Source organism: Erythrolamprus reginae (assembly GCF_031021105.1).
Source record: "Erythrolamprus reginae isolate rEryReg1 chromosome 13 unlocalized genomic scaffold, rEryReg1.hap1 SUPER_13_unloc_17, whole genome shotgun sequence".
In the NCBI taxonomy this organism is placed as follows: domain Eukaryota; kingdom Metazoa; phylum Chordata; class Lepidosauria; order Squamata; family Dipsadidae; genus Erythrolamprus; species Erythrolamprus reginae.
The window spans coordinates 7,899-79,987 of NW_027248444.1; positions in this window are offsets into that span (position 1 = coordinate 7,899).

Here is a 72,089-nt window from a genome sequence, read left to right on the forward strand (position 1 = left end):
TCTGATTTTCAAGTACAATTAGAACCTGGATGTTTTGCCCTCTGAAGTTGCTAGTTCTGAGTGAGAACACTTCCCACACTTCTGATTTTCAAGTCCAATTAGACGCTGGATGTTTTGCCCTCAAGGCTCTAGTTCTGAGTGAGAACAGTTCCCCCGCCTCTCCCAATACTTCTGATTTACAAGTCCAGAAAAAGACCTCCTGGTCCATCTCGTCTGCCCTTATACTATTTCCTGTATTTTATCTTAGGATGGATATATGTTTATCCCAGGCATGGAAGTTTGTTCCAAACATCTACTGCTCTTTCAGTGAGATAATATTTTCTCATGTAAGAAACATATAAGACTGATGGCAGAAAAATACCTCGTGGTCCATCTCCTCTGCCCTTATACTATTTCCTGTATTTTATCTTAGGATGGATATATGTTTATCCCAGGCATGGAAGTTTGTTCCAAACATCTACTGCTCTTTCAGTGAGATAATATTTTCTCATGTAAGAAACCTAGAAGACTGACGGCAGAAAAAGACCACGTGGTCCATCTCCTCTGCCCTTATACTATTTCCTGTATTTTATCTTAGGATGGATATATGTTTATCCCAAGCATGGAAGTTTGTTCCAAACATCTACTGCTCTTTCAGTGAGATAATATTTTCTCATGTTAGAAACATAGAAGGCTGACGGCAGAGAAAGACCTCATGGTCCATCTCGTCTGCCCTTCCACTATTTCCTGCATTTTATCTTAGGATTGATATATGTTTATCCCAGGCATGGAAGTTTGTTCCAAGAATCTATAACTCTTTCAGTGAAATAATATTTTCCCATGTTAGAAACATAGAAACTGACGGCAGAAAAAGACCTCATGGTCCATCTCGTCTGCCCTTCCACTATTTCCTGCATTTTATCTTAGGATTGATATATGTTTATCCCAGGCATGGAAGTTTGTTCCAAGCATCTATAACTCTTTCAGTGAAATAATATTTTCTCTGTTAGAAAAATAAAAGACTGACGGCAGAAAAAGACCTCATGGTCCATCTTGTCTGCACTTATACTATTTTCTGTATTTATCTTAGGATGGACCTATGTTTATCCCAGGCAAGGAAGTTTGTTCCAAACATCTACTGTTCTTTCAGTGAGATAATATTTTCTCATGTAAGAAACATATAAGGCTGACGGCAGAGAAAGACCTCCTGGTCCATCTCCTCTGCCCTTATACTATTTCCTGTATTTTAATATATGTTTATCCCAGGCATGGAAGTTTGTTCCAAACATCTACTGCTCTTTCAGTGAGACAATATTTTCTCATGTAAGAAACATATAAGGCTGATGGCAGAAAAAGACCTCGTGGTCCATCTCCTCTGCCCTTATACTATTTCCTGTATTTTATCTTAGGATGGATATATGTTTATCCCAGGCATGGAAGTTTGTTCCAAACATCTACTGCTCTTTCAGTGAGATAATATTTTCTCATGTAAGAAACATATAAGGCTGATGGCAGAAAAAGATTTCGTGGTCCATCTCCTCTGCCCTTATACTATTTCCTGTATTTTATCTTAGGATGGAAATATGTTTATCCCAGGCATGGAAGTTTGTTCCAAACATCTACTGCTCTTTCAGTGAGACAATATTTTCTCATGTAAGAAACATATAAGGCTGATGGCAGAAAAAGACCTTGTGGTCCATCTCCTCTGCCCTTATACTATTTCCTGTATTTTATCTTAGGATGGATATATGTTTATCCCAGGCATGGAAGTTTGTTCCAAACCTCTACTGGTCTTTCAGTGAGATAATATTTTCTCATGTAAGAAACATATAAGGCTGATGGCAGAAAAAGACCTCGTGGTCCATCTCCTCTGCCCTTATACTATTTCCTGTATTTTATCTTAGGATGGATATATGTTTATCCCAGGCATGGAAGTTTGTTCCAAACATCTACTGCACTTTCAGTGAGATAATATTTTCTCATGTAAGAAACATATAAGGCTGACGGCAGAAAAAGACCTCGTGGTCCATCTCCTCTGCCCTTATACTATTTCCTGTATTTTATCTTAGGATGGATATATGTTTATCCCAGGCATGGAAGTTTGTTCCAAACATCTACTGCTCTTTCAGTGAGACAATATTTTCTCATGTAAGAAACATATAAGGCTGATGGCAGAAAAAGACCTCGTGGTCCATCTCCTCTGCCCTTATACTATTTCCTGTATTTTATCTTAGGATGGATACATGTTTATCCCAGGCATGGAAGTTTGTTCCAAACATCTACTGCTCTTTCAGTGAGACAATATTTTCTCATGTAAGAAACATATAAGGCTGATGGCAGAAAAAGACGTCGTGGTCCATCTCCTCTGCCCTTATACTATTTCCTGTATTTTAATATATGTTTATCCCAGGCATGGAAGTTTGTTCCAAACATCTACTGCTCTTTCAGTGAGATAATAATTTCTCATGTAAGAAACATATAAGGCTGACGGCAGAAAAAGACCTCGTGGTCCATCTCCTCTGCCCTTATACTATTTCCTGTATTTTATCTTAGGATGGATATATGTTTATCCCAGGCATGGAAGTTTGTTCCAAACATCTACTGCTCTTTCAGTGAGACAATATTTTCTCATGTAAGAAACATATAAGGCTGATGGCAGAAAAAGACCTCGTGGTCCATCTCCTCTGCCCTTATACTATTTCCTGTATTTTATCTTAGGATGGATACATGTTTATCCCAGGCATGGAAGTTTGTTCCAAACATCTACTGCTCTTTCAGTGAGATAATATTTTCTCATGTAAGAAACATATAAGGCTGATGGCAGAAAAAGACCTCGTGGTCCATCTCCTCTGCCCTTATACTATTTCCTGTATTTTATCTTAGGATGGATATATGTTTATCACAGGCATGGAAGTTTGTTCCAAACATCTACTGCTCTTTCAGTGAGATAATATTTTCTCATGTAAGAAACATATAAGGCTGACGACAGAAAAAGACCTCGTGGTCCATCTCCTCTGCCCTTATACTATTTCCTGTATTTTATCTTAGGATGGATATATGTTTATCCCAGGCATGGAAGTTTGTTCCAAACATCTACTGCACTTTCAGTGAGATAATATTTTCTCATGTAAGAAACATATAAGGCTGATGGCAGAAAAAGACGTCGTGGTCCATCTCCTCTGCCCTTATACTATTTCCTGTATTTTATCTTGGGATGGATATATGTTTATCCCAGGCATGGAAGTTTGTTCCAAACATCTACTGCTCTTTCAGTGAAACAATATTTTCTCATGTAAGAAACATATAAGGCTGATGGCAGAAAAAGACGTCGTGGTCCATCTCCTCTGCCCTTATACTATTTCCTGTATTTTATCTTAGGATGGATATATGTTTATCCCAGGCATGGAAGTTTGTTCCAAACATCTACTGCTCTTTCATTGAGATAATATTTTCTCATGTAAGAAACATATAAGGCTGACGGCAGAAAAAGACCTTGTGGTCCATCTCCTCTGCCCTTATACTATTCCCTGTATTTTTTTATCTTAGGATGGATATATGTTTATCCCAGGCATGGAAGTTTGTTCCAAACATCTACTGCTCTTTCAGTGAGATAATATTTACTCATGTAAGAAACATATAAGGCTGATGGCAGAAAAAGACGTCGTGGTCCATCTCCTCTGCCCTTATACTATTTCCTGTATTTTATCTTAGGATGGATATATGTTTATCCCAGTCATGGAAGTTTGTTCCAAACATCTACTGCTCTTTCAGTGAGATAATATTTTCTCACGTAAGAAACATATAAGGCTGATGGCAGAAAAAGACCTCGTGGTCCATCTCCTCTGCCCTTATACTATTTCCTGTATTTTAATATATGTTTATCCCAGGCATGGAAGTTTGTTCCAAACATCTACTGCTCTTTCAGTGAGATAATATTTTCTCATGTAAGAAACATATAAGGCTGATGGCAGAAAAAGACCTCGTGGTCCATCTCCTCTGCCCTTATACTATTTCCTGTATTTTATCTTAGGATGGATATATGTTTATCCCAGGCATGGAAGTTTGTTCCAAACATCTACTGCTCTTTCAGTGAGATAATATTTTCTCATGTAAGAAACATATAAGGCTGATGGCAGAAAAAGACCTCGTTGTCCATCTTCTCTGCCCTTATACTATTTCCTGTATTTTATCTTAGGATGGATATATGTTTATCCCAGGCATGGAAGTTTGTTCCAAACATCTACTGTTCTTTCAGTGAGATAATATTTTCTCATGTAAGAAACATATAAGGCTGATGGCAGAAAAAGACCTCGTTGTCCATCTCCTCTGCCCTTATACTATTTCCTGTATTTTATCTTAGGATGGATCTATGTTTATCCCAGGCATGGAAGTTTGTTCCAAACCTCTACTGGTCTTTCAGTGAGATAATATTTTCTCATGTAAGAAACATATAAGGCTGATGGCAGAAAAAGACCTTGTGGTCCATCTCCTCTGCCCTTATACTATTTTCTGTATTTTATCTTAGGATGGATATATGTTTATCCCAGGCATGGAAGTTTATTCCAAACATCTACTGCTCTTTCAGTGAGATAATATTTTCTCATGTAAGAAACATATAAGGCTGATGGCAGAAAAAGACCTCGTGGTCCATCTCCTCTGCCCTTATACTATTTCCTGTATTTTATCTTAGGATGGATATATGTTTATCCCAGGCATGGAAGTTTGTTCCAAACATCTACTGCTCTTTCAGTGAGATAATATTTTCTCATGTAAGAAACATATAAGGCTGACGGCAGAAAAAGACCTCGTGGTCCATCTCCTCTGCCCTTATACTATTTCCTGTATTTTATCTTAGGATGGATATATGTTTATCCCAGGCATGGAAGTTTGTTCCAAACATCTACTGCACTTTCAGTGAGATAATATTTTCTCATGTAAGAAACATATAAGGCTGACGGCAGAAAAAGACCTCGTGGTCCATCTCCTCTGCCCTTATACTATTTCCTGTATTTTATCTTAGGATGGATATATGTTTATCCCAGGCATGGAAGTTTGTTCCAAACATCTACTGCTCTTTCAGTGAGACAATATTTTCTCATGTAAGAAACATATAAGGCTGATGGCAGAAAAAGACGTCGTGGTCCATCTCCTCTGCCCTTATACTATTTCCTGTATTTTATCTTAGGATGGATACATGTTTATCCCAGGCATGGAAGTTTGTTCCAAACATCTACTGCTCTTTCAGTGAGACAATATTTTCTCATGTAAGAAACATATAAGGCTGATGGCAGAAAAAGACGTCGTGGTCCATCTCCTCTGCCCTTATACTATTTCCTGTATTTTAATATATGTTTATCCCAGGCATGGAAGTTTGTTCCAAACATCTACTGCTCTTTCAGTGAGATAATAATTTCTCATGTAAGAAACATATAAGGCTGACGGCAGAAAAAGACCTCGTGGTCCATCTCCTCTGCCCTTATACTATTTCCTGTATTTTATCTTAGGATGGATATATGTTTATCCCAGGCATGGAAGTTTGTTCCAAACATCTACTGCTCTTTCAGTGAGACAATATTTTCTCATGTAAGAAACATATAAGGCTGATGGCAGAAAAAGACCTCGTGGTCCATCTCCTCTGCCCTTATACTATTTCCTGTATTTTATCTTAGGATGGATACATGTTTATCCCAGGCATGGAAGTTTGTTCCAAACATCTACTGCTCTTTCAGTGAGACAATATTTTCTCATGTAAGAAACATATAAGGCTGATGGCAGAAAAAGACGTCGTGGTCCATCTCCTCTGCCCTTATACTATTTCCTGTATTTTATCTTGGGATGGATATATGTTTATCCCAGGCATGGAAGTTTGTTCCAAACATCTACTGCTCTTTCAGTGAAACAATATTTTCTCATGTAAGAAACATATAAGGCTGATGGCAGAAAAAGACGTCGTGGTCCATCTCCTCTGCCCTTATACTATTTCCTGTATTTTATCTTAGGATGGATATATGTTTATCCCAGGCATGGAAGTTTGTTCCAAACATCTACTGCTCTTTCATTGAGATAATATTTTCTCATGTAAGAAACATATAAGGCTGACGGCAGAAAAAGACCTTGTGGTCCATCTCCTCTGCCCTTATACTATTCCCTGTATTTTTTTATCTTAGGATGGATATATGTTTATCCCAGGCATGGAAGTTTGTTCCAAACATCTACTGCTCTTTCAGTGAGATAATATTTACTCATGTAAGAAACATATAAGGCTGATGGCAGAAAAAGACGTCGTGGTCCATCTCCTCTGCCCTTATACTATTTCCTGTATTTTATCTTAGGATGGGTATATGTTTATCCCACTCATGGAAGTTTGTTCCAAACATCTACTGCTCTTTCAGTGAGATAATATTTTCTCACGTAAGAAACATATAAGGCTGATGGCAGAAAAAGACCTCGTGGTCCATCTCCTCTGCCCTTATACTATTTCCTGTATTTTAATATATGTTTATCCCAGGCATGGAAGTTTGTTCCAAACATCTACTGCTCTTTCAGTGAGATAATATTTTCTCATGTAAGAAACATATAAGGCTGATGGCAGAAAAAGACCTCGTGGTCCATCTCCTCTGCCCTTATACTATTTCCTGTATTTTATCTTAGGATGGATATATGTTTATCCCAGGCATGGAAGTTTGTTCCAAACATCTACTGCTCTTTCAGTGAGATAATATTTTCTCATGTAAGAAACATATAAGGCTGATGGTAGAAAAAGACCTCGTTGTCCATCTTCTCTGCCCTTATACTATTTCCTGTATTTTATCTTAGGATGGATCTATGTTTATCCCAGGCAAGGAAGTTTGTTCGAAACATCTACTGCTCTTTCAGTGAGATAATATTTTCTCATGTAAGAAACATATAAGGCTGACGGCAGAGAAAGACCTCCTGGTCCATCTCCTCTGCCCTTATACTATTTCCTGTATTTTAATATATGTTTATCCCAGGCATGGAAGTTTGTTCCAAACATCTACTGCTCTTTCAGTGAGACAATATTTTCTCATGTAAGAAACATATAAGGCTGATGGCAGAAAAAGACCTCGTGGTCCATCTCCTCTGCCCTTATACTATTTCCTGTATTTTATCTTAGGATGGATATATGTTTATCCCAGGCATGGAAGTTTGTTCCAAACATCTACTGCCCTTTCAGTGAGATAATATTTTCTCATGTAAGAAACATATAAGGCTGATGGCAGAAAAAGACCTCGTGGTCCATCTCCTCTGCCCTTATACTATTTCCTGTATTTTATCTTAGGGTGGATATATGTTTATCCCAGGCATGGAAGTTTGTTCCAAACATCTACGGCTCTTTCAGTGAGATAATATTTTCTCATGTAAGAAACATATAAGGCTGATGGCAGAAAAAGACCTCGTGGTCCATCTCCTCTGCCCTTATACTATTTCCTGTATTTTATCTTAGGATGGATATATGTTTATCCCAGGCATGGAAGTTTGTTCCAAGAATCTATAACTCTTTCAGTGAAATAATATTTTCCCATGTTAGAAACATAGAAACTGACGGCAGAAAAAGACCTCATGGTCCATCTCGTCTGCCCTTCCACTATTTCCTGCATTTTATCTTAGGATTGATATATGTTTATCCCAGGCATGGAAGTTTGTTCCAAACATCTACTGCTCTTTCAGTGAGATAATATTTTCTCATGTTAGAAATATAGAAGACTGACGGCAGAAAAGACCTCCTGGTCCATCTCGTTTGCCCTTATACTGTTTCCTGTATTTTATCTTAGGATGGATCTGTGTTTATCCCAGTCATGGAAGTTTGTTCCAAGCATCTACGACTCGTTTAGGGAGATAATATTTTCTCATGTTAGAAACATAGAAACTGACGGCAGAAAAAGACCTCATGGTCCATCTTGTCTGCCCTTATACTATTTTCTGTATTTTATCTTAGGATGGATCTATGTTTATCCCAGGCATGGAAGTTTGTTCCAAACATCTACTGCTCTTTCAGTGAGACAATATTTTCTCATGTAAGAAACATATAAGGCTGATGGCAGAAAAAGACCTCGTGGTCCATCTCCTCTGCCCTTATACTATTTCCTGTATTTTATCTTAGGATGGATATATGTTTATCCCAGGCATGGAAGTTTGTTCCAAACATCTACTGCTCTTTCAGTGAGACAATAGTTTCTCATGAAAGAAACATATAAGGCTGATGGCAGAAAAAGACGTCATGGTCCATCTCCTCTGCCCTTATACTATTTCCTGTATTTTATCTTAGGATGGATATATGTTTATCCCAGGCATGGAAGTTTGTTCCAAACATCTACTGCTCTTTCAGTGAGATAATAATTTCTCATGTAAGAAACATATAAGGCTGACGGCAGAAAAAGACCTCGTGGGCCATCACCTCTGCCCTTATACTATTTCCTGTATTTTATCTTAGGATGGATATATGTTTATCCCAGGCATGGAAGTTTGTTCCAAACATCTACTGCTCTTTCAGTGAGACAATATTTTCTCATGTAAGAAACATATAAGGCTGATGGCAGAAAAAGACCTCGTGGTCCATCTCCTCTGCCCTTATACTATTTCCTGTATTTTATCTTAGGATGGATACATGTTTATCCCAGGCATGGAAGTTTGTTCCAAACATCTACTGCTCTTTCAGTGAGATAATATTTTCTCATGTAAGAAACATATAAGGCTGATGGCAGAAAAAGACCTCGTGGTCCATCTCCTCTGCCCTTATACTATTTCCTGTATTTTATCTTAGGATGGATATATGTTTATCCCAGGCATGGAAGTTTGTTCCAAACATCTACTGCTCTTTCAGTGAGATAATATTTTCTCATGTAAGAAACATATAAGGCTGATGGCAGAAAAAGACCTTGTGGTCCATCTCCTCTGCCCTTATACTATTTCCTGTATTTTATCTTAGGATGGATATATGTTTATCCCAGGCATGGAACTTTGTTCCAAGCATCTACTACTATATCAGTGAAATAATATTTTCTCATTTTAGAAACATAGAAGACTGACGGCAGAAAAAGACCTCATGGTCCATCTCGTCTGCCCTTCCAATATTTCCTGTATTTTATCTTAGGATGGATATATGTTTATCCCAGGCATGGAACTTTGTTCCAAGCATCTATAACTCTTTCAGTGAAATAATATTTTCTCATGTTAGAAACATAGAAGACTGACGGCAGAAAAAGACCTCATGGTCCATCTCGTCTGCCCTTCCAATATTTCCTGTATTTTATCTTAGGATGGATATATGTTTATCCCAGGCATGGAAGTTTGTTCCAAGCATCTACGACTCTTTCAGTGAAATAATATTTTCTCATGTTAGAAACATAGAAGGCTGACGGCAGAAAAAGACCTCATGGTCCATCTCGTCTGCCCTTCCAATATTTCCTGTATTTTATCTTAGGATTGGATATATGTTTATCCCAGGCATGGAAATTTGTTCCAAGCCTCTACAACTCTTTCAACCCCTCCCCCCTCCCCCATTGACTCTCTGCAGCACAAAGGAGGAGGGAGGGGGAGGGAGTGTGTGAGGGAGGTTGGGGGCTTCACTCAGAGAAATTAAGAGGGCCCCACATCCCCCCTCCCCGATTAACTCTCTCCAGCACAAAGGAGGAGGGAGGGGGGAGGGAGGGAGGGACGGGGGAGGGACTTAGGGAGGGGACCTATCAGGAGAAGAGGGAAATCAGAGGCTCCTATAGGCTGAGTTCAGAGCTGGGAGGAGACAAAGTTCAGACACCAGGACATGGCATGAAAAAAAGCACTTAGTGGGAGTCCTCGACTTACGACCACAACTGAAGCCAACATTTCTTTGGTTGGGGAGAGATTAGTTAAGTGAACTCTGCTCCACTTTACGACCTTTGTCACCACAGTTGTTATGTTTGTAACATGGTTGTTGAGTGAATCTGGCTTCCCTGTTGACTCTGCGTGTGGGATGGCTGCAAAAGGGGATCCCAGGACCTTGCGCTTGGTAGCCTTCTAGTTCTCAGTGAGGACAGTTCCCCCACTTCTGATTTTCAAGTCCAATTAGAACCTGGATGTTTTGCCCTCTCAAGTTGCTAGTTCTCAGTGAGAACACTTCCCCCACTTCTGATATTCAAGTCCAGTTAGAACCTCGATGTTTTGCCCTCAAGTCTCTAGTTCTGAGTGAGAATACCTCCCACACTTCTGATTTTCAAGTACAATTAGAACCTGGATGTTTTGCCCTCTGAAGTTGCTAGTTCTGAGTGAGAACACTTCCCACACTTCTGATTTTCAAGTCCAATTAGACGCTGGATGTTTTGCCCTCAAGGCTCTAGTTCTGAGTGAGAACAGTTCCCCCGCCTCTCCCAATACTTCTGATTTACAAGTCCAGAAAAAGACCTCCTGGTCCATCTCGTCTGCCCTTATACTATTTCCTGTATTTTATCTTAGGATGGATATATGTTTATCCCAGGCATGGAAGTTTGTTCCAAACATCTACTGCTCTTTCAGTGAGATAATATTTTCTCATGTAAGAAACATATAAGACTGATGGCAGAAAAATACCTCGTGGTCCATCTCCTCTGCCCTTATACTATTTCCTGTATTTTATCTTAGGATGGATATATGTTTATCCCAGGCATGGAAGTTTGTCCCAAACATCTACTGCTCTTTCAGTGAGATAATATTTTCTCATGTAAGAAACCTAGAAGACTGACGGCAGAAAAAGACCACGTGGTCCATCTCCTCTGCCCTTATACTATTTCCTGTATTTTATCTTAGGATGGATATATGTTTATCCCAAGCATGGAAGTTTGTTCCAAACATCTACTGCTCTTTCAGTGAGATAATATTTTCTCATGTTAGAAACATAGAAGGCTGACGGCAGAGAAAGACCTCATGGTCCATCTCGTCTGCCCTTCCACTATTTCCTGCATTTTATCTTAGGATTGATATATGTTTATCCCAGGCATGGAAGTTTGTTCCAAGAATCTATAACTCTTTCAGTGAAATAATATTTTCCCATGTTAGAAACATAGAAACTGACGGCAGAAAAAGACCTCATGGTCCATCTCGTCTGCCCTTCCACTATTTCCTGCATTTTATCTTAGGATTGATATATGTTTATCCCAGGCATGGAAGTTTGTTCCAAGCATCTATAACTCTTTCAGTGAAATAATATTTTCTCTGTTAGAAAAATAAAAGACTGACGGCAGAAAAAGACCTCATGGTCCATCTTGTCTGCACTTATACTATTTTCTGTATTTTATCTTAGGATGGATATATGTTTATCCCAGGCAAGGAAGTTTGTTCCAAACATCTACTGTTCTTTCAGTGAGATAATATTTTCTCATGTAAGAAACATATAAGGCTGACGGCAGAGAAAGACCTCCTGGTCCATCTCCTCTGCCCTTATACTATTTCCTGTATTTTAATATATGTTTATCCCAGGCATGGAAGTTTGTTCCAAACATCTACTGCTCTTTCAGTGAGACAATATTTTCTCATGTAAGAAACATATAAGGCTGATGGCAGAAAAAGACCTCGTGGTCCATCTCCTCTGCCCTTATACTATTTCCTGTATTTTATCTTAGGATGGATATATGTTTATCCCAGGCATGGAAGTTTGTTCCAAACATCTACTGCTCTTTCAGTGAGATAATATTTTCTCATGTAAGAAACAGATAAGGCTGATGGCAGAAAAAGATTTCGTGGTCCATCTCCTCTGCCCTTATACTATTTCCTGTATTTTATCTTAGGATGGAAATATGTTTATCCCAGGCATGGAAGTTTGTTCCAAACATCTACTGCTCTTTCAGTGAGACAATATTTTCTCATGTAAGAAACATATAAGGCTGATGGCAGAAAAAGACCTTGTGGTCCATCTCCTCTGCCCTTATACTATTTCCTGTATTTTATCTTAGGATGGATATATGTTTATCCCAGGCATGGAAGTTTGTTCCAAACCTCTACTGGTCTTTCAGTGAGATAATATTTTCTCATGTAAGAAACATATAAGGCTGATGGCAGAAAAAGACCTCGTGGTCCATCTCCTCTGCCCTTATACTATTTCCTGTATTTTATCTTAGGATGGATATATGTTTATCCCAGGCATGGAAGTTTGTTCCAAACATCTACTGCACTTTCAGTGAGATAATATTTTCTCATGTAAGAAACATATAAGGCTGACGGCAGAAAAAGACCTCGTGGTCCATCTCCTCTGCCCTTATACTATTTCCTGTATTTTATCTTAGGATGGATATATGTTTATCCCAGGCATGGAAGTTTGTTCCAAACATCTACTGCTCTTTCAGTGAGACAATATTTTCTCATGTAAGAAACATATAAGGCTGATGGCAGAAAAAGACCTCGTGGTCCATCTCCTCTGCCCTTATACTATTTCCTGTATTTTATCTTAGGATGGATACATGTTTATCCCAGGCATGGAAGTTTGTTCCAAACATCTACTGCTCTTTCAGTGAGACAATATTTTCTCATGTAAGAAACATATAAGGCTGATGGCAGAAAAAGACGTCGTGGTCCATCTCCTCTGCCCTTATACTATTTCCTGTATTTTAATATATGTTTATCCCAGGCATGGAAGTTTGTTCCAAACATCTACTGCTCTTTCAGTGAGATAATAATTTCTCATGTAAGAAACATATAAGGCTGACGGCAGAAAAAGACCTCGTGGTCCATCTCCTCTGCCCTTATACTATTTCCTGTATTTTATCTTAGGATGGATATATGTTTATCCCAGGCATGGAAGTTTGTTCCAAACATCTACTGCTCTTTCAGTGAGACAATATTTTCTCATGTAAGAAACATATAAGGCTGATGGCAGAAAAAGACCTCGTGGTCCATCTCCTCTGCCCTTATACTATTTCCTGTATTTTATCTTAGGATGGATACATGTTTATCCCAGGCATGGAAGTTTGTTCCAAACATCTACTGCTCTTTCAGTGAGATAATATTTTCTCATGTAAGAAACATATAAGGCTGATGGCAGAAAAAGACCTCGTGGTCCATCTCCTCTGCCCTTATACTATTTCCTGTATTTTATCTTAGGATGGATATATGTTTATCCCAGGCATGGAAGTTTGTTCCAAACATCTACTGCTCTTTCAGTGAGATAATATTTTCTCATGTAAGAAACATATAAGGCTGACGACAGAAAAAGACCTCGTGGTCCATCTCCTCTGCCCTTATACTATTTCCTGTATTTTATCTTAGGATGGATATATGTTTATCCCAGGCATGGAAGTTTGTTCCAAACATCTACTGCACTTTCAGTGAGATAATATTTTCTCATGTAAGAAACATATAAGGCTGACGGCAGAAAAAGACCTCGTGGTCCATCTCCTCTGCCCTTATACTATTTCCTGTATTTTATCTTAGGATGGATATATGTTTATCCCAGGCATGGAAGTTTGTTCCAAACATCTACTGCTCTTTCAGTGAGACAATATTTTCTCATGTAAGAAACATATAAGGCTGATGGCAGAAAAAGACCTCGTGGTCCATCTCCTCTGCCCTTATACTATTTCCTGTATTTTATCTTAGGATGGATACATGTTTATCCCAGGCATGGAAGTTTGTTCCAAACATCTACTGCTCTTTCAGTGAGACAATATTTTCTCATGTAAGAAACATATAAGGCTGATGGCAGAAAAAGACGTCGTGGTCCATCTCCTCTGCCCTTATACTATTTCCTGTATTTTAATATATGTTTATCCCAGGCATGGAAGTTTGTTCCAAACATCTACTGCTCTTTCAGTGAGATAATAATTTCTCATGTAAGAAACATATAAGGCTGACGGCAGAAAAAGACCTCGTGGTCCATCTCCTCTGCCCTTATACTATTTCCTGTATTTTATCTTAGGATGGATATACTGTATGTTTATCCCAGGCATGGAAGTTTGTTCCAAACATCTACTACTCTTTCAGTGAGACAATATTTTCTCATGTAAGAAACATATAAGGCTGATGGCAGAAAAAGACCTCGTGGTCCATCTCCTCTGCCCTTATACTATTTCCTGTATTTTATCTTAGGATGGATACATGTTTATCCCAGGCATGGAAGTTTGTTCCAAACATCTACTGCTCTTTCAGTGAGACAATATTTTCTCATGTAAGAAACATATAAGGCTGATGGCAGAAAAAGACGTCGTGGTCCATCTCCTCTGCCCTTATACTATTTCCTGTATTTTATCTTGGGATGGATATATGTTTATCCCAGGCATGGAAGTTTGTTCCAAACATCTACTGCTCTTTCAGTGAAACAATATTTTCTCATGTAAGAAACATATAAGGCTGATGGCAGAAAAAGACGTCGTGGTCCATCTCCTCTGCCCTTATACTATTTCCTGTATTTTATCTTAGGATGGATATATGTTTATCCCAGGCATGGAAGTTTGTTCCAAACATCTACTGCTCTTTCATTGAGATAATATTTTCTCATGTAAGAAACATATAAGGCTGACGGCAGAAAAAGACCTTGTGGTCCATCTCCTCTGCCCTTATACTATTCCCTGTATTTTTTTATCTTAGGATGGATATATGTTTATCCCAGGCATGGAAGTTTGTTCCAAACATCTACTGCTCTTTCAGTGAGATAATATTTACTCATGTAAGAAACATATAAGGCTGATGGCAGAAAAAGACGTCGTGGTCCATCTCCTCTGCCCTTATACTATTTCCTGTATTTTATCTTAGGATGGATATATGTTTATCCCAGTCATGGAAGTTTGTTCCAAACATCTACTGCTCTTTCAGTGAGATAATATTTTCTCACGTAAGAAACATATAAGGCTGATGGCAGAAAAAGACCTCGTGGTCCATCTCCTCTGCCCTTATACTATTTCCTGTATTTTAATATATGTTTATCCCAGGCATGGAAGTTTGTTCCAAACATCTACTGCTCTTTCAGTGAGATAATATTTTCTCATGTAAGAAACATATAAGGCTGATGGCAGAAAAAGACCTCGTGGTCCATCTCCTCTGCCCTTATACTATTTCCTGTATTTTATCTTAGGATGGATATATGTTTATCCCAGGCATGGAAGTTTGTTCCAAACATCTACTGCTCTTTCAGTGAGATAATATTTTCTCATGTAAGAAACATATAAGGCTGATGGCAGAAAAAGACCTCGTTGTCCATCTTCTCTGCCCTTATACTATTTCCTGTATTTTATCTTAGGATGGATATATGTTTATCCCAGGCATGGAAGTTTGTTCCAAACATCTACTGTTCTTTCAGTGAGATAATATTTTCTCATGTAAGAAACATATAAGGCTGATGGCAGAAAAAGACCTCGTTGTCCATCTCCTCTGCCCTTATACTATTTCCTGTATTTTATCTTAGGATGGATCTATGTTTATCCCAGGCATGGAAGTTTGTTCCAAACCTCTACTGGTCTTTCAGTGAGATAATATTTTCTCATGTAAGAAACATATAAGGCTGATGGCAGAAAAAGACCTCGTGGTCCATCTCCTCTGCCCTTATACTATTTTCTGTATTTTATCTTAGGATGGATATATGTTTATCCCAGGCATGGAAGTTTATTCCAAACATCTACTGCTCTTTCAGTGAGATAATATTTTCTCATGTAAGAAACATATAAGGCTGATGGCAGAAAAAGACCTCGTGGTCCATCTCCTCTGCCCTTATACTATTTCCTGTATTTTATCTTAGGATGGATATATGTTTATCCCAGGCATGGAAGTTTGTTCCAAACATCTACTGCTCTTTCAGTGAGATAATATTTTCTCATGTAAGAAACATATAAGGCTGACGGCAGAAAAAGACCTCGTGGTCCATCTCCTCTGCCCTTATACTATTTCCTGTATTTTATCTTAGGATGGATATATGTTTATCCCAGGCATGGAAGTTTGTTCCAAACATCTACTGCACTTTCAGTGAGATAATATTTTCTCATGTAAGAAACATATAAGGCTGACGGCAGAAAAAGACCTCGTGGTCCATCTCCTCTGCCCTTATACTATTTCCTGTATTTTATCTTAGGATGGATATATGTTTATCCCAGGCATGGAAGTTTGTTCCAAACATCTACTGCTCTTTCAGTGAGACAATATTTTCTCATGTAAGAAACATATAAGGCTGATGGCAGAAAAAGACGTCGTGGTCCATCTCCTCTGCCCTTATACTATTTCCTGTATTTTATCTTAGGATGGATACATGTTTATCCCAGGCATGGAAGTTTGTTCCAAACATCTACTGCTCTTTCAGTGAGACAATATTTTCTCATGTAAGAAACATATAAGGCTGATGGCAGAAAAAGACGTCGTGGTCCATCTCCTCTGCCCTTATACTATTTCCTGTATTTTAATATATGTTTATCCCAGGCATGGAAGTTTGTTCCAAACATCTACTGCTCTTTCAGTGAGATAATAATTTCTCATGTAAGAAACATATAAGGCTGACGGCAGAAAAAGACCTCGTGGTCCATCTCCTCTGCCCTTATACTATTTCCTGTATTTTATCTTAGGATGGATATATGTTTATCCCAGGCATGGAAGTTTGTTCCAAACATCTACTGCTCTTTCAGTGAGACAATATTTTCTCATGTAAGAAACATATAAGGCTGATGGCAGAAAAAGACCTCGTGGTCCATCTCCTCTGCCCTTATACTATTTCCTGTATTTTATCTTAGGATGGATACATGTTTATCCCAGGCATGGAAGTTTGTTCCAAACATCTACTGCTCTTTCAGTGAGACAATATTTTCTCATGTAAGAAACATATAAGGCTGATGGCAGAAAAAGACGTCGTGGTCCATCTCCTCTGCCCTTATACTATTTCCTGTATTTTATCTTGGGATGGATATATGTTTATCCCAGGCATGGAAGTTTGTTCCAAACATCTACTGCTCTTTCAGTGAAACAATATTTTCTCATGTAAGAAACATATAAGGCTGATGGCAGAAAAAGACGTCGTGGTCCATCTCCTCTGCCCTTATACTATTTCCTGTATTTTATCTTAGGATGGATATATGTTTATCCCAGGCATGGAAGTTTGTTCCAAACATCTACTGCTCTTTCATTGAGATAATATTTTCTCATGTAAGAAACATATAAGGCTGACGGCAGAAAAAGACCTTGTGGTCCATCTCCTCTGCCCTTATACTATTCCCTGTATTTTTTTATCTTAGGATGGATATATGTTTATCCCAGGCATGGAAGTTTGTTCCAAACATCTACTGCTCTTTCAGTGAGATAATATTTACTCATGTAAGAAACATATAAGGCTGATGGCAGAAAAAGACGTCGTGGTCCATCTCCTCTGCCCTTATACTATTTCCTGTATTTTATCTTAGGATGGGTATATGTTTATCCCACTCATGGAAGTTTGTTCCAAACATCTACTGCTCTTTCAGTGAGATAATATTTTCTCACGTAAGAAACATATAAGGCTGATGGCAGAAAAAGACCTCGTGGTCCATCTCCTCTGCCCTTATACTATTTCCTGTATTTTAATATATGTTTATCCCAGGCATGGAAGTTTGTTCCAAACATCTACTGCTCTTTCAGTGAGATAATATTTTCTCATGTAAGAAACATATAAGGCTGATGGCAGAAAAAGACCTCGTGGTCCATCTCCTCTGCCCTTATACTATTTCCTGTATTTTATCTTAGGATGGATATATGTTTATCCCAGGCATGGAAGTTTGTTCCAAACATCTACTGCTCTTTCAGTGAGATAATATTTTCTCATGTAAGAAACATATAAGGCTGATGGTAGAAAAAGACCTCGTTGTCCATCTTCTCTGCCCTTATACTATTTCCTGTATTTTATCTTAGGATGGATCTATGTTTATCCCAGGCAAGGAAGTTTGTTCGAAACATCTACTGCTCTTTCAGTGAGATAATATTTTCTCATGTAAGAAACATATAAGGCTGACGGCAGAGAAAGACCTCGTGGTCCATCTCCTCTGCCCTTATACTATTTCCTGTATTTTAATATATGTTTATCCCAGGCATGGAAGTTTGTTCCAAACATCTACTGCTCTTTCAGTGAGACAATATTTTCTCATGTAAGAAACATATAAGGCTGATGGCAGAAAAAGACCTCGTGGTCCATCTCCTCTGCCCTTATACTATTTCCTGTATTTTATCTTAGGATGGATATATGTTTATCCCAGGCATGGAAGTTTGTTCCAAACATCTACTGCCCTTTCAGTGAGATAATATTTTCTCATGTAAGAAACATATAAGGCTGATGGCAGAAAAAGACCTCGTGGTCCATCTCCTCTGCCCTTATACTATTTCCTGTATTTTATCTTAGGGTGGATATATGTTTATCCCAGGCATGGAAGTTTGTTCCAAACATCTACTGCTCTTTCAGTGAGATAATATTTTCTCATGTAAGAAACATATAAGGCTGATGGCAGAAAAAGACCTCGTGGTCCATCTCCTCTGCCCTTATACTATTTCCTGTATTTTATCTTAGGATGGATATATGTTTATCCCAGGCATGGAAGTTTGTTCCAAGAATCTATAACTCTTTCAGTGAAATAATATTTTCCCATGTTAGAAACATAGAAACTGACGGCAGAAAAAGACCTCATGGTCTATCTCGTCTGCCCTTCCACTATTTCCTGCATTTTATCTTAGGATTGATATATGTTTATCCCAGGCATGGAAGTTTGTTCCAAACATCTACTGCTCTTTCAGTGAGATAATATTTTCTCATGTTAGAAATATAGAAGACTGACGGCAGAAAAGACCTCCTGGTCCATCTCGTTTGCCCTTATACTGTTTCCTGTATTTTATCTTAGGATGGATCTGTGTTTATCCCAGTCATGGAAGTTTGTTCCAAGCATCTACGACTCGTTTAGGGAGATAATATTTTCTCATGTTAGAAACATAGAAACTGACGGCAGAAAAAGACCTCATGGTCCATCTTGTCTGCCCTTATACTATTTTCTGTATTTTATCTTAGGATGGATCTATGTTTATCCCAGGCATGGAAGTTTGTTCCAAACATCTACTGCTCTTTCAGTGAGACAATATTTTCTCATGTAAGAAACATATAAGGCTGATGGCAGAAAAAGACCTCGTGGTCCATCTCCTCTGCCCTTATACTATTTCCTGTATTTTATCTTAGGATGGATATATGTTTATCCCAGGCATGGAAGTTTGTTCCAAACATCTACTGCTCTTTCAGTGAGACAATAGTTTCTCATGAAAGAAACATATAAGGCTGATGGCAGAAAAAGACGTCATGGTCCATCTCCTCTGCCCTTATACTATTTCCTGTATTTTATCTTAGGATGGATATATGTTTATCCCAGGCATGGAAGTTTGTTCCAAACATCTACTGCTCTTTCAGTGAGATAATAATTTCTCATGTAAGAAACATATAAGGCTGACGGCAGAAAAAGACCTCGTGGGCCATCTCCTCTGCCCTTATACTATTTCCTGTATTTTATCTTAGGATGGATATATGTTTATCCCAGGCATGGAAGTTTGTTCCAAACATCTACTGCTCTTTCAGTGAGACAATATTTTCTCATGTAAGAAACATATAAGGCTGATGGCAGAAAAAGACCTCGTGGTCCATCTCCTCTGCCCTTATACTATTTCCTGTATTTTATCTTAGGATGGATACATGTTTATCCCAGGCATGGAAGTTTGTTCCAAACATCTACTGCTCTTTCAGTGAGATAATATTTTCTCATGTAAGAAACATATAAGGCTGATGGCAGAAAAAGACCTCGTGGTCCATCTCCTCTGCCCTTATACTATTTCCTGTATTTTATCTTAGGATGGATATATGTTTATCGCAGGCATGGAAGTTTGTTCCAAACATCTACTGCTCTTTCAGTGAGATAATATTTTCTCATGTAAGAAACATATAAGGCTGACGACAGAAAAAGACCTCGTGGTCCATCTCCTCTGCCCTTATACTATTTCCTGTATTTTATCTTAGGATGGATATATGTTTATCCCAGGCATGGAAGTTTGTTCCAAACATCTACTGCACTTTCAGTGAGATAATATTTTCTCATGTAAGAAACATATAAGGCTGACGGCAGAAAAAGACCTCGTGGTCCATCTCCTCTGCCCTTATACTATTTCCTGTATTTTATCTTAGGATGGATATATGTTTATCCCAGGCATGGAAGTTTGTTCCAAACATCTACTGCACTTTCAGTGAGATAATATTTTCTCATGTAAGAAACATATAAGGCTGACGGCAGAAAAAGACCTCGTGGTCCATCTCCTCTGCCCTTATACTATTTCCTGTATTTTATCTTAGGATGGATATATGTTTATCCCAGGCATGGAAGTTTGTTCCAAACATCTACTGCTCTTTCAGTGAGACAATATTTTCTCATGTAAGAAACATATAAGGCTGATGGCAGAAAAAGACCTCGTGGTCCATCTCCTCTGCCCTTATACTATTTCCTGTATTTTATCTTAGGATGGATACATGTTTATCCCAGGCATGGAAGTTTGTTCCAAACATCTACTGCTCTTTCAGTGAGACAATATTTTCTCATGTAAGAAACATATAAGGCTGATGGCAGAAAAAGACGTCGTGGTCCATCTCCTCTGCCCTTATACTATTTCCTGTATTTTATCTTGGGATGGATATATGTTTATCCCAGGCATGGAAGTTTGTTCCAAACATCTACTGCTCTTTCAGTGAAACAATATTTTCTCATGTAAGAAACATATAAGGCTGATGGCAGAAAAAGACGTCGTGGTCCATCTCCTCTGCCCTTATACTATTTCCTGTATTTTATCTTAGGATGGATATATGTTTATCCCAGGCATGGAAGTTTGTTCCAAACATCTACTGCTCTTTCATTGAGATAATATTTTCTCATGTAAGAAACATATAAGGCTGACGGCAGAAAAAGACCTTGTGGTCCATCTCCTCTGCCCTTATACTATTCCCTGTATTTTTTTATCTTAGGATGGATATATGTTTATCCCAGGCATGGAAGTTTGTTCCAAACATCTACTGCTCTTTCAGTGAGATAATATTTACTCATGTAAGAAACATATAAGGCTGATGGCAGAAAAAGACGTCGTGGTCCATCTCCTCTGCCCTTATACTATTTCCTGTATTTTATCTTAGGATGGGTATATGTTTATCCCACTCATGGAAGTTTGTTCCAAACATCTACTGCTCTTTCAGTGAGATAATATTTTCTCACGTAAGAAACATATAAGGCTGATGGCAGAAAAAGACCTCGTGGTCCATCTCCTCTGCCCTTATACTATTTCCTGTATTTTAATATATGTTTATCCCAGGCATGGAAGTTTGTTCCAAACATCTACTGCTCTTTCAGTGAGATAATATTTTCTCATGTAAGAAACATATAAGGCTGATGGCAGAAAAAGACCTCGTGGTCCATCTCCTCTGCCCTTATACTATTTCCTGTATTTTATCTTAGGATGGATATATGTTTATCCCAGGCATGGAAGTTTGTTCCAAACATCTACTGCTCTTTCAGTGAGATAATATTTTCTCATGTAAGAAACATATAAGGCTGATGGTAGAAAAAGACCTCGTTGTCCATCTTCTCTGCCCTTATACTATTTCCTGTATTTTATCTTAGGATGGATCTATGTTTATCCCAGGCAAGGAAGTTTGTTCGAAACATCTACTGCTCTTTCAGTGAGATAATATTTTCTCATGTAAGAAACATATAAGGCTGACGGCAGAGAAAGACCTCCTGGTCCATCTCCTCTGCCCTTATACTATTTCCTGTATTTTAATATATGTTTATCCCAGGCATGGAAGTTTGTTCCAAACATCTACTGCTCTTTCAGTGAGACAATATTTTCTCATGTAAGAAACATATAAGGCTGATGGCAGAAAAAGACCTCGTGGTCCATCTCCTCTGCCCTTATACTATTTCCTGTATTTTATCTTAGGATGGATATATGTTTATCCCAGGCATGGAAGTTTGTTCCAAACATCTACTGCCCTTTCAGTGAGATAATATTTTCTCATGTAAGAAACATATAAGGCTGATGGCAGAAAAAAACCTCGTGGTCCATCTCCTCTGCCCTTATACTATTTCCTGTATTTTATCTTAGGGTGGATATATGTTTATCCCAGGCATGGAAGTTTGTTCCAAACATCTACTGCTCTTTCAGTGAGATAATATTTTCTCATGTAAGAAACATATAAGGCTGATGGCAGAAAAAGACCTCGTGGTCCATCTCCTCTGCCCTTATACTATTTCCTGTATTTTATCTTAGGATGGATATATGTTTATCCCAGGCATGGAAGTTTGTTCCAAGAATCTATAACTCTTTCAGTGAAATAATATTTTCCCATGTTAGAAACATAGAAACTGACGGCAGAAAAAGACCTCATGGTCCATCTCGTATGCCCTTCCACTATTTCCTGCATTTTATCTTAGGATTGATATATGTTTATCCCAGGCATGGAAGTTTGTTCCAAACATCTACTGCTCTTTCAGTGAGATAATATTTTCTCATGTTAGAAATATAGAAGACTGACGGCAGAAAAGACCTCCTGGTCCATCTCGTTTGCCCTTATACTGTTTCCTGTATTTTATCTTAGGATGGATCTGTGTTTATCCCAGTCATGGAAGTTTGTTCCAAGCATCTACGACTCGTTTAGGGAGATAATATTTTCTCATGTTAGAAACATAGAAACTGACGGCAGAAAAAGACCTCATGGTCCATCTTGTCTGCCCTTATACTATTTTCTGTATTTTATCTTAGGATGGATCTATGTTTATCCCAGGCATGGAAGTTTGTTCCAAACATCTACTGCTCTTTCAGTGAGACAATATTTTCTCATGTAAGAAACATATAAGGCTGATGGCAGAAAAAGACCTCGTGGTCCATCTCCTCTGCCCTTATACTATTTCCTGTATTTTATCTTAGGATGGATATATGTTTATCCCAGGCATGGAAGTTTGTTCCAAACATCTACTGCTCTTTCAGTGAGACAATAGTTTCTCATGAAAGAAACATATAAGGCTGATGGCAGAAAAAGACGTCGTGGTCCATCTCCTCTGCCCTTATACTATTTCCTGTATTTTATCTTAGGATGGATATATGTTTATCCCAGGCATGGAAGTTTGTTCCAAACATCTACTGCTCTTTCAGTGAGATAATATTTTCTCATGTAAGAAACATATAAGGCTGACGACAGAAAAAGACCTCGTGGTCCATCTCCTCTGCCCTTATACTATTTCCTGTATTTTATCTTAGGATGGATATATGTTTATCCCAGGCATGGAAGTTTGTTCCAAACATCTACTGCACTTTCAGTGAGATAATATTTTCTCATGTAAGAAACATATAAGGCTGACGGCAGAAAAAGACCTCGTGGTCCATCTCCTCTGCCCTTATACTATTTCCTGTATTTTATCTTAGGATGGATATATGTTTATCCCAGGCATGGAAGTTTGTTCCAAACATCTACTGCTCTTTCAGTGAGACAATATTTTCTCATGTAAGAAACATATAAGGCTGATGGCAGAAAAAGACCTCGTGGTCCATCTCCTCTGCCCTTATACTATTTCCTGTATTTTATCTTAGGATGGATACATGTTTATCCCAGGCATGGAAGTTTGTTCCAAACATCTACTGCTCTTTCAGTGAGACAATATTTTCTCATGTAAGAAACATATAAGGCTGATGGCAGAAAAAGACGTCGTGGTCCATCTCCTCTGCCCTTATACTATTTCCTGTATTTTAATATATGTTTATCCCAGGCATGGAAGTTTGTTCCAAACATCTACTGCTCTTTCAGTGAGATAATAATTTCTCATGTAAGAAACATATAAGGCTGACGGCAGAAAAAGACCTCGTGGTCCATCTCCTCTGCCCTTATACTATTTCCTGTATTTTATCTTAGGATGGATATACTGTATGTTTATCCGAGGCATGGAAGTTTGTTCCAAACATCTACTACTCTTTCAGTGAGACAATATTTTCTCATGTAAGAAACATATAAGGCTGATGGCAGAAAAAGACCTCGTGGTCCATCTCCTCTGCCCTTATACTATTTCCTGTATTTTATCTTAGGATGGATACATGTTTATCCCAGGCATGGAAGTTTGTTCCAAACATCTACTGCTCTTTCAGTGAGACAATATTTTCTCATGTAAGAAACATATAAGGCTGATGGCAGAAAAAGACGTCGTGGTCCATCTCCTCTGCCCTTATACTATTTCCTGTATTTTATCTTGGGATGGATATATGTTTATCCCAGGCATGGAAGTTTGTTCCAAACATCTACTGCTCTTTCAGTGAAACAATATTTTCTCATGTAAGAAACATATAAGGCTGATGGCAGAAAAAGACGTCGTGGTCCATCTCCTCTGCCCTTATACTATTTCCTGTATTTTATCTTAGGATGGATATATGTTTATCCCAGGCATGGAAGTTTGTTCCAAACATCTACTGCTCTTTCATTGAGATAATATTTTCTCATGTAAGAAACATATAAGGCTGACGGCAGAAAAAGACCTTGTGGTCCATCTCCTCTGCCCTTATACTATTCCCTGTATTTTTTTATCTTAGGATGGATATATGTTTATCCCAGGCATGGAAGTTTGTTCCAAACATCTACTGCTCTTTCAGTGAGATAATATTTACTCATGTAAGAAACATATAAGGCTGATGGCAGAAAAAGACCTCGTGGTCCATCTCCTCTGCCCTTATACTATTTCCTGTATTTTATCTTAGGATGGATATACTGTATGTTTATCCCAGGCATGGAAGTTTGTTCCAAACATCTACTACTCTTTCAGTGAGACAATATTTTCTCATGTAAGAAACATATAAGGCTGATGGCAGAAAAAGACGTCGTGGTCCATCTCCTCTGCCCTTATACTATTTCCTGTATTTTATCTTGGGATGGATATATGTTTATCCCAGGCATGGAAGTTTGTTCCAAACATCTACTGCTCTTTCAGTGAAACAATATTTTCTCATGTAAGAAACATATAAGGCTGATGGCAGAAAAAGACGTCGTGGTCCATCTCCTCTGCCCTTATACTATTTCCTGTATTTTATCTTAGGATGGATATATGTTTATCCCAGGCATGGAAGTTTGTTCCAAACATCTACTGCTCTTTCATTGAGATAATATTTTCTCATGTAAGAAACATATAAGGCTGACGGCAGAAAAAGACCTTGTGGTCCATCTCCTCTGCCCTTATACTATTCCCTGTATTTTTTTATCTTAGGATGGATATATGTTTATCCCAGGCATGGAAGTTTGTTCCAAACATCTACTGCTCTTTCAGTGAGATAATATTTACTCATGTAAGAAACATATAAGGCTGATGGCAGAAAAAGACGTCGTGGTCCATCTCCTCTGCCCTTATACTATTTCCTGTATTTTATCTTAGGATGGATATATGTTTATCCCAGTCATGGAAGTTTGTTCCAAACATCTACTGCTCTTTCAGTGAGATAATATTTTCTCACGTAAGAAACATATAAGGCTGATGGCAGAAAAAGACCTCGTGGTCCATCTCCTCTGCCCTTATACTATTTCCTGTATTTTAATATATGTTTATCCCAGGCATGGAAGTTTGTTCCAAACATCTACTGCTCTTTCAGTGAGATAATATTTTCTCATGTAAGAAACATATAAGGCTGATGGCAGAAAAAGACCTCGTGGTCCATCTCCTCTGCCCTTATACTATTTCCTGTATTTTATCTTAGGATGGATATATGTTTATCCCAGGCATGGAAGTTTGTTCCAAACATCTACTGCTCTTTCAGTGAGATAATATTTTCTCATGTAAGAAACATATAAGGCTGATGGCAGAAAAAGACCTCGTTGTCCATCTTCTCTGCCCTTATACTATTTCCTGTATTTTATCTTAGGATGGATATATGTTTATCCCAGGCATGGAAGTTTGTTCCAAACATCTACTGTTCTTTCAGTGAGATAATATTTTCTCATGTAAGAAACATATAAGGCTGATGGCAGAAAAAGACCTCGTTGTCCATCTCCTCTGCCCTTATACTATTTCCTGTATTTTATCTTAGGATGGATCTATGTTTATCCCAGGCATGGAAGTTTGTTCCAAACCTCTACTGGTCTTTCAGTGAGATAATATTTTCTCATGTAAGAAACATATAAGGCTGATGGCAGAAAAAGACCTCGTGGTCCATCTCCTCTGCCCTTATACTATTTTCTGTATTTTATCTTAGGATGGATATATGTTTATCCCAGGCATGGAAGTTTATTCCAAACATCTACTGCTCTTTCAGTGAGATAATATTTTCTCATGTAAGAAACATATAAGGCTGATGGCAGAAAAAGACCTCGTGGTCCATCTCCTCTGCCCTTATACTATTTCCTGTATTTTATCTTAGGATGGATATATGTTTATCCCAGGCATGGAAGTTTGTTCCAAACATCTACTGCTCTTTCAGTGAGATAATATTTTCTCATGTAAGAAACATATAAGGCTGACGGCAGAAAAAGACCTCGTGGTCCATCTCCTCTGCCCTTATACTATTTCCTGTATTTTATCTTAGGATGGATATATGTTTATCCCAGGCATGGAAGTTTGTTCCAAACATCTACTGCACTTTCAGTGAGATAATATTTTCTCATGTAAGAAACATATAAGGCTGACGGCAGAAAAAGACCTCGTGGTCCATCTCCTCTGCCCTTATACTATTTCCTGTATTTTATCTTAGGATGGATATATGTTTATCCCAGGCATGGAAGTTTGTTCCAAACATCTACTGCTCTTTCAGTGAGACAATATTTTCTCATGTAAGAAACATATAAGGCTGATGGCAGAAAAAGACGTCGTGGTCCATCTCCTCTGCCCTTATACTATTTCCTGTATTTTATCTTAGGATGGATACATGTTTATCCCAGGCATGGAAGTTTGTTCCAAACATCTACTGCTCTTTCAGTGAGACAATATTTTCTCATGTAAGAAACATATAAGGCTGATGGCAGAAAAAGACGTCGTGGTCCATCTCCTCTGCCCTTATACTATTTCCTGTATTTTAATATATGTTTATCCCAGGCATGGAAGTTTGTTCCAAACATCTACTGCTCTTTCAGTGAGATAATAATTTCTCATGTAAGAAACATATAAGGCTGACGGCAGAAAAAGACCTCGTGGTCCATCTCCTCTGCCCTTATACTATTTCCTGTATTTTATCTTAGGATGGATATATGTTTATCCCAGGCATGGAAGTTTGTTCCAAACATCTACTGCTCTTTCAGTGAGACAATATTTTCGCATGTAAGAAACATATAAGGCTGATGGCAGAAAAAGACCTCGTGGTCCATCTCCTCTGCCCTTATACTATTTCCTGTATTTTATCTTAGGATGGATACATGTTTATCCCAGGCATGGAAGTTTGTTCCAAACATCTACTGCTCTTTCAGTGAGACAATATTTTCTCATGTAAGAAACATATAAGGCTGATGGCAGAAAAAGACGTCGTGGTCCATCTCCTCTGCCCTTATACTATTTCCTGTATTTTATCTTGGGATGGATATATGTTTATCCCAGGCATGGAAGTTTGTTCCAAACATCTACTGCTCTTTCAGTGAAACAATATTTTCTCATGTAAGAAACATATAAGGCTGATGGCAGAAAAAGACGTCGTGGTCCATCTCCTCTGCCCTTATACTATTTCCTGTATTTTATCTTAGGATGGATATATGTTTATCCCAGGCATGGAAGTTTGTTCCAAACATCTACTGCTCTTTCATTGAGATAATATTTTCTCATGTAAGAAACATATAAGGCTGACGGCAGAAAAAGACCTTGTGGTCCATCTCCTCTGCCCTTATACTATTCCCTGTATTTTTTTATCTTAGGATGGATATATGTTTATCCCAGGCATGGAAGTTTGTTCCAAACATCTACTGCTCTTTCAGTGAGATAATATTTACTCATGTAAGAAACATATAAGGCTGATGGCAGAAAAAGACGTCGTGGTCCATCTCCTCTGCCCTTATACTATTTCCTGTATTTTATGTTAGGATGGGTATATGTTTATCCCACTCATGGAAGTTTGTTCCAAACATCTACTGCTCTTTCAGTGAGATAATATTTTCTCACGTAAGAAACATATAAGGCTGATGGCAGAAAAAGACCTCGTGGTCCATCTCCTCTGCCCTTATACTATTTCCTGTATTTTAATATATGTTTATCCCAGGCATGGAAGTTTGTTCCAAACATCTACTGCTCTTTCAGTGAGATAATATTTTCTCATGTAAGAAACATATAAGGCTGATGGCAGAAAAAGACCTTGTGGTCCATCTCCTCTGCCCTTATACTATTTCCTGTATTTTATCTTAGGATGGATATATGTTTATCCCAGGCATGGAAGTTTGTTCCAAACATCTACTGCCCTTTCACTGAGATAATATTTTCTCATGTAAGAAACATATAAGGCTGATGGCAGAAAAAGACCTCGTGGTCCATCTCCTCTGCCCTTATACTATTTCCTGTATTTTATCTTAGGGTGGATATATGTTTATCCCAGGCATGGAAGTTTGTTCCAAACATCTACTGCTCTTTCAGTGAGATAATATTTTCTCATGTAAGAAACATATAAGGCTGATGGCAGAAAAAGACCTCGTGGTCCATCTCCTCTGCCCTTATACTATTTCCTGTATTTTATCTTAGGATGGATATATGTTTATCCCAGGCATGGAAGTTTGTTCCAAGAATCTATAACTCTTTCAGTGAAATAATATTTTCCCATGTTAGAAACATAGAAACTGACGGCAGAAAAAGACCTCATGGTCCATCTCGTCTGCCCTTCCACTATTTCCTGCATTTTATCTTAGGATTGATATATGTTTATCCCAGGCATGGAAGTTTGTTCCAAACATCTACTGCTCTTTCAGTGAGATAATATTTTCTCATGTTAGAAATATAGAAGACTGACGGCAGAAAAGACCTCCTGGTCCATCTCGTTTGCCCTTATACTGTTTCCTGTATTTTATCTTAGGATGGATCTGTGTTTATCCCAGTCATGGAAGTTTGTTCCAAGCATCTACGACTCGTTTAGGGAGATAATATTTTCTCATGTTAGAAACATAGAAACTGACGGCAGAAAAAGACCTCATGGTCCATCTTGTCTGCCCTTATACTATTTTCTGTATTTTATCTTAGGATGGATCTATGTTTATCCCAGGCATGGAAGTTTGTTCCAAACATCTACTGCTCTTTCAGTGAGACAATATTTTCTCATGTAAGAAACATATAAGGCTGATGGCAGAAAAAGACCTCGTGGTCCATCTCCTCTGCCCTTATACTATTTCCTGTATTTTATCTTAGGATGGATATATGTTTATCCCAGGCATGGAAGTTTGTTCCAAACATCTACTGCTCTTTCAGTGAGACAATAGTTTCTCATGAAAGAAACATATAAGGCTGATGGCAGAAAAAGACGTCGTGGTCCATCTCCTCTGCCCTTATACTATTTCCTGTATTTTATCTTAGGATGGATATATGTTTATCCCAGGCATGGAAGTTTGTTCCAAACATCTACTGCTCTTTCAGTGAGATAATATTTTCTCATGTAAGAAACATATAAGGCTGATGGCAGAAAAAGACCTCGTGGTCCATCTCCTCTGCCCTTATACTATTTCCTGTATTTTATCTTAGGATGGATATATGTTTATCCCAGGCATGGAAGTTTGTTCCAAACATCTACTGCTCTTTCAGTGAGATAATATTTTCTCATGTAAGAAACATATAAGGCTGATGGCAGAAAAAGACCTCGTGGTCCATCTCCTCTGCCCTTATACTATTTCCTGTATTTTATCTTAGGGTGGATATATGTTTATCCCAGGCATGGAAGTTTGTTCCAAGCATCTATAACTCTTTCAGTGAGATATTTTCTCATGTGAGAAACATATAAGGCTGATGGCAGAAAAAGACCTCGTGGTCCATCTCCTCTGCCCTTATACTATTTCCTGTATTTTATCTTAGGATAGATATACTGTATGTTTATCCCAGGCATGGAAGTTTGTTCCAAACATCTACTGCTCTTTCAGTGAGATAATATTTTCTCATGTAAGAAACATATAAGGCTGATGGCAGAAAAAGACCTCGTGGTCCATCTCCTCTGCCCTTATACTATTTCCTGTATTTTATCTTAGGATGGATATATGTTTATCCCAGGCATGGAAGTTTGTTCCAAACATCTACTGCTCTTTCAGTGAGATAATATTTTCTCATGTAAGAAACATATAAGGCTGATGGCAGAAAAAGACCTCGTGGTCCATCTCCTCTGCCCTTATACTATTTCCTGTATTTTATCTTAGGATGGATATATGTTTATCCCAGGCATGGAAGTTTGTTCCAAACATCTACTGCTCTTTCAGTGAGATAATATTTTCTCATGTAAGAAACATATAAGGCTGACGGCAGAAAAAGACCTCGTGGTCCATCTCCTCTGCCCTTATACTATTTCCTGTATTTTATCTTAGGATGGATATATGTTTATCCCAGGCATGGAAGTTTGTTCCAAACATCTACTGCACTTTCAGTGAGATAATATTTTCTCATGTAAGAAACATATAAGGCTGACGGCAGAAAAAGACCTCGTGGTCCATCTCCTCTGCCCTTATACTATTTCCTGTATTTTATCTTAGGATGGATATATGTTTATCCCAGGCATGGAAGTTTGTTCCAAACATCTACTGCTCTTTCAGTGAGACAATATTTTCTCATGTAAGAAACATATAAGGCTGATGGCAGAAAAAGACGTCGTGGTCCATCTCCTCTGCCCTTATACTATTTCCTGTATTTTATCTTAGGATGGATACATGTTTATCCCAGGCATGGAAGTTTGTTCCAAACATCTACTGCTCTTTCAGTGAGACAATATTTTCTCATGTAAGAAACATATAAGGCTGATGGCAGAAAAAGACGTCGTGGTCCATCTCCTCTGCCCTTATACTATTTCCTGTATTTTAATATATGTTTATCCCAGGCATGGAAGTTTGTTCCAAACATCTACTGCTCTTTCAGTGAGATAATAATTTCTCATGTAAGAAACATATAAGGCTGACGGCAGAAAAAGACCTCGTGGGCCATCTCCTCTGCCCTTATACTATTTCCTGTATTTTATCTTAGGATGGATATATGTTTATCCCAGGCATGGAAGTTTGTTCCAAACATCTACTGCTCTTTCAGTGAGACAATATTTTCTCATGTAAGGAACATATAAGGCTGATGGCAGAAAAAGACCTCGTGGTCCATCTCCTCTGCCCTTATACTATTTCCTGTATTTTATCTTAGGATGGATACATGTTTATCCCAGGCATGGAAGTTTGTTCCAAACATCTACTGCTCTTTCAGTGAGACAATATTTTCTCATGTAAGAAACATATAAGGCTGATGGCAGAAAAAGACGTCGTGGTCCATCTCCTCTGCCCTTATACTATTTCCTGTATTTTATCTTGGGATGGATATATGTTTATCCCAGGCATGGAAGTTTGTTCCAAACATCTACTGCTCTTTCAGTGAAACAATATTTTCTCATGTAAGAAACATATAAGGCTGATGGCAGAAAAAGACGTCGTGGTCCATCTCCTCTGCCCTTATACTATTTCCTGTATTTTATCTTAGGATGGATATATGTTTATCCCAGGCATGGAAGTTTGTTCCAAACATCTACTGCTCTTTCATTGAGATAATATTTTCTCATGTAAGAAACATATAAGGCTGACGGCAGAAAAAGACCTTGTGGTCCATCTCCTCTGCCCTTATACTATTCCCTGTATTTTTTTATCTTAGGATGGATATATGTTTATCCCAGGCATGGAAGTTTGTTCCAAACATCTACTGCTCTTTCAGTGAGATAATATTTACTCATGTAAGAAACATATAAGGCTGATGGCAGAAAAAGACGTCGTGGTCCATCTCCTCTGCCCTTATACTATTTCCTGTATTTTATCTTAGGATGGATATATGTTTATCCCACTCATGGAAGTTTGTTCCAAACATCTACTGCTCTTTCAGTGAGATAATATTTTCTCACGTAAGAAACATATAAGGCTGATGGCAGAAAAAGACCTCGTGGTCCATCTCCTCTGCCCTTATACTATTTCCTGTATTTTAATATATGTTTATCCCAGGCATGGAAGTTTGTTCCAAACATCTACTGCTCTTTCAGTGAGATAATATTTTCTCATGTAAGAAACATATAAGGCTGACGTCAGAAAAAGACCTCGTGGTCCATCTCCTCTGCCCTTATACTATTTCCTGTATTTTATCTTAGGATGGATATATGTTTATCCCAGGCATGGAAGTTTGTTCCAAACATCTACTGCACTTTCAGTGAGATAATATTTTCTCATGTAAGAAACATATAAGGCTGACGGCAGAAAAAGACCTCGTGGTCCATCTCCTCTGCCCTTATACTATTTCCTGTATTTTATCTTAGGATGGATATATGTTTATCCCAGGCATGGAAGTTTGTTCCAAACATCTACTGCTCTTTCAGTGAGACAATATTTTCTCATGTAAGAAACATATAAGGCTGATGGCAGAAAAAGACGTCGTGGTCCATCTCCTCTGCCCTTATACTATTTCCTGTATTTTATCTTAGGATGGATACATGTTTATCCCAGGCATGGAAGTTTGTTCCAAACATCTACTGCTCTTTCAGTGAGACAATATTTTCTCATGTAAGAAACATATAAGGCTGATGGCAGAAAAAGACGTCGTGGTCCATCTCCTCTGCCCTTATACTATTTCCTGTATTTTAATATATGTTTATCCCAGGCATGGAAGTTTGTTCCAAACATCTACTGCTCTTTCAGTGAGACAATATTTTCTCATGTAAGAAACATATAAGGCTGATGGCAGAAAAAGACCTCGTGGTCCATCTCCTCTGCCCTTATACTATTTCCTGTATTTTATCTTAGGATGGATACATGTTTATCCCAGGCATGGAAGTTTGTTCCAAACATCTACTGCTCTTTCAGTGAGACAATATTTTCTCATGTAAGAAACATATAAGGCTGATGGCAGAAAAAGACGTCGTGGTCCATCTCCTCTGCCCTTATACTATTTCCTGTATTTTATCTTGGGATGGATATATGTTTATCCCAGGCATGGAAGTTTGTTCCAAACATCTACTGCTCTTTCAGTGAAACAATATTTTCTCATGTAAGAAACATATAAGGCTGATGGCAGAAAAAGACGTCGTGGTCCATCTCCTCTGCCCTTATACTATTTCCTGTATTTTATCTTAGGATGGATATATGTTTATCCCAGGCATGGAAGTTTGTTCCAAACATCTACTGCTCTTTCATTGAGATAATATTTTCTCATGTAAGAAACATATAAGGCTGACGGTAGAAAAAGACCTTGTGGTCCATCTCCTCTGCCCTTATACTATTCCCTGTATTTTTTTATCTTAGGATGGATATATGTTTATCCCAGGCATGGAAGTTTGTTCCAAACATCTACTGCTCTTTCAGTGAGATAATATTTACTCATGTAAGAAACATATAAGGCTGATGGCAGAAAAAGACGTCGTGGTCCATCTCCTCTGCCCTTATACTATTTCCTGTATTTTATCTTAGGATGGATATATGTTTATCCCACTCATGGAAGTTTGTTCCAAACATCTACTGCTCTTTCAGTGAGATAATATTTTCTCACGTAAGAAACATATAAGGCTGATGGCAGAAAAAGACCTCGTGGTCCATCTCCTCTGCCCTTATACTATTTCCTGTATTTTAATATATGTTTATCCCAGGCATGGAAGTTTGTTCCAAACATCTACTGCTCTTTCAGTGAGATAATATTTTCTCATGTAAGAAACATATAAGGCTGATGGCAGAAAAAGACCTCGTGGTCCATCTCCTCTGCCCTTATACTATTTCCTGTATTTTATCTTAGGATGGATATATGTTTATCCCAGCCATGGAAGTTTGTTCCAAACATCTACTGCTCTTTCAGTGAGATAATATTTTCTCATGTAAGAAACATATAAGGCTGATGGCAGAAAAAGACCTCGTTGTCCATCTTCTCTGCCCTTATACTATTTCCTGTATTTTATCTTAGGATGGATATATGTTTATCCCAGGCATGGAAGTTTGTTCCAAACATCTACTGTTCTTTCAGTGAGATAATATTTTCTCATGTAAGAAACATATAAGGCCGATGGCAGAAAAAGACCTCGTTGTCCATCTTCTCTGCCCTTATACTATTTCCTGTATTTTATCTTAGGATGGATATATGTTTATCCCAGGCATGGAAGTTTGTTCCAAACATCTACTGCTCTTTCAGTGAGATAATATTTTCTCATGTAAGAAACATATAAGGCTGATGGCAGAAAAAGACCTCGTTGTCCATCTTCTCTGCCCTTATACTATTTCCTGTATTTTATCTTAGGATGGATATATGTTTATCCCAGGCATGGAAGTTTGTTCCAAACATCTACTGCACTTTCAGTGAGATAATATTTTCTCATGTAAGAAACATATAAGGCTGATGGCAGAAAAAGACCTCGTTGTCCATCTTCTCTGCCCTTATACTATTTCCTGTATTTTATCTTAGGATGGATCTATGTTTATCCCAGGCAAGGAAGTTTGTTCGAAACATCTACTGCTCTTTCAGTGAGATAATATTTTCTCATGTAAGAAACATATAAGGCTGACGGCAGAGAAAGACCTCCTGGTCCATCTCCTCTGCCCTTATACTATTTCCTGTATTTTAATATATGTTTATCCCAGGCATGGAAGTTTGTTCCAAACATCTACTGCTCTTTCAGTGAGACAATATTTTCTCATGTAAGAAACATATAAGGCTGGCGGTAGAAAAGACCTCCTGGTCCATCTCGTTTGCCCTTATACTGTTTCCTGTATTTTATCTTAGGATGGATCTGTGTTTATCCCAGTCATGGAAGTTTGTTCCAAGCATCTACGACTCGTTTAGGGAGATAATATTTTCTCATGTTAGAAACATAGAAACTGACGGCAGAAAAAGACCTCATGGTCCATCTTGTCTGCCCTTATACTATTTTCTGTATTTTATCTTAGGATGGATATATGTTTATCCCAGGCATGGAAGTTTGTTCCAAACCTCTACTGGTCTTTCAGTGAGATAATATTTTCTCATGTAAGAAACATATAAGGCTGATGGCAGAAAAAGACCTCGTGGTCCATCTCCTCTGCCCTTATACTATTTTCTGTATTTTATCTTAGGATGGATATATGTTTATCCCAGGCATGGAAGTTTATTCCAAACATCTACTGCTCTTTCAGTGAGATAATATTTTCTCATGTAAGAAACATATAAGGCTGATGGCAGAAAAAGACCTCGTGGTCCATCTCCTCTGCCCTTATACTATTTCCTGTATTTTATCTTAGGATGGATATATGTTTATCCCAGGCATGGAAGTTTGTTCCAAACATCTACTGCTCTTTCAGTGAGATAATATTTTCTCATGTAAGAAACATATAAGGCTGACGGCAGAAAAAGACCTCGTGGTCCATCTCCTCTGCCCTTATACTATTTCCTGTATTTTATCTTAGGATGGATATATGTTTATCCCAGGCATGGAAGTTTGTTCCAAACATCTACTGCACTTTCAGTGAGATAATATTTTCTCATGTAAGAAACATATAAGGCTGACGGCAGAAAAAGACCTCGTGGTCCATCTCCTCTGCCCTTATACTATTTCCTGTATTTTATCTTAGGATGGATATATGTTTATCCCAGGCATGGAAGTTTGTTCCAAACATCTACTGCTCTTTCAGTGAGACAATATTTTCTCATGTAAGAAACATACAAGGCTGATGGCAGAAAAAGACGTCGTGGTCCATCTCCTCTGCCCTTATACTATTTCCTGTATTTTATCTTAGGATGGATACATGTTTATCCCAGGCATGGAAGTTTGTTCCAAACATCTACTGCTCTTTCAGTGAGACAATATTTTCTCATGTAAGAAACATATAAGGCTGATGGCAGAAAAAGACGTCGTGGTCCATCTCCTCTGCCCTTATACTATTTCCTGTATTTTAATATATGTTTATCCCAGGCATGGAAGTTTGTTCCAAACATCTACTGCTCTTTCAGTGAGATAATAATTTCTCATGTAAGAAACATATAAGGCTGACGGCAGAAAAAGACCTCGTGGTCCATCTCCTCTGCCCTTATACTATTTCCTGTATTTTATCTTAGGATGGATATATGTTTATCCCAGGCATGGAAGTTTGTTCCAAACATCTACTGCTCTTTCAGTGAGACAATATTTTCTCATGTAAGAAACATATAAGGCTGATGGCAGAAAAAGACCTCGTGGTCCATCTCCTCTGCCCTTATACTATTTCCTGTATTTTATCTTAGGATGGATACATGTTTATCCCAGGCATGGAAGTTTGTTCCAAACATCTACTGCTCTTTCAGTGAGACAATATTTTCTCATGTAAGAAACATATAAGGCTGATGGCAGAAAAAGACGTCGTGGTCCATCTCCTCTGCCCTTATACTATTTCCTGTATTTTATCTTGGGATGGATATATGTTTATCCCAGGCATGGAAGTTTGTTCCAAACATCTACTGCTCTTTCAGTGAAACAATATTTTCTCATGTAAGAAACATATAAGGCTGATGGCAGAAAAAGACGTCGTGGTCCATCTCCTCTGCCCTTATACTATTTCCTGTATTTTATCTTAGGATGGATATATGTTTATCCCAGGCATGGAAGTTTGTTCCAAACATCTACTGCTCTTTCATTGAGATAATATTTTCTCATGTAAGAAACATATAAGGCTGACGGCAGAAAAAGACCTTGTGGTCCATCTCCTCTGCCCTTATACTATTCCCTGTATTTTTTTATCTTAGGATGGATATATGTTTATCCCAGGCATGGAAGTTTGTTCCAAACATCTACTGCTCTTTCAGTGAGATAATATTTACTCATGTAAGAAACATATAAGGCTGATGGCAGAAAAAGACGTCGTGGTCCATCTCCTCTGCCCTTATACTATTTCCTGTATTTTATCTTAGGATGGATATATGTTTATCCCACTCATGGAAGTTTGTTCCAAACATCTACTGCTCTTTCAGTGAGATAATATTTTCTCACGTTAGAAACATATAAGGCTGATGGCAGAAAAAGACCTCGTGGTCCATCTCCTCTGCCCTTATACTATTTCCTGTATTTTAATATATGTTTATCCCAGGCATGGAAGTTTGTTCCAAACATCTACTGCTCTTTCAGTGAGATAATATTTTCTCATGTAAGAAACATATAAGGCTGATGGCAGAAAAAGACCTCGTGGTCCATCTCCTCTGCCCTTATACTATTTCCTGTATTTTATCTTAGGATGGATATAGGTTTATCCCAGGCATGGAAGTTTGTTCCAAACATCTACTGTTCTTTCAGTGAGATAATATTTTCTCATGTAAGAAACATATAAGGCTGATGGCAGAAAAAGACCTCGTTGTCCATCTTCTCTGCCCTTATACTATTTCCTGTATTTTATCTTAGGATGGATATATGTTTATCCCAGGCATGGAAGTTTGTTCCAAACATCTACTGCTCTTTCAGTGAGATAATATTTTCTCATGTAAGAAACATATAAGGCTGATGGCAGAAAAAGACCTCGTTGTCCATCTTCTCTGCCCTTATACTATTTCCTGTATTTTATCTTAGGATGGATATATGTTTATCCCAGGCATGGAAGTTTGTTCCAAACATCTACTGCACTTTCAGTGAGATAATATTTTCTCATGTAAGAAACATATAAGGCTGATGGCAGAAAAAGACCTCGTTGTCCATCTTCTCTGCCCTTATACTATTTCCTGTATTTTATCTTAGGATGGATATATGTTTATCCCAGGCATGGAAGTTTGTTCCAAACATCTACTGCTCTTTCAGTGAGATAATATTTTCTCATGTAAGAAACATATAAGGCTGACGGCAGAGAAAGACCTCCTGGTCCATCTCCTCTGCCCTTATACTATTTCCTGTATTTTAATATATGTTTATCCCAGGCATGGAAGTTTGTTCCAAACATCTACTGCTCTTTCAGTGAGACAATATTTTCTCATGTAAGAAACATATAAGGCTGATGGCAGAAAAAGACGTCGTGGTCCATCTCCTCTGCCCTTATACTATTTCCTGTATTTTAATATATGTTTATCCCAGGCATGGAAGTTTGTTCCAAACATCTACTGCTCTTTCAGTGAGATAATAATTTCTCATGTAAGAAACATATAAGGCTGACGGCAGAAAAAGACCTCGTGGTCCATCTCCTCTGCCCTTATACTATTTCCTGTATTTTATCTTAGGATGGATATATGTTTATCCCAGGCATGGAAGTTTGTTCCAAACATCTACTGCTGTTTCAGTGAGACAATATTTTCTCATGTAAGAAACATATAAGGCTGATGGCAGAAAAAGACCTCGTGGTCCATCTCCTCTGCCCTTATACTATTTCCTGTATTTTATCTTAGGATGGATACATGTTTATCCCAGGCATGGAAGTTTGTTCCAAACATCTACTGCTCTTTCAGTGAGACAATATTTTCTCATGTAAGAAACATATAAGGCTGATGGCAGAAAAAGACGTCGTGGTCCATCTCCTCTGCCCTTATACTATTTCCTGTATTTTATCTTGGGATGGATATATGTTTATCCCAGGCATGGAAGTTTGTTCCAAACATCTACTGCTCTTTCAGTGAAACAATATTTTCTCATGTAAGAAACATATAAGGCTGATGGCAGAAAAAGACGTCGTGGTCCATCTCCTCTGCCCTTATACTATTTCCTGTATTTTATCTTAGGATGGATATATGTTTATCCCACTCATGGAAGTTTGTTCCAAACATCTACTGCTCTTTCAGTGAGATAATATTTTCTCACGTAAGAAACATATAAGGCTGATGGCAGAAAAAGACCTCTTGGTCCATCTCCTCTGCCCTTATACTATTTCCTGTATTTTAATATATGTTTATCCCAGGCATGGAAGTTTGTTCCAAACATCTACTGCTCTTTCAGTGAGATAATATTTTCTCATGTAAGAAACATATAAGGCTGATGGCAGAAAAAGACCTCGTGGTCCATCTCCTCTGCCCTTATACTATTTCCTGTATTTTATCTTAGGATGGATATATGTTTATCCCAGGCATGGAAGTTTGTTCCAAACATCTACTGCTCTTTCAGTGAGATAATATTTTCTCATGTAAGAAACATATAAGGCTGACGGCAGAAAAAGACCTCGTGGTCCATCTCCTCTGCCCTTATACTATTTCCTGTATTTTATCTTAGGATGGATACATGTTTATCCCAGGCATGGAAGTTTGTTCCAAACATCTACTGCTCTTTCAGTGAGACAATATTTTCTCATGTAAGAAACATATAAGGCTGATGGCAGAAAAAGACGTCGTGGTCCATCTCCTCTGCCCTTATACTATTTCCTGTATTTTAATATATGTTTATCCCAGGCATGGAAGTTTGTTCCAAACATCTACTGCTCTTTCAGTGAGATAATAATTTCTCATGTAAGAAACATATAAGGCTGACGGCAGAAAAAGACCTCGTGGGCCATCTCCTCTGCCCTTATACTATTTCCTGTATTTTATCTTAGGATGGATATATGTTTATCCCAGGCATGGAAGTTTGTTCCAAACATCTACTGCTCTTTCAGTGAGACAATATTTTCTCATGTAAGAAACATATAAGGCTGATGGCAGAAAAAGACCTCGTGGTCCATCTCCTCTGCCCTTATACTATTTCCTGTATTTTATCTTAGGATGGATACATGTTTATCCCAGGCATGGAAGTTTGTTCCAAACATCTACTGCTCTTTCAGTGAGACAATATTTTCTCATGTAAGAAACATATAAGGCTGATGGCAGAAAAAGACGTCGTGGTCCATCTCCTCTGCCCTTATACTATTTCCTGTATTTTATCTTGGGATGGATATATGTTTATCCCAGGCATGGAAGTTTGTTCCAAACATCTACTGCTCTTTCAGTGAAACAATATTTTCTCATGTAAGAAACATATAAGGCTGATGGCAGAAAAAGACGTCGTGGTCCATCTCCTCTGCCCTTATGCTATTTCCTGTATTTTATCTTAGGATGGATATATGTTTATCCCAGGCATGGAAGTTTGTTCCAAACATCTACTGCTCTTTCATTGAGATAATATTTTCTCATGTAAGAAACATATAAGGCTGACGGCAGAAAAAGACCTTGTGGTCCATCTCCTCTGCCCTTATACTATTCCCTGTATTTTTTTATCTTAGGATGGATATATGTTTATCCCAGGCATGGAAGTTTGTTCCAAACATCTACTGCTCTTTCAGTGAGATAATATTTACTCATGTAAGAAACATATAAGGCTGATGGCAGAAAAAGACGTCGTGGTCCATCTCCTCTGCCCTTATACTATTTCCTGTATTTTATCTTAGGATGGATATATGTTTATCCCACTCATGGAAGTTTGTTCCAAACATCTACTGCTCTTTCAGTGAGATAATATTTTCTCACGTAAGAAACATATAAGGCTGATGGCAGAAAAAGACCTCGTGGTCCATCTCCTCTGCCCTTATACTATTTCCTGTATTTTAATATATGTTTATCCCAGGCATGGAAGTTTGTTCCAAACATCTACTGCTCTTTCAGTGAGATAATATTTTCTCATGTAAGAAACATATAAGGCTGATGGCAGAAAAAGACCTCGTGGTCCATCTCCTCTGCCCTTATACTATTTCCTGTATTTTATCTTAGGATGGATATATGTTTATCCCACTCATGGAAGTTTGTTCCAAACATCTACTGCTCTTTCAGTGAGATAATATTTTCTCACGTTAGAAACATATAAGGCTGATGGCAGAAAAAGACCTCGTGGTCCATCTCCTCTGCCCTTATACTATTTCCTGTATTTTAATATATGTTTATCCCAGGCATGGAAGTTTGTTCCAAACATCTACTGCTCTTTCAGTGAGATAATATTTTCTCATGTAAGAAACATATAAGGCTGATGGCAGAAAAAGACCTCGTGGTCCATCTCCTCTGCCCTTATACTATTTCCTGTATTTTATCTTAGGATGGATATAGGTTTATCCCAGGCATGGAAGTTTGTTCCAAACATCTACTGCTCTTTCATTGAGATAATATTTTCTCATGTAAGAAACATATAAGGCTGACGGCAGAAAAAGACCTTGTGGTCCATCTCCTCTGCCCTTATACTATTCCCTGTATTTTTTTATCTTAGGATGGATATATGTTTATCCCAGGCATGGAAGTTTGTTCCAAACATCTACTGCTCTTTCAGTGAGATAATATTTACTCATGTAAGAAACATATAAGGCTGATGGCAGAAAAAGACGTCGTGGTCCATCTCCTCTGCCCTTATACTATTTCCTGTATTTTATCTTAGGATGGATATATGTTTATCCCACTCATGGAAGTTTGTTCCAAACATCTACTGCTCTTTCAGTGAGATAATATTTTCTCACGTAAGAAACATATAAGGCTGATGGCAGAAAAAGACCTCGTGGTCCATCTCCTCTGCCCTTATACTATTTCCTGTATTTTAATATATGTTTATCCCAGGCATGGAAGTTTGTTCCAAACATCTACTGCTCTTTCAGTGAGATAATATTTTCTCATGTAAGAAACATATAAGGCTGATGGCAGAAAAAGACCTCGTGGTCCATCTCCTCTGCCCTTATACTATTTCCTGTATTTTATCTTAGGATGGATATATGTTTATCCCACTCATGGAAGTTTGTTCCAAACATCTACTGCTCTTTCAGTGAGATAATATTTTCTCACGTTAGAAACATATAAGGCTGATGGCAGAAAAAGACCTCGTGGTCCATCTCCTCTGCCCTTATACTATTTCCTGTATTTTAATATATGTTTATCCCAGGCATGGAAGTTTGTTCCAAACATCTACTGCTCTTTCAGTGAGATAATATTTTCTCATGTAAGAAACATATAAGGCTGATGGCAGAAAAAGACCTCGTGGTCCATCTCCTCTGCCCTTATACTATTTCCTGTATTTTATCTTAGGATGGATATAGGTTTATCCCAGGCATGGAAGTTTGTTCCAAACATCTACTGTTCTTTCAGTGAGATAATATTTTCTCATGTAAGAAACATATAAGGCTGATGGCAGAAAAAGACCTCGTTGTCCATCTTCTCTGCCCTTATACTATTTCCTGTATTTTATCTTAGGATGGATATATGTTTATCCCAGGCATGGAAGTTTGTTCCAAACATCTACTGCTCTTTCAGTGAGATAATATTTTCTCATGTAAGAAACATATAAGGCTGATGGCAGAAAAAGACCTCGTTGTCCATCTTCTCTGCCCTTATACTATTTCCTGTATTTTATCTTAGGATGGATATATGTTTATCCCAGGCATGGAAGTTTGTTCCAAACATCTACTGCACTTTCAGTGAGATAATATTTTCTCATGTAAGAAACATATAAGGCTGATGGCAGAAAAAGACCTCGTTGTCCATCTTCTCTGCCCTTATACTATTTCCTGTATTTTATCTTAGGATGGATATATGTTTATCCCAGGCATGGAAGTTTGTTCCAAACATCTACTGCTCTTTCAGTGAGATAATATTTTCTCATGTAAGAAACATATAAGGCTGACGGCAGAGAAAGACCTCCTGGTCCATCTCCTCTGCCCTTATACTATTTCCTGTATTTTAATATATGTTTATCCCAGGCATGGAAGTTTGTTCCAAACATCTACTGCTCTTTCAGTGAGACAATATTTTCTCATGTAAGAAACATATAAGGCTGATGGCAGAAAAAGACGTCGTGGTCCATCTCCTCTGCCCTTATACTATTTCCTGTATTTTAATATATGTTTATCCCAGGCATGGAAGTTTGTTCCAAACATCTACTGCTCTTTCAGTGAGATAATAATTTCTCATGTAAGAAACATATAAGGCTGACGGCAGAAAAAGACCTCGTGGGCCATCTCCTCTGCCCTTATACTATTTCCTGTATTTTATCTTAGGATGGATATATGTTTATCCCAGGCATGGAAGTTTGTTCCAAACATCTACTGCTCTTTCAGTGAGACAATATTTTCTCATGTAAGAAACATATAAGGCTGATGGCAGAAAAAGACCTCGTGGTCCATCTCCTCTGCCCTTATACTATTTCCTGTATTTTATCTTAGGATGGATACATGTTTATCCCAGGCATGGAAGTTTGTTCCAAACATCTACTGCTCTTTCAGTGAGACAATATTTTCTCATGTAAGAAACATATAAGGCTGATGGCAGAAAAAGACGTCGTGGTCCATCTCCTCTGCCCTTATACTATTTCCTGTATTTTATCTTGGGATGGATATATGTTTATCCCAGGCATGGAAGTTTGTTCCAAACATCTACTGCTCTTTCAGTGAAACAATATTTTCTCATGTAAGAAACATATAAGGCTGATGGCAGAAAAAGACGTCGTGGTCCATCTCCTCTGCCCTTATACTATTTCCTGTATTTTATCTTAGGATGGATATATGTTTATCCCAGGCATGGAAGTTTGTTCCAAACATCTACTGCTCTTTCATTGAGATAATATTTTCTCATGTAAGAAACATATAAGGCTGACGGCAGAAAAAGACCTTGTGGTCCATCTCCTCTGCCCTTATACTATTCCCTGTATTTTTTTATCTTAGGATGGATATATGTTTATCCCAGGCATGGAAGTTTGTTCCAAACATCTACTGCTCTTTCAGTGAGATAATATTTACTCATGTAAGAAACATATAAGGCTGATGGCAGAAAAAGACGTCGTGGTCCATCTCCTCTGCCCTTATACTATTTCCTGTATTTTATCTTAGGATGGATATATGTTTATCCCACTCATGGAAGTTTGTTCCAAACATCTACTGCTCTTTCAGTGAGATAATATTTTCTCACGTAAGAAACATATAAGGCTGATGGCAGAAAAAGACCTCGTGGTCCATCTCCTCTGCCCTTATACTATTTCCTGTATTTTAATATATGTTTATCCCAGGCATGGAAGTTTGTTCCAAACATCTACTGCTCTTTCAGTGAGATAATATTTTCTCATGTAAGAAACATATAAGGCTGATGGCAGAAAAAGACCTCGTGGTCCATCTCCTCTGCCCTTATACTATTTCCTGTATTTTATCTTAGGATGGATATATGTTTATCCCAGGCATGGAAGTTTGTTCCAAACATCTACTGCTCTTTCAGTGAGATAATATTTTCTCATGTAAGAAACATATAAGGCTGACGGCAGAAAAAGACCTCGTGGTCCATCTCCTCTGCCCTTATACTATTTCCTGTATTTTATCTTAGGATGGATACATGTTTATCCCAGGCATGGAAGTTTGTTCCAAACATCTACTGCTCTTTCAGTGAGACAATATTTTCTCATGTAAGAAACATATAAGGCTGATGGCAGAAAAAGACGTCGTGGTCCATCTCCTCTGCCCTTATACTATTTCCTGTATTTTAATATATGTTTATCCCAGGCATGGAAGTTTGTTCCAAACATCTACTGCTCTTTCAGTGAGATAATAATTTCTCATGTAAGAAACATATAAGGCTGACGGCAGAAAAAGACCTCGTGGGCCATCTCCTCTGCCCTTATACTATTTCCTGTATTTTATCTTAGGATGGATATATGTTTATCCCAGGCATGGAAGTTTGTTCCAAACATCTACTGCTCTTTCAGTGAGACAATATTTTCTCATGTAAGAAACATATAAGGCTGATGGCAGAAAAAGACCTCGTGGTCCATCTCCTCTGCCCTTATACTATTTCCTGTATTTTATCTTAGGATGGATACATGTTTATCCCAGGCATGGAAGTTTGTTCCAAACATCTACTGCTCTTTCAGTGAGACAATATTTTCTCATGTAAGAAACATATAAGGCTGATGGCAGAAAAAGACGTCGTGGTCCATCTCCTCTGCCCTTATACTATTTCCTGTATTTTATCTTGGGATGGATATATGTTTATCCCAGGCATGGAAGTTTGTTCCAAACATCTACTGCTCTTTCAGTGAAACAATATTTTCTCATGTAAGAAACATATAAGGCTGATGGCAGAAAAAGACGTCGTGGTCCATCTCCTCTGCCCTTATGCTATTTCCTGTATTTTATCTTAGGATGGATATATGTTTATCCCAGGCATGGAAGTTTGTTCCAAACATCTACTGCTCTTTCATTGAGATAATATTTTCTCATGTAAGAAACATATAAGGCTGACGGCAGAAAAAGACCTTGTGGTCCATCTCCTCTGCCCTTATACTATTCCCTGTATTTTTTTATCTTAGGATGGATATATGTTTATCCCAGGCATGGAAGTTTGTTCCAAACATCTACTGCTCTTTCAGTGAGATAATATTTACTCATGTAAGAAACATATAAGGCTGATGGCAGAAAAAGACGTCGTGGTCCATCTCCTCTGCCCTTATACTATTTCCTGTATTTTATCTTAGGATGGATATATGTTTATCCCACTCATGGAAGTTTGTTCCAAACATCTACTGCTCTTTCAGTGAGATAATATTTTCTCACGTAAGAAACATATAAGGCTGATGGCAGAAAAAGACCTCGTGGTCCATCTCCTCTGCCCTTATACTATTTCCTGTATTTTAATATATGTTTATCCCAGGCATGGAAGTTTGTTCCAAACATCTACTGCTCTTTCAGTGAGATAATATTTTCTCATGTAAGAAACATATAAGGCTGATGGCAGAAAAAGACCTCGTGGTCCATCTCCTCTGCCCTTATACTATTTCCTGTATTTTATCTTAGGATGGATATATGTTTATCCCAGGCATGGAAGTTTGTTCCAAACATCTACTGCTCTTTCAGTGAGATAATATTTTCTCATGTAAGAAACATATAAGGCTGACGGCAGAAAAAGACCTCGTGGTCCATCTCCTCTGCCCTTATACTATTTCCTGTATTTTATCTTAGGATGGATATATGTTTATCCCAGGCATGGAAGTTTGTTCCAAACATCTACTGCACTTTCAGTGAGATAATATTTTCTCATGTAAGAAACATATAAGGCTGACGGCAGAAAAAGACCTCGTGGTCCATCTCCTCTGCCCTTATACTATTTCCTGTATTTTATCTTAGGATGGATATATGTTTATCCCAGGCATGGAAGTTTGTTCCAAACATCTACTGCTCTTTCAGTGAGACAATATTTTCTCATGTAAGAAACATATAAGGCTGATGGCAGAAAAAGACGTCGTGGTCCATCTCCTCTGCCCTTATACTATTTCCTGTATTTTATCTTAGGATGGATACATGTTTATCCCAGGCATGGAAGTTTGTTCCAAACATCTACTGCTCTTTCAGTGAGACAATATTTTCTCATGTAAGAAACATATAAGGCTGATGGCAGAAAAAGACGTCGTGGTCCATCTCCTCTGCCCTTATACTATTTCCTGTATTTTAATATATGTTTATCCCAGGCATGGAAGTTTGTTCCAAACATCTACTGCTCTTTCAGTGAGATAATAATTTCTCATGTAAGAAACATATAAGGCTGACGGCAGAAAAAGACCTCGTGGTCCATCTCCTCTGCCCTTATACTATTTCCTGTATTTTATCTTAGGATGGATATATGTTTATCCCAGGCATGGAAGTTTGTTCCAAACATCTACTGCTCTTTCAGTGAGACAATATTTTCTCATGTAAGAAACATATAAGGCTGATGGCAGAAAAAGACCTCGTGGTCCATCTCCTCTGCCCTTATACTATTTCCTGTATTTTATCTTAGGATGGATACATGTTTATCCCAGGCATGGAAGTTTGTTCCAAACATCTACTGCTCTTTCAGTGAGACAATATTTTCTCATGTAAGAAACATATAAGGCTGATGGCAGAAAAAGACGTCGTGGTCCATCTCCTCTGCCCTTATACTATTTCCTGTATTTTATCTTGGGATGGATATATGTTTATCCCAGGCATGGAAGTTTGTTCCAAACATCTACTGCTCTTTCAGTGAAACAATATTTTCTCATGTAAGAAACATATAAGGCTGATGGCAGAAAAAGACGTCGTGGTCCATCTCCTCTGCCCTTATACTATTTCCTGTATTTTATCTTAGGATGGATATATGTTTATCCCACTCATGGAAGTTTGTTCCAAACATCTACTGCTCTTTCAGTGAGATAATATTTTCTCACGTAAGAAACATATAAGGCTGATGGCAGAAAAAGACCTCGTGGTCCATCTCCTCTGCCCTTATACTATTTCCTGTATTTTAATATATGTTTATCCCAGGCATGGAAGTTTGTTCCAAACATCTACTGCTCTTTCAATGAGATAATATTTTCTCATGTAAGAAACATATAAGGCTGATGGCAGAAAAAGACCTCGTGGTCCATCTCCTCTGCCCTTATACTATTTCCTGTATTTTATCTTAGGATGGATATATGTTTATCCCAGCCATGGAAGTTTGTTCCAAACATCTACTGCTCTTTCAGTGAGATAATATTTTCTCATGTAAGAAACATATAAGGCTGATGGCAGAAAAAGACCTCGTTGTCCATCTTCTCTGCCCTTATACTATTTCCTGTATTTTATCTTAGGATGGATATATGTTTATCCCAGGCATGGAAGTTTGTTCCAAACATCTACTGTTCTTTCAGTGAGATAATATTTTCTCATGTAAGAAACATATAAGGCTGATGGCAGAAAAAGACCTCGTTGTCCATCTTCTCTGCCCTTATACTATTTCCTGTATTTTATCTTAGGATGGATATATGTTTATCCCAGGCATGGAAGTTTGTTCCAAACATCTACTGCTCTTTCAGTGAGATAATATTTTCTCATGTAAGAAACATATAAGGCTGACGGCAGAAAAAGACCTCGTGGTCCATCTCCTCTGCCCTTATACTATTTCCTGTATTTTATCTTAGGATGGATATATGTTTATCCCAGGCATGGAAGTTTGTTCCAAACATCTACTGCACTTTCAGTGAGATAATATTTTCTCATGTAAGAAACATATAAGGCTGACGGCAGAAAAAGACCTCGTGGTCCATCTCCTCTGCCCTTATACTATTTCCTGTATTTTATCTTAGGATGGATATATGTTTATCCCAGGCATGGAAGTTTGTTCCAAACATCTACTGCTCTTTCAGTGAGACAATATTTTCTCATGTAAGAAACATATAAGGCTGATGGCAGAAAAAGACGTCGTGGTCCATCTCCTCTGCCCTTATACTATTTCCTGTATTTTATCTTAGGATGGATACATGTTTATCCCAGGCATGGAAGTTTGTTCCAAACATCTACTGCTCTTTCAGTGAGACAATATTTTCTCATGTAAGAAACATATAAGGCTGATGGCAGAAAAAGACGTCGTGGTCCATCTCCTCTGCCCTTATACTATTTCCTGTATTTTAATATATGTTTATCCCAGGCATGGAAGTTTGTTCCAAACATCTACTGCTCTTTCAGTGAGATAATAATTTCTCATGTAAGAAACATATAAGGCTGACGGCAGAAAAAGACCTCGTGGTCCATCTCCTCTGCCCTTATACTATTTCCTGTATTTTATCTTAGGATGGATATATGTTTATCCCAGGCATGGAAGTTTGTTCCAAACATCTACTGCTCTTTCAGTGAGACAATATTTTCTCATGTAAGAAACATATAAGGCTGATGGCAGAAAAAGACCTCGTGGTCCATCTCCTCTGCCCTTATACTATTTCCTGTATTTTATCTTAGGATGGATACATGTTTATCCCAGGCATGGAAGTTTGTTCCAAACATCTACTGCTCTTTCAGTGAGACAATATTTTCTCATGTAAGAAACATATAAGGCTGATGGCAGAAAAAGACGTCGTGGTCCATCTCCTCTGCCCTTATACTATTTCCTGTATTTTATCTTGGGATGGATATATGTTTATCCCAGGCATGGAAGTTTGTTCCAAACATCTACTGCTCTTTCAGTGAAACAATATTTTCTCATGTAAGAAACATATAAGGCTGATGGCAGAAAAAGACGTCGTGGTCCATCTCCTCTGCCCTTATACTATTTCCTGTATTTTATCTTAGGATGGATATATGTTTATCCCACTCATGGAAGTTTGTTCCAAACATCTACTGCTCTTTCAGTGAGATAATATTTTCTCACGTAAGAAACATATAAGGCTGATGGCAGAAAAAGACCTCGTGGTCCATCTCCTCTGCCCTTATACTATTTCCTGTATTTTAATATATGTTTATCCCAGGCATGGAAGTTTGTTCCAAACATCTACTGCTCTTTCAATGAGATAATATTTTCTCATGTAAGAAACATATAAGGCTGATGGCAGAAAAAGACCTCGTGGTCCATCTCCTCTGCCCTTATACTATTTCCTGTATTTTATCTTAGGATGGATATATGTTTATCCCAGCCATGGAAGTTTGTTCCAAACATCTACTGCTCTTTCAGTGAGATAATATTTTCTCATGTAAGAAACATATAAGGCTGATGGCAGAAAAAGACCTCGTTGTCCATCTTCTCTGCCCTTATACTATTTCCTGTATTTTATCTTAGGATGGATATATGTTTATCCCAGGCATGGAAGTTTGTTCCAAACATCTACTGTTCTTTCAGTGAGATAATATTTTCTCATGTAAGAAACATATAAGGCTGATGGCAGAAAAAGACCTCGTTGTCCATCTTCTCTGCCCTTATACTATTTCCTGTATTTTATCTTAGGATGGATATATGTTTATCCCAGGCATGGAAGTTTGTTCCAAACATCTACTGCTCTTTCAGTGAGATAATATTTTCTCATGTAAGAAACATATAAGGCTGATGGCAGAAAAAGACCTCGTTGTCCATCTTCTCTGCCCTTATACTATTTCCTGTATTTTATCTTAGGATGGATATATGTTTATCCCAGGCATGGAAGTTTGTTCCAAACATCTACTGCACTTTCAGTGAGATAATATTTTCTCATGTAAGAAACATATAAGGCTGATGGCAGAAAAAGACCTCGTTGTCCATCTTCTCTGCCCTTATACTATTTCCTGTATTTTATCTTAGGATGGATCTATGTTTATCCCAGGCAAGGAAGTTTGTTCGAAACATCTACTGCTCTTTCAGTGAGATAATATTTTCTCATGTAAGAAACATATAAGGCTGACGGCAGAGAAAGACCTCCTGGTCCATCTCCTCTGCCCTTATACTATTTCCTGTATTTTAATATATGTTTATCCCAGGCATGGAAGTTTGTTCCAAACATCTACTGCTCTTTCAGTGAGACAATATTTTCTCATGTAAGAAACATATAAGGCTGCCGGTAGAAAAGACCTCCTGGTCCATCTCGTTTGCCCTTATACTGTTTCCTGTATTTTATCTTAGGATGGATCTGTGTTTATCCCAGTCATGGAAGTTTGTTCCAAGCATCTACGACTCGTTTAGGGAGATAATATTTTCTCATGTTAGAAACATAGAAACTGACGGCAGAAAAAGACCTCATGGTCCATCTTGTCTGCCCTTATACTATTTTCTGTATTTTATCTTAGGATGGATATATGTTTATCCCAGGCATGGAAGTTTGTTCCAAACCTCTACTGGTCTTTCAGTGAGATAATATTTTCTCATGTAAGAAACATATAAGGCTGATGGCAGAAAAAGACCTCGTGGTCCATCTCCTCTGCCCTTATACTATTTTCTGTATTTTATCTTAGGATGGATATATGTTTATCCCAGGCATGGAAGTTTATTCCAAACATCTACTGCTCTTTCAGTGAGATAATATTTTCTCATGTAAGAAACATATAAGGCTGATGGCAGAAAAAGACCTCGTGGTCCATCTCCTCTGCCCTTATACTATTTCCTGTATTTTATCTTAGGATGGATATATGTTTATCCCAGGCATGGAAGTTTGTTCCAAACATCTACTGCTCTTTCAGTGAGATAATATTTTCTCATGTAAGAAACATATAAGGCTGACGGCAGAAAAAGACCTCGTGGTCCATCTCCTCTGCCCTTATACTATTTCCTGTATTTTATCTTAGGATGGATATATGTTTATCCCAGGCATGGAAGTTTGTTCCAAACATCTACTGCACTTTCAGTGAGATAATATTTTCTCATGTAAGAAACATATAAGGCTGACGGCAGAAAAAGACCTCGTGGTCCATCTCCTCTGCCCTTATACTATTTCCTGTATTTTATCTTAGGATGGATATATGTTTATCCCAGGCATGGAAGTTTGTTCCAAACATCTACTGCTCTTTCAGTGAGACAATATTTTCTCATGTAAGAAACATACAAGGCTGATGGCAGAAAAAGACGTCGTGGTCCATCTCCTCTGCCCTTATACTATTTCCTGTATTTTATCTTAGGATGGATACATGTTTATCCCAGGCATGGAAGTTTGTTCCAAACATCTACTGCTCTTTCAGTGAGACAATATTTTCTCATGTAAGAAACATATAAGGCTGATGGCAGAAAAAGACGTCGTGGTCCATCTCCTCTGCCCTTATACTATTTCCTGTATTTTAATATATGTTTATCCCAGGCATGGAAGTTTGTTCCAAACATCTACTGCTCTTTCAGTGAGATAATAATTTCTCATGTAAGAAACATATAAGGCTGACGGCAGAAAAAGACCTCGTGGTCCATCTCCTCTGCCCTTATACTATTTCCTGTATTTTATCTTAGGATGGATATATGTTTATCCCAGGCATGGAAGTTTGTTCCAAACATCTACTGCTCTTTCAGTGAGACAATATTTTCTCATGTAAGAAACATATAAGGCTGATGGCAGAAAAAGACCTCGTGGTCCATCTCCTCTGCCCTTATACTATTTCCTGTATTTTATCTTAGGATGGATACATGTTTATCCCAGGCATGGAAGTTTGTTCCAAACATCTACTGCTCTTTCAGTGAGACAATATTTTCTCATGTAAGAAACATATAAGGCTGATGGCAGAAAAAGACGTCGTGGTCCATCTCCTCTGCCCTTATACTATTTCCTGTATTTTATCTTGGGATGGATATATGTTTATCCCAGGCATGGAAGTTTGTTCCAAACATCTACTGCTCTTTCAGTGAAACAATATTTTCTCATGTAAGAAACATATAAGGCTGATGGCAGAAAAAGACGTCGTGGTCCATCTCCTCTGCCCTTATACTATTTCCTGTATTTTATCTTAGGATGGATATATGTTTATCCCAGGCATGGAAGTTTGTTCCAAACATCTACTGCTCTTTCATTGAGATAATATTTTCTCATGTAAGAAACATATAAGGCTGACGGCAGAAAAAGACCTTGTGGTCCATCTCCTCTGCCCTTATACTATTCCCTGTATTTTTTTATCTTAGGATGGATATATGTTTATCCCAGGCATGGAAGTTTGTTCCAAACATCTACTGCTCTTTCAGTGAGATAATATTTACTCATGTAAGAAACATATAAGGCTGATGGCAGAAAAAGACGTCGTGGTCCATCTCCTCTGCCCTTATACTATTTCCTGTATTTTATCTTAGGATGGATATATGTTTATCCCACTCATGGAAGTTTGTTCCAAACATCTACTGCTCTTTCAGTGAGATAATATTTTCTCACGTTAGAAACATATAAGGCTGATGGCAGAAAAAGACCTCGTTGTCCATCTTCTCTGCCCTTATACTATTTCCTGTATTTTATCTTAGGATGGATATATGTTTATCCCAGGCATGGAAGTTTGTTCCAAACATCTACTGTTCTTTCAGTGAGACAATATTTTCTCATGTAAGAAACATATAAGGCTGATGGCAGAAAAAGACGTCGTGGTCCATCTCCTCTGCCCTTATACTATTTCCTGTATTTTATCTTAGGATGGATACATGTTTATCCCAGGCATGGAAGTTTGTTCCAAACATCTACTGCTCTTTCAGTGAGACAATATTTTCTCATGTAAGAAACATATAAGGCTGATGGCAGAAAAAGACGTCGTGGTCCATCTCCTCTGCCCTTATACTATTTCCTGTATTTTAATATATGTTTATCCCAGGCATGGAAGTTTGTTCCAAACATCTACTGCTCTTTCAGTCAGATAATAATTTCTCATGTAAGAAACATATAAGGCTGACGGCAGAAAAAGACCTCGTGGTCCATCTCCTCTGCCCTTATACTATTTCCTGTATTTTATCTTAGGATGGATATATGTTTATCCCAGGCATGGAAGTTTGTTCCAAACATCTACTGCTCTTTCAGTGAGACAATATTTTCTCATGTAAGAAACATATAAGGCTGATGGCAGAAAAAGACCTCGTGGTCCATCTCCTCTGCCCTTATACTATTTCCTGTATTTTATCTTAGGATGGATACATGTTTATCCCAGGCATGGAAGTTTGTTCCAAACATCTACTGCTCTTTCAGTGAGACAATATTTTCTCATGTAAGAAACATATAAGGCTGATGGCAGAAAAAGACGTCGTGGTCCATCTCCTCTGCCCTTATACTATTTCCTGTATTTTATCTTGGGATGGATATATGTTTATCCCAGGCATGGAAGTTTGTTCCAAACATCTACTGCTCTTTCAGTGAAACAATATTTTCTCATGTAAGAAACATATAAGGCTGATGGCAGAAAAAGACGTCGTGGTCCATCTCCTCTGCCCTTATACTATTTCCTGTATTTTATCTTAGGATGGATATATGTTTATCCCAGGCATGGAAGTTTGTTCCAAACATCTACTGCTCTTTCATTGAGATAATATTTTCTCATGTAAGAAACATATGAGGCTGACGGTAGAAAAAGACCTTGTGGTCCATCTCCTCTGCCCTTATACTATTCCCTGTATTTTTTTATCTTAGGATGGATATATGTTTATCCCAGGCATGGAAGTTTGTTCCAAACATCTACTGCTCTTTCAGTGAGATAATATTTACTCATGTAAGAAACATATAAGGCTGATGGCAGAAAAAGACGTCGTGGTCCATCTCCTCTGCCCTTATACTATTTCCTGTATTTTATCTTAGGATGGATATATGTTTATCCCACTCATGGAAGTTTGTTCCAAACATCTACTGCTCTTTCAGTGAGATAATATTTTCTCACGTAAGAAACATATAAGGCTGATGGCAGAAAAAGACCTCGTGGTCCATCTCCTCTGCCCTTATACTATTTCCTGTATTTTAATATATGTTTATCCCAGGCATGGAAGTTTGTTCCAAACATCTACTGCTCTTTCAGTGAGATAATATTTTCTCATGTAAGAAACATATAAGGCTGATGGCAGAAAAAGACCTCGTGGTCCATCTCCTCTGCCCTTATACTATTTCCTGTATTTTATCTTAGGATGGATATATGTTTATCCCAGCCATGGAAGTTTGTTCCAAACATCTACTGCTCTTTCAGTGAGATAATATTTTCTCATGTAAGAAACATATAAGGCTGATGGCAGAAAAAGACCTCGTTGTCCATCTTCTCTGCCCTTATACTATTTCCTGTATTTTATCTTAGGATGGATATATGTTTATCCCAGGCATGGAAGTTTGTTCCAAACATCTACTGTTCTTTCAGTGAGATAATATTTTCTCATGTAAGAAACATATAAGGCTGATGGCAGAAAAAGACCTCGTTGTCCATCTTCTCTGCCCTTATACTATTTCCTGTATTTTATCTTAGGATGGATATATGTTTATCCCAGGCATGGAAGTTTGTTCCAAACATCTACTGCTCTTTCAGTGAGATAATATTTTCTCATGTAAGAAACATATAAGGCTGATGGCAGAAAAAGACCTCGTTGTCCATCTTCTCTGCCCTTATACTATTTCCTGTATTTTATCTTAGGATGGATATATGTTTATCCCAGGCATGGAAGTTTGTTCCAAACATCTACTGCACTTTCAGTGAGATAATATTTTCTCATGTAAGAAACATATAAGGCTGATGGCAGAAAAAGACCTCGTTGTCCATCTTCTCTGCCCTTATACTATTTCCTGTATTTTATCTTAGGATGGATCTATGTTTATCACAGGCAAGGAAGTTTGTTCGAAACATCTACTGCTCTTTCAGTGAGATAATATTTTCTCATGTAAGAAACATATAAGGCTGACGGCAGAGAAAGACCTCCTGGTCCATCTCCTCTGCCCTTATACTATTTCCTGTATTTTAATATATGTTTATCCCAGGCATGGAAGTTTGTTCCAAACATCTACTGCTCTTTCAGTGAGACAATATTTTCTCATGTAAGAAACATATAAGGCTGGCGGTAGAAAAGACCTCCTGGTCCATCTCGTTTGCCCTTATACTGTTTCCTGTATTTTATCTTAGGATGGATCTGTGTTTATCCCAGTCATGGAAGTTTGTTCCAAGCATCTACGACTCGTTTAGGGAGATAATATTTTCTCATGTTAGAAACATAGAAACTGACGGCAGAAAAAGACCTCATGGTCCATCTTGTCTGCCCTTATACTATTTTCTGTATTTTATCTTAGGATGGATATATGTTTATCCCAGGCATGGAAGTTTGTTCCAAACCTCTACTGGTCTTTCAGTGAGATAATATTTTCTCATGTAAGAAACATATAAGGCTGATGGCAGAAAAAGACCTCGTGGTCCATCTCCTCTGCCCTTATACTATTTTCTGTATTTTATCTTAGGATGGATATATGTTTATCCCAGGCATGGAAGTTTATTCCAAACATCTACTGCTCTTTCAGTGAGATAATATTTTCTCATGTAAGAAACATATAAGGCTGATGGCAGAAAAAGACCTCGTGGTCCATCTCCTCTGCCCTTATACTATTTCCTGTATTTTATCTTAGGATGGATATATGTTTATCCCAGGCATGGAAGTTTGTTCCAAACATCTACTGCTCTTTCAGTGAGATAATATTTTCTCATGTAAGAAACATATAAGGCTGACGGCAGAAAAAGACCTCGTGGTCCATCTCCTCTGCCCTTATACTATTTCCTGTATTTTATCTTAGGATGGATATATGTTTATCCCAGGCATGGAAGTTTGTTCCAAACATCTACTGCACTTTCAGTGAGATAATATTTTCTCATGTAAGAAACATATAAGGCTGACGGCAGAAAAAGACCTCGTGGTCCATCTCCTCTGCCCTTATACTATTTCCTGTATTTTATCTTAGGATGGATATATGTTTATCCCAGGCATGGAAGTTTGTTCCAAACATCTACTGCTCTTTCAGTGAGACAATATTTTCTCATGTAAGAAACATACAAGGCTGATGGCAGAAAAAGACGTCGTGGTCCATCTCCTCTGCCCTTATACTATTTCCTGTATTTTATCTTAGGATGGATACATGTTTATCCCAGGCATGGAAGTTTGTTCCAAACATCTACTGCTCTTTCAGTGAGACAATATTTTCTCATGTAAGAAACATATAAGGCTGATGGCAGAAAAAGACGTCGTGGTCCATCTCCTCTGCCCTTATACTATTTCCTGTATTTTAATATATGTTTATCCCAGGCATGGAAGTTTGTTCCAAACATCTACTGCTCTTTCAGTGAGATAATAATTTCTCATGTAAGAAACATATAAGGCTGACGGCAGAAAAAGACCTCGTGGTCCATCTCCTCTGCCCTTATACTATTTCCTGTATTTTATCTTAGGATGGATATATGTTTATCCCAGGCATGGAAGTTTGTTCCAAACATCTACTGCTCTTTCAGTGAGACAATATTTTCTCATGTAAGAAACATATAAGGCTGATGGCAGAAAAAGACCTCGTGGTCCATCTCCTCTGCCCTTATACTATTTCCTGTATTTTATCTTAGGATGGATACATGTTTATCCCAGGCATGGAAGTTTGTTCCAAACATCTACTGCTCTTTCAGTGAGACAATATTTTCTCATGTAAGAAACATATAAGGCTGATGGCAGAAAAAGACGTCGTGGTCCATCTCCTCTGCCCTTATACTATTTCCTGTATTTTATCTTGGGATGGATATATGTTTATCCCAGGCATGGAAGTTTGTTCCAAACATCTACTGCTCTTTCAGTGAAACAATATTTTCTCATGTAAGAAACATATAAGGCTGATGGCAGAAAAAGACGTCGTGGTCCATCTCCTCTGCCCTTATACTATTTCCTGTATTTTATCTTAGGATGGATATATGTTTATCCCAGGCATGGAAGTTTGTTCCAAACATCTACTGCTCTTTCATTGAGATAATATTTTCTCATGTAAGAAACATATAAGGCTGACGGCAGAAAAAGACCTTGTGGTCCATCTCCTCTGCCCTTATACTATTCCCTGTATTTTTTTATCTTAGGATGGATATATGTTTATCCCAGGCATGGAAGTTTGTTCCAAACATCTACTGCTCTTTCAGTGAGATAATATTTACTCATGTAAGAAACATATAAGGCTGATGGCAGAAAAAGACGTCGTGGTCCATCTCCTCTGCCCTTATACTATTTCCTGTATTTTATCTTAGGATGGATATATGTTTATCCCACTCATGGAAGTTTGTTCCAAACATCTACTGCTCTTTCAGTGAGATAATATTTTCTCACGTTAGAAACATATAAGGCTGATGGCAGAAAAAGACCTCGTTGTCCATCTTCTCTGCCCTTATACTATTTCCTGTATTTTATCTTAGGATGGATATATGTTTATCCCAGGCATGGAAGTTTGTTCCAAACATCTACTGTTCTTTCAGTGAGACAATATTTTCTCATGTAAGAAACATATAAGGCTGATGGCAGAAAAAGACGTCGTGGTCCATCTCCTCTGCCCTTATACTATTTCCTGTATTTTATCTTAGGATGGATACATGTTTATCCCAGGCATGGAAGTTTGTTCCAAACATCTACTGCTCTTTCAGTGAGACAATATTTTCTCATGTAAGAAACATATAAGGCTGATGGCAGAAAAAGACGTCGTGGTCCATCTCCTCTGCCCTTATACTATTTCCTGTATTTTAATATATGTTTATCCCAGGCATGGAAGTTTGTTCCAAACATCTACTGCTCTTTCAGTCAGATAATAATTTCTCATGTAAGAAACATATAAGGCTGACGGCAGAAAAAGACCTCGTGGTCCATCTCCTCTGCCCTTATACTATTTCCTGTATTTTATCTTAGGATGGATATATGTTTATCCCAGGCATGGAAGTTTGTTCCAAACATCTACTGCTCTTTCAGTGAGACAATATTTTCTCATGTAAGAAACATATAAGGCTGATGGCAGAAAAAGACCTCGTGGTCCATCTCCTCTGCCCTTATACTATTTCCTGTATTTTATCTTAGGATGGATACATGTTTATCCCAGGCATGGAAGTTTGTTCCAAACATCTACTGCTCTTTCAGTGAGACAATATTTTCTCATGTAAGAAACATATAAGGCTGATGGCAGAAAAAGACGTCGTGGTCCATCTCCTCTGCCCTTATACTATTTCCTGTATTTTATCTTGGGATGGATATATGTTTATCCCAGGCATGGAAGTTTGTTCCAAACATCTACTGCTCTTTCAGTGAAACAATATTTTCTCATGTAAGAAACATATAAGGCTGATGGCAGAAAAAGACGTCGTGGTCCATCTCCTCTGCCCTTATACTATTTCCTGTATTTTATCTTAGGATGGATATATGTTTATCCCAGGCATGGAAGTTTGTTCCAAACATCTACTGCTCTTTCATTGAGATAATATTTTCTCATGTAAGAAACATATGAGGCTGACGGTAGAAAAAGACCTTGTGGTCCATCTCCTCTGCCCTTATACTATTCCCTGTATTTTTTTATCTTAGGATGGATATATGTTTATCCCAGGCATGGAAGTTTGTTCCAAACATCTACTGCTCTTTCAGTGAGATAATATTTACTCATGTAAGAAACATATAAGGCTGATGGCAGAAAAAGACGTCGTGGTCCATCTCCTCTGCCCTTATACTATTTCCTGTATTTTATCTTAGGATGGATATATGTTTATCCCACTCATGGAAGTTTGTTCCAAACATCTACTGCTCTTTCAGTGAGATAATATTTTCTCACGTAAGAAACATATAAGGCTGATGGCAGAAAAAGACCTCGTGGTCCATCTCCTCTGCCCTTATACTATTTCCTGTATTTTAATATATGTTTATCCCAGGCATGGAAGTTTGTTCCAAACATCTACTGCTCTTTCAGTGAGATAATATTTTCTCATGTAAGAAACATATAAGGCTGATGGCAGAAAAAGACCTCGTGGTCCATCTCCTCTGCCCTTATACTATTTCCTGTATTTTATCTTAGGATGGATATATGTTTATCCCAGCCATGGAAGTTTGTTCCAAACATCTACTGCTCTTTCAGTGAGATAATATTTTCTCATGTAAGAAACATATAAGGCTGATGGCAGAAAAAGACCTCGTTGTCCATCTTCTCTGCCCTTATACTATTTCCTGTATTTTATCTTAGGATGGATATATGTTTATCCCAGGCATGGAAGTTTGTTCCAAACATCTACTGTTCTTTCAGTGAGATAATATTTTCTCATGTAAGAAACATATAAGGCTGATGGCAGAAAAAGACCTCGTTGTCCATCTTCTCTGCCCTTATACTATTTCCTGTATTTTATCTTAGGATGGATATATGTTTATCCCAGGCATGGAAGTTTGTTCCAAACATCTACTGCTCTTTCAGTGAGATAATATTTTCTCATGTAAGAAACATATAAGGCTGATGGCAGAAAAAGACCTCGTTGTCCATCTTCTCTGCCCTTATACTATTTCCTGTATTTTATCTTAGGATGGATATATGTTTATCCCAGGCATGGAAGTTTGTTCCAAACATCTACTGCACTTTCAGTGAGATAATATTTTCTCATGTAAGAAACATATAAGGCTGATGGCAGAAAAAGACCTCGTTGTCCATCTTCTCTGCCCTTATACTATTTCCTGTATTTTATCTTAGGATGGATCTATGTTTATCACAGGCAAGGAAGTTTGTTCGAAACATCTACTGCTCTTTCAGTGAGATAATATTTTCTCATGTAAGAAACATATAAGGCTGACGGCAGAGAAAGACCTCCTGGTCCATCTCCTCTGCCCTTATACTATTTCCTGTATTTTAATATATGTTTATCCCAGGCATGGAAGTTTGTTCCAAACATCTACTGCTCTTTCAGTGAGACAATATTTTCTCATGTAAGAAACATATAAGGCTGGCGGTAGAAAAGACCTCCTGGTCCATCTCGTTTGCCCTTATACTGTTTCCTGTATTTTATCTTAGGATGGATCTGTGTTTATCCCAGTCATGGAAGTTTGTTCCAAGCATCTACGACTCGTTTAGGGAGATAATATTTTCTCATGTTAGAAACATAGAAACTGACGGCAGAAAAAGACCTCATGGTCCATCTTGTCTGCCCTTATACTATTTTCTGTATTTTATCTTAGGATGGATATATGTTTATCCCAGGCATGGAAGTTTGTTCCAAACCTCTACTGGTCTTTCAGTGAGATAATATTTTCTCATGTAAGAAACATATAAGGCTGATGGCAGAAAAAGACCTCGTGGTCCATCTCCTCTGCCCTTATACTATTTTCTGTATTTTATCTTAGGATGGATATATGTTTATCCCAGGCATGGAAGTTTATTCCAAACATCTACTGCTCTTTCAGTGAGATAATATTTTCTCATGTAAGAAACATATAAGGCTGATGGCAGAAAAAGACCTCGTGGTCCATCTCCTCTGCCCTTATACTATTTCCTGTATTTTATCTTAGGATGGATATATGTTTATCCCAGGCATGGAAGTTTGTTCCAAACATCTACTGCTCTTTCAGTGAGATAATATTTTCTCATGTAAGAAACATATAAGGCTGACGGCAGAAAAAGACCTCGTGGTCCATCTCCTCTGCCCTTATACTATTTCCTGTATTTTATCTTAGGATGGATATATGTTTATCCCAGGCATGGAAGTTTGTTCCAAACATCTACTGCACTTTCAGTGAGATAATATTTTCTCATGTAAGAAACATATAAGGCTGACGGCAGAAAAAGACCTCGTGGTCCATCTCCTCTGCCCTTATACTATTTCCTGTATTTTATCTTAGGATGGATATATGTTTATCCCAGGCATGGAAGTTTGTTCCAAACATCTACTGCTCTTTCAGTGAGACAATATTTTCTCATGTAAGAAACATACAAGGCTGATGGCAGAAAAAGACGTCGTGGTCCATCTCCTCTGCCCTTATACTATTTCCTGTATTTTATCTTAGGATGGATACATGTTTATCCCAGGCATGGAAGTTTGTTCCAAACATCTACTGCTCTTTCAGTGAGACAATATTTTCTCATGTAAGAAACATATAAGGCTGATGGCAGAAAAAGACGTCGTGGTCCATCTCCTCTGCCCTTATACTATTTCCTGTATTTTAATATATGTTTATCCCAGGCATGGAAGTTTGTTCCAAACATCTACTGCTCTTTCAGTGAGATAATAATTTCTCATGTAAGAAACATATAAGGCTGACGGCAGAAAAAGACCTCGTGGTCCATCTCCTCTGCCCTTATACTATTTCCTGTATTTTATCTTAGGATGGATATATGTTTATCCCAGGCATGGAAGTTTGTTCCAAACATCTACTGCTCTTTCAGTGAGACAATATTTTCTCATGTAAGAAACATATAAGGCTGATGGCAGAAAAAGACCTCGTGGTCCATCTCCTCTGCCCTTATACTATTTCCTGTATTTTATCTTAGGATGGATACATGTTTATCCCAGGCATGGAAGTTTGTTCCAAACATCTACTGCTCTTTCAGTGAGACAATATTTTCTCATGTAAGAAACATATAAGGCTGATGGCAGAAAAAGACGTCGTGGTCCATCTCCTCTGCCCTTATACTATTTCCTGTATTTTATCTTGGGATGGATATATGTTTATCCCAGGCATGGAAGTTTGTTCCAAACATCTACTGCTCTTTCAGTGAAACAATATTTTCTCATGTAAGAAACATATAAGGCTGATGGCAGAAAAAGACGTCGTGGTCCATCTCCTCTGCCCTTATACTATTTCCTGTATTTTATCTTAGGATGGATATATGTTTATCCCAGGCATGGAAGTTTGTTCCAAACATCTACTGCTCTTTCATTGAGATAATATTTTCTCATGTAAGAAACATATAAGGCTGACGGCAGAAAAAGACCTTGTGGTCCATCTCCTCTGCCCTTATACTATTCCCTGTATTTTTTTATCTTAGGATGGATATATGTTTATCCCAGGCATGGAAGTTTGTTCCAAACATCTACTGCTCTTTCAGTGAGATAATATTTACTCATGTAAGAAACATATAAGGCTGATGGCAGAAAAAGACGTCGTGGTCCATCTCCTCTGCCCTTATACTATTTCCTGTATTTTATCTTAGGATGGATATATGTTTATCCCACTCATGGAAGTTTGTTCCAAACATCTACTGCTCTTTCAGTGAGATAATATTTTCTCACGTTAGAAACATATAAGGCTGATGGCAGAAAAAGACCTCGTTGTCCATCTTCTCTGCCCTTATACTATTTCCTGTATTTTATCTTAGGATGGATATATGTTTATCCCAGGCATGGAAGTTTGTTCCAAACATCTACTGTTCTTTCAGTGAGACAATATTTTCTCATGTAAGAAACATATAAGGCTGATGGCAGAAAAAGACGTCGTGGTCCATCTCCTCTGCCCTTATACTATTTCCTGTATTTTATCTTAGGATGGATACATGTTTATCCCAGGCATGGAAGTTTGTTCCAAACATCTACTGCTCTTTCAGTGAGACAATATTTTCTCATGTAAGAAACATATAAGGCTGATGGCAGAAAAAGACGTCGTGGTCCATCTCCTCTGCCCTTATACTATTTCCTGTATTTTAATATATGTTTATCCCAGGCATGGAAGTTTGTTCCAAACATCTACTGCTCTTTCAGTGAGATAATAATTTCTCATGTAAGAAACATATAAGGCTGACGGCAGAAAAAGACCTCGTGGTCCATCTCCTCTGCCCTTATACTATTTCCTGTATTTTATCTTAGGATGGATATATGTTTATCCCAGGCATGGAAGTTTGTTCCAAACATCTACTGCTCTTTCAGTGAGACAATATTTTCTCATGTAAGAAACATATAAGGCTGATGGCAGAAAAAGACCTCGTGGTCCATCTCCTCTGCCCTTATACTATTTCCTGTATTTTATCTTAGGATGGATACATGTTTATCCCAGGCATGGAAGTTTGTTCCAAACATCTACTGCTCTTTCAGTGAGACAATATTTTCTCATGTAAGAAACATATAAGGCTGATGGCAGAAAAAGACGTCGTGGTCCATCTCCTCTGCCCTTATACTATTTCCTGTATTTTATCTTGGGATGGATATATGTTTATCCCAGGCATGGAAGTTTGTTCCAAACATCTACTGCTCTTTCAGTGAAACAATATTTTCTCATGTAAGAAACATATAAGGCTGATGGCAGAAAAAGACGTCGTGGTCCATCTCCTCTGCCCTTATACTATTTCCTGTATTTTATCTTAGGATGGATATATGTTTATCCCAGGCATGGAAGTTTGTTCCAAACATCTACTGCTCTTTCATTGAGATAATATTTTCTCATGTAAGAAACATATGAGGCTGACGGTAGAAAAAGACCTTGTGGTCCATCTCCTCTGCCCTTATACTATTCCCTGTATTTTTTTATCTTAGGATGGATATATGTTTATCCCAGGCATGGAAGTTTGTTCCAAACATCTACTGCTCTTTCAGTGAGATAATATTTACTCATGTAAGAAACATATAAGGCTGATGGCAGAAAAAGACGTCGTGGTCCATCTCCTCTGCCCTTATACTATTTCCTGTATTTTATCTTAGGATGGATATATGTTTATCCCACTCATGGAAGTTTGTTCCAAACATCTACTGCTCTTTCAGTGAGATAATATTTTCTCACGTAAGAAACATATAAGGCTGATGGCAGAAAAAGACCTCGTGGTCCATCTCCTCTGCCCTTATACTATTTCCTGTATTTTAATATATGTTTATCCCAGGCATGGAAGTTTGTTCCAAACATCTACTGCTCTTTCAGTGAGATAATATTTTCTCATGTAAGAAACATATAAGGCTGATGGCAGAAAAAGACCTCGTGGTCCATCTCCTCTGCCCTTATACTATTTCCTGTATTTTATCTTAGGATGGATATATGTTTATCCCAGCCATGGAAGTTTGTTCCAAACATCTACTGCTCTTTCAGTGAGATAATATTTTCTCATGTAAGAAACATATAAGGCTGATGGCAGAAAAAGACCTCGTTGTCCATCTTCTCTGCCCTTATACTATTTCCTGTATTTTATCTTAGGATGGATATATGTTTATCCCAGGCATGGAAGTTTGTTCCAAACATCTACTGTTCTTTCAGTGAGATAATATTTTCTCATGTAAGAAACATATAAGGCTGATGGCAGAAAAAGACCTCGTTGTCCATCTTCTCTGCCCTTATACTATTTCCTGTATTTTATCTTAGGATGGATATATGTTTATCCCAGGCATGGAAGTTTGTTCCAAACATCTACTGCTCTTTCAGTGAGATAATATTTTCTCATGTAAGAAACATATAAGGCTGATGGCAGAAAAAGACCTCGTTGTCCATCTTCTCTGCCCTTATACTATTTCCTGTATTTTATCTTAGGATGGATATATGTTTATCCCAGGCATGGAAGTTTGTTCCAAACATCTACTGCACTTTCAGTGAGATAATATTTTCTCATGTAAGAAACATATAAGGCTGATGGCAGAAAAAGACCTCGTTGTCCATCTTCTCTGCCCTTATACTATTTCCTGTATTTTATCTTAGGATGGATCTATGTTTATCACAGGCAAGGAAGTTTGTTCGAAACATCTACTGCTCTTTCAGTGAGATAATATTTTCTCATGTAAGAAACATATAAGGCTGACGGCAGAGAAAGACCTCCTGGTCCATCTCCTCTGCCCTTATACTATTTCCTGTATTTTAATATATGTTTATCCCAGGCATGGAAGTTTGTTCCAAACATCTACTGCTCTTTCAGTGAGACAATATTTTCTCATGTAAGAAACATATAAGGCTGGCGGTAGAAAAGACCTCCTGGTCCATCTCGTTTGCCCTTATACTGTTTCCTGTATTTTATCTTAGGATGGATCTGTGTTTATCCCAGGCATGGAAGTTTGTTCCAAACATCTACTGCTCTTTCAGTGAAACAATATTTTCTCATGTAAGAAACATATAAGGCTGATGGCAGAAAAAGACGTCGTGGTCCATCTCCTCTGCCCTTATGCTATTTCCTGTATTTTATCTTAGGATGGATATATGTTTATCCCAGGCATGGAAGTTTGTTCCAAACATCTACTGCTCTTTCATTGAGATAATATTTTCTCATGTAAGAAACATATAAGGCTGACGGCAGAAAAAGACCTTGTGGTCCATCTCCTCTGCCCTTATACTATTCCCTGTATTTTTTTATCTTAGGATGGATATATGTTTATCCCAGGCATGGAAGTTTGTTCCAAACATCTACTGCTCTTTCAGTGAGATAATATTTACTCATGTAAGAAACATATAAGGCTGATGGCAGAAAAAAACGTCGTGGTCCATCTCCTCTGCCCTTATACTATTTCCTGTATTTTATCTTAGGATGGATATATGTTTATCCCACTCATGGAAGTTTGTTCCAAACATCTACTGCTCTTTCAGTGAGATAATATTTTCTCACGTAAGAAACATATAAGGCTGATGGCAGAAAAAGACCTCGTGGTCCATCTCCTCTGCCCTTATACTATTTCCTGTATTTTAATATATGTTTATCCCAGGCATGGAAGTTTGTTCCAAACATCTACTGCTCTTTCAGTGAGATAATATTTTCTCATGTAAGAAACATATAAGGCTGATGGCAGAAAAAGACCTCGTGGTCCATCTCCTCTGCCCTTATACTATTTCCTGTATTTTATCTTAGGATGGATATATGTTTATCCCAGGCATGGAAGTTTGTTCCAAACATCTACTGCTCTTTCAGTGAGATAATATTTTCTCATGTAAGAAACATATAAGGCTGACGGCAGAAAAAGACCTCGTGGTCCATCTCCTCTGCCCTTATACTATTTCCTGTATTTTATCTTAGGATGGATATATGTTTATCCCAGGCATGGAAGTTTGTTCCAAACATCTACTGCACTTTCAGTGAGATAATATTTTCTCATGTAAGAAACATATAAGGCTGACGGCAGAAAAAGACCTCGTGGTCCATCTCCTCTGCCCTTATACTATTTCCTGTATTTTATCTTAGGATGGATATATGTTTATCCCAGGCATGGAAGTTTGTTCCAAACATCTACTGCTCTTTCAGTGAGACAATATTTTCTCATGTAAGAAACATATAAGGCTGATGGCAGAAAAAGACGTCGTGGTCCATCTCCTCTGCCCTTATACTATTTCCTGTATTTTATCTTAGGATGGATACATGTTTATCCCAGGCATGGAAGTTTGTTCCAAACATCTACTGCTCTTTCAGTGAGACAATATTTTCTCATGTAAGAAACATATAAGGCTGATGGCAGAAAAAGACGTCGTGGTCCATCTCCTCTGCCCTTATACTATTTCCTGTATTTTAATATATGTTTATCCCAGGCATGGAAGTTTGTTCCAAACATCTACTGCTCTTTCAGTGAGATAATAATTTCTCATGTAAGAAACATATAAGGCTGACGGCAGAAAAAGACCTCGTGGTCCATCTCCTCTGCCCTTATACTATTTCCTGTATTTTATCTTAGGATGGATATATGTTTATCCCAGGCATGGAAGTTTGTTCCAAACATCTACTGCTCTTTCAGTGAGACAATATTTTCTCATGTAAGAAACATATAAGGCTGATGGCAGAAAAAGACCTCGTGGTCCATCTCCTCTGCCCTTATACTATTTCCTGTATTTTATCTTAGGATGGATACATGTTTATCCCAGGCATGGAAGTTTGTTCCAAACATCTACTGCTCTTTCAGTGAGACAATATTTTCTCATGTAAGAAACATATAAGGCTGATGGCAGAAAAAGACGTCGTGGTCCATCTCCTCTGCCCTTATACTATTTCCTGTATTTTATCTTGGGATGGATATATGTTTATCCCAGGCATGGAAGTTTGTTCCAAACATCTACTGCTCTTTCAGTGAAACAATATTTTCTCATGTAAGAAACATATAAGGCTGATGGCAGAAAAAGACGTCGTGGTCCATCTCCTCTGCCCTTATACTATTTCCTGTATTTTATCTTAGGATGGATATATGTTTATCCCAGGCATGGAAGTTTGTTCCAAACATCTACTGCTCTTTCAGTGAGATAATATTTACTCATGTAAGAAACATATAAGGCTGATGGCAGAAAAAGACGTCGTGGTCCATCTCCTCTGCCCTTATACTATTTCCTGTATTTTATCTTAGGATGGATATATGTTTATCCCACTCATGGAAGTTTGTTCCAAACATCTACTGCTCTTTCAGTGAGATAATATTTTCTCACGTAAGAAACATATAAGGCTGATGGCAGAAAAAGACCTCGTGGTCCATCTCCTCTGCCCTTATACTATTTCCTGTATTTTAATATATGTTTATCCCAGGCATGGAAGTTTGTTCCAAACATCTACTGCTCTTTCAGTGAGATAATATTTTCTCATGTAAGAAACATATAAGGCTGATGGCAGAAAAAGACCTCGTGGTCCATCTCCTCTGCCCTTATACTATTTCCTGTATTTTATCTTAGGATGGATATATGTTTATCCCAGCCATGGAAGTTTGTTCCAAACATCTACTGCTCTTTCAGTGAGATAATATTTTCTCATGTAAGAAACATATAAGGCTGATGGCAGAAAAAGACCTCGTTGTCCATCTTCTCTGCCCTTATACTATTTCCTGTATTTTATCTTAGGATGGATATATGTTTATCCCAGGCATGGAAGTTTGTTCCAAACATCTACTGTTCTTTCAGTGAGATAATATTTTCTCATGTAAGAAACATATAAGGCTGATGGCAGAAAAAGACCTCGTTGTCCATCTTCTCTGCCCTTATACTATTTCCTGTATTTTATCTTAGGATGGATATATGTTTATCCCAGGCATGGAAGTTTGTTCCAAACATCTACTGCTCTTTCAGTGAGATAATATTTTCTCATGTAAGAAACATATAAGGCTGATGGCAGAAAAAGACCTCGTTGTCCATCTTCTCTGCCCTTATACTATTTCCTGTATTTTATCTTAGGATGGATATATGTTTATCCCAGGCATGGAAGTTTGTTCCAAACATCTACTGCACTTTCAGTGAGATAATATTTTCTCATGTAAGAAACATATAAGGCTAATGGCAGAAAAAGACCTCGTTGTCCATCTTCTCTGCCCTTATACTATTTCCTGTATTTTATCTTAGGATGGATCTATGTTTATCACAGGCAAGGAAGTTTGTTCGAAACATCTACTGCTCTTTCAGTGAGATAATATTTTCTCATGTAAGAAACATATAAGGCTGACGGCAGAGAAAGACCTCCTGGTCCATCTCCTCTGCCCTTATACTATTTCCTGTATTTTAATATATGTTTATCCCAGGCATGGAAGTTTGTTCCAAACATCTACTGCTCTTTCAGTGAGACAATATTTTCTCATGTAAGAAACATATAAGGCTGGCGGTAGAAAAGACCTCCTGGTCCATCTCGTTTGCCCTTATACTGTTTCCTGTATTTTATCTTAGGATGGATCTGTGTTTATCCCAGGCATGGAAGTTTGTTCCAAACATCTACTGCTCTTTCAGTGAAACAATATTTTCTCATGTAAGAAACATATAAGGCTGATGGCAGAAAAAGACGTCGTGGTCCATCTCCTCTGCCCTTATGCTATTTCCTGTATTTTATCTTAGGATGGATATATGTTTATCCCAGGCATGGAAGTTTGTTCCAAACATCTACTGCTCTTTCATTGAGATAATATTTTCTCATGTAAGAAACATATAAGGCTGACGGCAGAAAAAGACCTTGTGGTCCATCTCCTCTGCCCTTATACTATTCCCTGTATTTTTTTATCTTAGGATGGATATATGTTTATCCCAGGCATGGAAGTTTGTTCCAAACATCTACTGCTCTTTCAGTGAGATAATATTTACTCATGTAAGAAACATATAAGGCTGATGGCAGAAAAAGACGTCGTGGTCCATCTCCTCTGCCCTTATACTATTTCCTGTATTTTATCTTAGGATGGATATATGTTTATCCCACTCATGGAAGTTTGTTCCAAACATCTACTGCTCTTTCAGTGAGATAATATTTTCTCACGTAAGAAACATATAAGGCTGATGGCAGAAAAAGACCTCGTGGTCCATCTCCTCTGCCCTTATACTATTTCCTGTATTTTAATATATGTTTATCCCAGGCATGGAAGTTTGTTCCAAACATCTACTGCTCTTTCAGTGAGATAATATTTTCTCATGTAAGAAACATATAAGGCTGATGGCAGAAAAAGACCTCGTGGTCCATCTCCTCTGCCCTTATACTATTTCCTGTATTTTATCTTAGGATGGATATATGTTTATCCCAGGCATGGAAGTTTGTTCCAAACATCTACTGCTCTTTCAGTGAGATAATATTTTCTCATGTAAGAAACATATAAGGCTGACGGCAGAAAAAGACCTCGTGGTCCATCTCCTCTGCCCTTATACTATTTCCTGTATTTTATCTTAGGATGGATATATGTTTATCCCAGGCATGGAAGTTTGTTCCAAACATCTACTGCACTTTCAGTGAGATAATATTTTCTCATGTAAGAAACATATAAGGCTGACGGCAGAAAAAGACCTCGTGGTCCATCTCCTCTGCCCTTATACTATTTCCTGTATTTTATCTTAGGATGGATATATGTTTATCCCAGGCATGGAAGTTTGTTCCAAACATCTACTGCTCTTTCAGTGAGACAATATTTTCTCATGTAAGAAACATATAAGGCTGATGGCAGAAAAAGACGTCGTGGTCCATCTCCTCTGCCCTTATACTATTTCCTGTATTTTATCTTAGGATGGATACATGTTTATCCCAGGCATGGAAGTTTGTTCCAAACATCTACTGCTCTTTCAGTGAGACAATATTTTCTCATGTAAGAAACATATAAGGCTGATGGCAGAAAAAGACGTCGTGGTCCATCTCCTCTGCCCTTATACTATTTCCTGTATTTTAATATATGTTTATCCCAGGCATGGAAGTTTGTTCCAAACATCTACTGCTCTTTCAGTGAGATAATAATTTCTCATGTAAGAAACATATAAGGCTGACGGCAGAAAAAGACCTCGTGGTCCATCTCCTCTGCCCTTATACTATTTCCTGTATTTTATCTTAGGATGGATATATGTTTATCCCAGGCATGGAAGTTTGTTCCAAACATCTACTGCTCTTTCAGTGAGACAATATTTTCTCATGTAAGAAACATATAAGGCTGATGGCAGAAAAAGACCTCGTGGTCCATCTCCTCTGCCCTTATACTATTTCCTGTATTTTATCTTAGGATGGATACATGTTTATCCCAGGCATGGAAGTTTGTTCCAAACATCTACTGCTCTTTCAGTGAGACAATATTTTCTCATGTAAGAAACATATAAGGCTGATGGCAGAAAAAGACGTCGTGGTCCATCTCCTCTGCCCTTATACTATTTCCTGTATTTTATCTTGGGATGGATATATGTTTATCCCAGGCATGGAAGTTTGTTCCAAACATCTACTGCTCTTTCAGTGAAACAATATTTTCTCATGTAAGAAACATATAAGGCTGATGGCAGAAAAAGACGTCGTGGTCCATCTCCTCTGCCCTTATACTATTTCCTGTATTTTATCTTAGGATGGATATATGTTTATCCCACTCATGGAAGTTTGTTCCAAACATCTACTGCTCTTTCAGTGAGATAATATTTTCTCACGTAAGAAACATATAAGGCTGATGGCAGAAAAAGACCTCGTGGTCCATCTCCTCTGCCCTTATACTATTTCCTGTATTTTAATATATGTTTATCCCAGGCATGGAAGTTTGTTCCAAACATCTACTGCTCTTTCAATGAGATAATATTTTCTCATGTAAGAAACATATAAGGCTGATGGCAGAAAAAGACCTCGTGGTCCATCTCCTCTGCCCTTATACTATTTCCTGTATTTTATCTTAGGATGGATATATGTTTATCCCAGCCATGGAAGTTTGTTCCAAACATCTACTGCTCTTTCAGTGAGATAATATTTTCTCATGTAAGAAACATATAAGGCTGATGGCAGAAAAAGACCTCGTTGTCCATCTTCTCTGCCCTTATACTATTTCCTGTATTTTATCTTAGGATGGATATATGTTTATCCCAGGCATGGAAGTTTGTTCCAAACATCTACTGTTCTTTCAGTGAGATAATATTTTCTCATGTAAGAAACATATAAGGCTGATGGCAGAAAAAGACCTCGTTGTCCGTCTTCTCTGCCCTTATACTATTTCCTGTATTTTATCTTAGGATGGATATATGTTTATCCCAGGCATGGAAGTTTGTTCCAAACATCTACTGCTCTTTCAGTGAGATAATATTTTCTCATGTAAGAAACATATAAGGCTGATGGCAGAAAAAGACCTCGTTGTCCATCTTCTCTGCCCTTATACTATTTCCTGTATTTTATCTTAGGATGGATATATGTTTATCCCAGGCATGGAAGTTTGTTCCAAACATCTACTGCACTTTCAGTGAGATAATATTTTCTCATGTAAGAAACATATAAGGCTGATGGCAGAAAAAGACCTCGTTGTCCATCTTCTCTGCCCTTATACTATTTCCTGTATTTTATCTTAGGATGGATCTATGTTTATCCCAGGCAAGGAAGTTTGTTCGAAACATCTACTGCTCTTTCAGTGAGATAATATTTTCTCATGTAAGAAACATATAAGGCTGACGGCAGAGAAAGACCTCCTGGTCCATCTCCTCTGCCCTTATACTATTTCCTGTATTTTAATATATGTTTATCCCAGGCATGGAAGTTTGTTCCAAACATCTACTGCTCTTTCAGTGAGACAATATTTTCTCATGTAAGAAACATATAAGGCTGCCGGTAGAAAAGACCTCCTGGTCCATCTCGTTTGCCCTTATACTGTTTCCTGTATTTTATCTTAGGATGGATCTGTGTTTATCCCAGTCATGGAAGTTTGT